This window comes from Haemaphysalis longicornis, unplaced genomic scaffold (assembly GCF_048455015.1).
Source record: "Haemaphysalis longicornis isolate Haplotype H1 unplaced genomic scaffold, Haemaphysalis longicornis Haplotype H1 scaffold_1, whole genome shotgun sequence".
NCBI classification, from domain to species: Eukaryota; Metazoa; Arthropoda; class Arachnida; order Ixodida; family Ixodidae; genus Haemaphysalis; species Haemaphysalis longicornis.
Window position 1 is genome coordinate 149442310 of NW_027526203.1, and position 67300 is coordinate 149509609.

Genomic DNA, 67300 nt, shown 5'->3' on the forward strand with positions numbered 1-67300 from the left:
GACGAGTTATGGGGTAGAAAAGAATCAAGAGAAGACGCAAAAGCTGCACAGTGGCAAGTGAGGTGTTTGAGATCTGAGAAAACATTTTGCTGACAATGGGGACAGTACGGAGAGGCTGAAGAGTCCAAGTGCAAATATTTCTCCGGTGTGGCGGGTGTAAGGGCAGCATTTGTCGTGTTAACAAAGACTTCTGCGGAGCGGGGTAACACCATGCAGGTTACCCTGTGGAGTCTTCCCAGCGAGCCACTTTCGGCGAGAATAGAGAAGAGAGTCTTAGCAGTCCGTGTGCTCCGTCATTTACGTTGGTACCGTGTTGACCGGGACCCGACTGGGAACTTTCGCATTCGTTCCGGTAGCGTGGATTAGTTCCGCGGGCTGGCCTTGTCATGTCCGCGAATTCGTTACGGCGGGGGATGCCCTCCCCGTCGTGCCCGCGCGCACAGGCGCAGTCTGGTCCCGGTCGACACGGTACCAACGGAAACTACGGAACAGACGGACTGATAAAACTCTAATGTCTAGCATGGTCCAGGTGGAGGCGCGGATGTAGGCCGGTACCAGGAGCAGGATCGGGAGCAATCAAGGGAGGAGTATTTTTGGAACCTTCAGAGAGCGCAACACTGAAAAAACGCGAGACGAAGAAAGGGAACACAGGACGAGCGCTACTCACAACTAAAGTTTAATCAGAAAAAAATGAAGTAGATATACCCTCTCAGTCATCAGGCGACGCATGCGTCTCCTATAATCAGATGGGAACAACCCAAAAACCGCAAACAACAATAAAACCACAAAAACCAAACCAAACACCTACATCATCAATTGCCACAGGGTATACAACTCAATGACCACCAAGATACGCAATCTCTTTCTCGTTGATACGATGGTGATGTAGGTGTTTGGTTTTGTTTTTTGTGGGTTTTATTGTTGTTTGTGGTTTTTGGGTTGTTCCCATCGGATTATAGGAGACGCATGCGTGGTCTGATGATTGGGAGGGTATATGTACTTCGTTTTTTCTGATTAAACTTTAGTTGTGAGTAGCGCTCGTCCTGTGTACCCTTTCTTTGTCTGGCGTTTTTTCAGTGTTGCGCTCTCTCAAGGTTTCAAAATGCAATTTCATCAACTAGCCCAACTCGCCATTCTGCTGAAGGGAGGAGTAGACTGAAGGCTCCCCCGCGCTGCATTATGAGCAACTTGATTGCCGACCCCCTGGGTCACATGCACCGGAATCCAGGCGATGCGTACCTGCGTTCCGTTCCTGCCCAGTAGGTTTACCGTGGCTTGGATGTGATGAACGGTAGGGTGATCAGAGTACGCCCTATTGAATTCTCTGATGGTGCACGCGTGGGGATCAGTGAGGAGGCGGACTGTGGGTGGCCGGTGGTGGTGCACGAGCCATGTAGGTCATGTTATCTAGAGCTCCTATTATAGGAGACCGAGGAGGGCAGCTTAGAGAGGCGATGGCGCCATGGTGGCCGTAGTAGTGGTGCCGCTAAGATCAGGGTGTTCTTCACTGTGCCACGCCAAACCGATAGAGTTGTCTTGTATCTGTAAATACGTCCACCTCGTTTGGTAGTCTCTGTATACCATGCGTGCATCGACGGAGAGCGCGCTGGCGGGGAGAGACGCTATAGCCCGAGGGAGGATAGCAGAACGCTGTGAAGAAACCACGGTACCTCGAGCCCAAGGGGTAGGAGGAGAAGAGGGTAGTAAAAAAATAAGGGAATATAGCTGCGTTCGCCGTTTACCCTCAGCGAAGCGACGAAGTTAGATAACGCTTGCATGAGCGGGCGCCGAACGCGGCGGGGAGGCAAACCAAAACGTTCACACGCCGAACGATGGTGTTTCCATACCACGACCGGCTCTGTTCGTGTTCCATACCAAGGTTGGACATGAACTTGTTCGTAATGCGCATACGCGGCCCGTCGCCATGATCCGTTGACGTTCAGCTTCGCGTGCCTTCGTTGTATCAGTCTTCTTGACGTACTAGTTTGAATGAGTGAAGGACATGAGGGGCGCGTTCGGAGAACATGCTCCCGTCCCGGTTTGTAGCGCAGTGGGTAGAGCGCCACGTACCTCCCGTTCCGGCCAGAGAGTCGTGGGGTCGAAACTGGGCGCCGCCTAACTATTCCTTTTTATAGTGTATCGCGCTGACGTCAGGCCAAACGCTGACGGGGCTGAAGAGACGCGCATGCGCAGTAGAGTGCGGACGGCGGACAACAACAAGGGAGGGAGGGACACAGCCCCGAGCATGAGATGCTTCGCATCTAAAAAACAAAACAAAACAAAACAAAACAAAAAACAACGGAGGCAAGAGCCGGTCTCGAACTACCGTCCTTGGTGTCAAGAAGCTGAGACGGATCCTCTACACTACAACTTTTTTTTTTCTTTACTGCATGGAAAAACTGCCATTAATACAGCCTACAAAAGTTATGAGTCATCCAAGAAGATGCACATCACTGCAGCTAAAATAAGCCGCCCGATAAAACTCTGGCAAGCAGACGCACGCGTCCAACAGATGGAGCCATTCTGGTGGGTCACTTTGCGCCGCATAAATGCTCCACACCAACGCAGCTTGCTCCCGAAAAATGGACTTCGTTGGGCGAGGGGGTTCCTCGTGCCTGTCCGTCATGCGGCACTTCCACAAGCTATACAATCCGATCACAACAAATATATCATAGGGCACTCCAGTAACATCTCTAAAGGCAAGAACCGAATTGTATAAGGGGTAATGTACATGTCCTTTTCAAGAGTTCGTTGCAACACATCCCAGAAAAACACCGCATCCCGGCAAAAAACAAAACAATAATCAATGGTTTCAGGTTGATGGCATAAACGGCAATTTTCAGACCAAGGAATAGACATTCCTTTCTCGCGCAACCATGTTTTCACTGGGAGTGTTGATGTATGCAGCTTAAAGAAAAACGTTTTTGCATTTGGAGGAAGACACATACGTGTCACCCGCTTCAAAACACTGTCCTTATGACGTTCAATGTAAGGCTGGCGATAAACCGGCACTGGGAACAGACTCTCTAATAAAGTGTTCGTCAAAGCCTTCCTGGAAAGGGTAAACAGATATTGCAGGGAAAAACCTCGCAGTAAGGAAATTGAAGGTGTCGACCACCTCCTTTAAAAACCCCCATGGCGGCTTCGTACTGACTTCACCACTGGAGACAAGCAAAAACGGTAAATGAAAACTTATGCGCTGTTGAATAATGTTGAGCAGAAGTGGATGATGCGTCACCTTATAGAAGAAAAACCGAGATACAAGCTGGTGTACAAACAAATGTATCATCCCAGCACCCCCAGACACTAATGGAAGAAACAAATTGTCCCTACGCATAGGTTCCCATTGGGACCCCCACACAAATGTTGCAAAAACTCAGACGCTCTGACCGCCGCTAGCTTAGTCTTAAATATTCGAATGTCGTCGGACGGCACTCTAGACACTGCGTTTCATTTAACGTCCCAATTTTTTTCCCAAAAAAATAAAATAAACCGATATTAAACCTACAAACTTAACAGAGGCGCAGTCAACGTTTCAGCCCTGGCCAGCCCACCTTGTGGGCACGTGCCACACATATCGAGGGCACCATCATCATCATCACTAAGAAGAAGATCCCTGTAATCGCCGTCGCATCTTTCAGTGGTTAAGGTTGTTCCACAGCAATGGGCTGGTCGACGTGGACGTCAAAAGCAGCGTTTACTGGACGGAACACCTGCAGAACGCTATCGAGCCACAAGGCGGGACAGCATCGAGGACAGCTTCTTCAGAGCCCCGCAAGAGGCCGTACCGGCGCTAGATGGAATGAGTGCGTCGGAGCCTGAGTTGCTGGAGGCGTCCGCCAGTTCAGACATCCTGGCCATAGAACGGGAGATCGAACACCTCCACCACCGAAACGAAGTCCTCGAAGAGAAGATCCGGGAGTTGAAGAAGGCCACGGCTGCGAATGGGCCCGGAGACCCCGTCGAGGACGACATCAAAGCGGGCTCGGCTCAAGGAAGTGGCTCTTATTCCGAAGCCTTCGGTGGCTGCGGGGAACCCGTACCATGCGTAGGAGAAGGCTGAACTTTCTTGCACGCCTGAGGACCCGATTGTGTCTTTGTGGACTAGTGATAAATAGCGTCGCTTTAAAACTTGCATGCTAGCAGCATGTCTCGGTGCCAAGGCTTTGTTTCATCGGCTCAGGACCTGGCACATCGTCACTGCTTTGATTTACAGCTGCCATTCGAGTAAAACATAGTATTCAGAAGTTGTGTATTTTAGGTTTAAAACGTATTAAAACTTAGCATGTTCAAATTTGAATGTTAAATGGTGTAAGTTGTTTATTTACTGATGTGTTGTCGCTTTCACTTGTAGCGCAGTCTTTACTCCAGTACGAATAAGTCTACACGTATGCGGTTGTGCGTTATATATTTATACCGCCCTGAAATAAGCACACCAGGCGGTGACGTACTAGTGGACCACCCTCAAGGGGCGACGAGAATCTAGCGATGCCGCGGCACCCAGCACTGGACGCTGCGAAGATGATCGGATCCCTCACTGAGTGACAGGTCGTACAACTTGGCGCCGGTGGTTATGGCTCACTGCCGGAGTCCTTATGCCTCTTCACATCACCTGGGGATCTTTAACGAGGGCGAAATTTCCGGTTGACTTGCTTTCAGCGTACTTCAGAGAAGCATAACTGCGCCCCAAATTTAAACTGTCGACCACGCGCTAACCAGCGCAACGCCTTGTGGTCTCGCGTACTGGCTAAACTAGCCTCATCAAAATGGACCTCTCGTCTCTAGCGCGCGTCGAGTAAAAGTGCGAAGACAATGTTAAAACTGTCGCCGTTGCAATTTTTTCGCGTTTATAAGAAGGAACAACGCCGAAAGTCGCGACGTGTTTTTAATTGCTCACAAAACTCCGTAGGCCAGGCAGTGCAGAGGGGTGGGGGGAAGAGAAAGCGCTCCAGTCCAAGGGGCAAAAAGCTGCTTCAACTCTGTCCATCACCTTCACGTCATAGCTTTGTGAGTCAGGGAAAAAGAAAATCTAGAGGGTAAAAAAAAAGACTTCTTCGCCTTTAAAAAAAAAGCTCATAGAAAACTCTCCATCTTCATGTCTCTTCCATATGAGTCAGGGGGGGGAAAAAGAAGAGTTGGTAAAAAAAAAAAGTCGAACGGATAAAAAAAAGTCGAGTGGGTAGAAAAAAAGTTCAGATTGGGTAAAAAAACGTTGAGCGGCTAAAAAAAATGTTTCTCCGTCGCTGTCTTCCTCCTCCCTTGCCTGTGGCCGTCCGTCGACGTCCTTGCCAGCGGCCCTCCGTCGCCGTCCTTGCCTGAGGCCCTTCGTCGTCGTCCTTGCCTGCGGCCCTTCGTCGTCCCGGGTAGCTCAGATCTTGTCTAGCTCGCGATAGTCGTCCTCGTGTCGGCGCGTCTTGTTCCCGCCATGGCGCAGGGAGTCCGCCTTCTGGGCGGCGCCAGCCAGGAGAGCCGAGCTGTTTCCGAGGGCGAAGTTGATGTTGGCGGCCGCGAGGCGCTGCATGATGGCGTTCTCAGTGGCGCCGCCCTGCTGGCCCGCGGCCCGCGGTCGGGAGGCCACGCCGATGGAGATGGCAATGACGAGCACCACCAGGATGGCCGCCGCCAGGACGAACATCTTTTTCACGTCGCGGCGGACGCGGAACAAAGAACGGAGGCTCTCGCTTTCCATTAGAAGCTCGGTCGCGGACGACGTACCCTGTAGGTAGTCGTGCGCCATGATGTTGCTGGCGGCAGGGACACCGTTGGCGAAGACGGCCTGGCGGAGGACCTCGGAACGCTGGCCTGGCGCCCCGCTTGCTGGCCTCGGAGTTAGCTCGTGAGCACGCACTGCCAGCGGGGCACGCGCCACCTGCCGCTCGCGGCGGTCCGAGAAAGAGGAAGCGGTCCCGCGGATCTCGGGGAGATTGGCCACAGTGCTGAACCACCGAAAATGAAAATTCGCGGAGAAAAGAAAAGAAGCGAAGAATAGCGCATCCATTGTACGCTTGGGCGCCACCAGACCTCAAGCAGAAATACAGCGAGCACAATACGCTGTATAAAAGTCGGAAGCTGCTGTTTTCACCACGCGTTTGTTGTCTCAAAAAGTGGTCTGGAATTAAGTTATGATGAGCAACACGAGAAGCACGCGCGATAGAACACTTTACTCGCTTCATCGTCTTCACCACCTTCGCCTTCTCTTTTAAGGCGAACGCCTTAAGTCTCTATGTTTAAAGCAGGTGCGCTGTGAAGTTGAGAAAATAAATGGTCAGAAAACAAATTCAGGGAAGCTTGCACTCGCGCGCAAGGCTTGAATGGCGAAGCTGTCGGACGTGAGCATTGCCGGACACATATATAGTTAAGTTTCAGTATCGTTGTTTATTTGCGTGGGTGCGGTGCTAGTAATCTCCGTCATATCCATCGACGAGGTTGGCGTATTCTTCGCGGAGAGTGCTGGATGCAAAGTCATCCTCAGAATTGTAGACTTCCACCAGCTCCTCGTCATCGACTCGAGGCAGCGGTGGCGGGCTCTGCAAGTCGTCTCGGGAAGGACTGGCACACTCGTAGCCATGTCTCCAATTATTTATAATAGCTTCTAGAGAATGCGGCCGCGTCGGTGACCATTACAAACAAATTCTTCTTGGCCATCTCCGTAAGTGGGTATGCGCTCGGGGAGTTTTTTGAACCTTGGGAATTACAGCCAGTAACAATAGCTTCGTTGTTCAAAAGTTGAAGTTGCGCTTGCCGGAGAGCGTGATCCGGGGATCGCGAACCGGGAAAGGGAAACAGCAGTTCGGGGGGGGGGGGGGGGGGGTCGGAGGAGGGCTCTTGGAAAGGGAGACGCAGTGCGCGCCAGGAAAAGGCGATTGCAAGCGGGAGAGGGAGAAAACGTTTGTTGTGACCATTTATGGCAAGCGAGCGCAATCACCTTCGGTGGGGTCACGTGGTGACGGGGGCGGTCGCGCAGTATAAGTTCAACAGCAGTTGTTGGCCAACAGGAAAAGGTTTCTTCCGAGGGTGGACATGGCTTCCTGTGACAAGGGGACAAAGTACCCCTCTTTGCCCTCTTCGATTTACCGGCAGTTGGAAAGAAATTGCACTATTTGTGCGTTGTTCGCATCTTCGCATTCGCGTTTCATTTATGCGTGATTGTGCCTGCCATCATCGACCTGATCATCATCATTAAACCCGTATCATCATTCATCCAGGCTATTCATTATCATCGTGGGCGATTCCCATCAACAAAGGGAGGTTCGCGCTCATGTGGTTCATAACGCTGAAATTAACAGCTCAAGCTGGTAGTCCAACTTGCCTAAAAAAGTTTGTCGGGGACGTCGCAGCCTACCTCTGGGGTATTTCTAGGGCATCGCAGCTCGCGACGCCCTGAAGAGGGTGAAGCAATGGTAGCCACGGGCTCGATTATCTTTTCTAAGCGTCTCGTAATAGGATGAGAATTCCATATATTTTAACCATCCCCTGTTGATTGGCCGATCCCCTGATTGGGTATGGGCCGTATCTAAAGGCGCAACAACAACAACAACACGGGCTCGAGACGAGCCGCGCGAGCCGTGTGCCATTCGCGAGGAAGCAGTGCCGGCAGCCACACCCCATCCGCTGCCACCGCAAGCTGCGATCGAAACGGGTAGGCCATCCCTTCGCGTTCTGCTGCAGTGCAGTGCCGCCGCCTGGTAAAAAGTCCGATCGTCTTGCAATCGGCAGGGACAGCTTCAGGGACAGCAGGGACAGGGCGATTCGCGAGTATGATATCCGGTGCGGCAGCCATCCCAAAAGCGTTCTATCGAGTCCTGGTGCCTTTATAGCTGCACGAATTAATCGATTCAAAAACCAAGGATTGCCAATGTAGTCCTTTTGTTGCTCATCTTCCCACGAGTCTATTGCATTTCTTGTGAAGGTCAGATACGCAAACCTTTGCTTGGCTGCCTAACGCTTCAGGTATACCGAAAAGGCGAGCATGCAGCTCGGGACTCCCTTGTTGGGTTGGTACGACGTCCTCTGTTTCATTGTAGTGTCCGGACGCAATTGCACAAGTGTTTTTGATTAGGACAAAACAACCCAACAATATGCAGTGGACAAGGTTTGACGAAGGGGTGGCAACGAAACGCCGCTTGTGAATACTGCGCTGTTTTTTTTTCTTTTCTTTTGGGAACACCGTCAGCTTTGTATTCGTTTAGTAGTGTTTTTTTTTTTCTGGTTAAATAAAATCGGCGCAGCTTCACTAGTGGTGCAAGACTGGAGAAACAGCGGTCTACGCGAAGAGGCTACTCGCAGCGCCAGTTCTCTGCTCGTGCACACAGGGCCCCTTTTTGAGCAGCGCACGGCCGCCCGCCGCCTGCACCCCGCTATCCCTCTTCTTGCGCCAGTCTATTCCGCGCGTTTTATGCCGCGCGTTCCCTGAGTAGAGTTGAGCCCCGCTGCGAGGCTAGCTCTCGACGCTGCTAGAAGCTGGGCCGTACTAGCGTTGAGCCCTAGCTGTTGGGAGGCTATAGTACGGGAGGATAGTGCGTGCCCTCCGCTCTTCGCTAACGCGCGCTGCTTTCTCGCTTTCCCTCGTCGCCCGAAGGCACCACGTGTGTCTTTTCCTTTTTTTTTTTTTTTTTTTGCTGACGCCACCGGACCAAGCTCAAGCTTAACAAGCCCCGCTGTTAAAATTGCTGGTCATGTCATGTGCGCCCCTGCCCTAGGAGTACGCTGTCCACTGGAAATGAATTACGAACTCCCTTTGCTCCAGGACGCCGACTGCGAAGGACGGCGCCCGAGAGCACACCGTTAGACGCCGACATGACCACCCTGGTGACGGCGTTGCTGTGCTTGGGGTGCCCGCACTTCCTGCTCTGCGCCACGCTGGCCGATCCGGTGCTTCAACGGGTGAAACCCTCCGCTCTCCAAATGGAAGACACTTCCATGAGGTATACTACCCGCTGTAACGAACGCGCCCTTTCTGAGAGTTCTCGACAAAGACATTACGGATGGGGAAACCCACACATGCATAGGACGGCTTGCCACGCGTAAACCATAGCGCCCCGGTTCGAAAACCCAGGGAATCAGAATAGGCCTAATCTTCCTCCGCAATTCGTTACCTTCCTTTCTATTTGTCGCGTCGTCGGCTAAGTTTCATTAATTCTGCCTCCAGATGTTCAATGTGGCGCACTCAAGACCTTCAAGCACCCTGTCATACTGTCGCTCGTTCAGCAGCCCACTTGCCACAGTTCCCAAGTTCCCACGGGACAAGAAAGCTTGAATTTGGTCTACATTATTTGACAAGCTTCGACACTCGTAATTTACAGGCCTAGATGCTCTGTGACTTTCTATGCGATGTGCCTATGCGATGTGCTATTCTATTCTAGATTTCTATTCTGTGTGCCTATGAGATGCAAGACATTTTAAGGCGACAGCAAAATATGCCTCAAGAATGCAGAAAACACCCCAGAAGTTATAATGCCTTGCATCGCATAGGCACACTGCTAGAAACCAGAAAAAAACAGGCAGTACTATGCCGCCTTTGAACAAATAAGACTTTCATAATTGCTCTTAGCTGATCGCAACAAGCACCGTTTCTGAGCGCGGGTAGTTTGTGCGAATACAGAAGCGGCGGAATCGGTCACTGCTGCCGGCTGCGAGCGGCAACGTAACCAGCGCCACCGGGTTGTCCAGCGCTGCCCTTTGAAAACTGTCACGGCCGGTCTGACGCGCCAGCAGAGCGACGATTAAGAATGTCCGATAGGGTGGCGGGGGCAGTGCGAGTCCCCGTTGGCGCTCCTAGGCGGGGCAGCGATGCCATTCGGCCACCGCTCCCGTTCTCCGTTTACTTCTGCGCCGACCTGAACATGCACACCTCTCCAGTCCGAACTGCCTTGGTCGTGTGTAGGAACGGCGCAACCGTGCAGACGTCGGCTTAAGAACGCGAGGGGCCCAGGTTCGATTCCGACCACGGGAAGCGTTTTTTTCTTTCACTTCACCCATGGACATCATCATCGTCAGAAAAAAAATGGCCTTACTGCAGCGCGTTTTCGATGTGACATACGCCATCAGTGGGACATGGCGCATGTCGCGACATGGCGTGGGACATGGCGTATGTAGGCCATCAGTGGGTCGTGGCAGATTAAAGCGTAGCTTTAATCTGCCACGACTTGGGAAGAACTATCTGACAGCGGGGCAAGGTGATATACCTTAGCCTGGACCTGGCGTTTTGCTGATGGACGCGTGTGCTTCGTCTCGTTGGTGCAGGCCTTTCGGCGATGAGAGCGACTACGAGCTACCGTCAACGACCATGTCGCGCGCCGATGGCCGGCACAGCGCACCGCGCCAAGGCGACGCGTTCGACGAGGCGGTACGGTCGCGCTTGCCCCGTGATCAGCAGCAGCCTCATCCCAAGCGGTTGCAGCGCCCACAGCCGCCTCCCAACAGCGGCGAGACGGAAACGGAAGATACCTTCAAAGACTGGCCCGGCCAGAAGGACAAAGGTGCGTATACGCCGCACGTCTCGGCTTCTGACGTCGGCCGCAAAAGAAACAAAGAGGAGGGACCCGGCTCCCAAAGCATACCGCTCATAAACTCCTCGCCGCGCTAGAAAAAGGGAAAACCACTCGTAACAAAACCGCTCTATTGAAGTTATCACTTTATTCTCCCGGTCCCAGACGCAGCGCAGGGGAAAGCCCCGCTTTTAACGAAGCACCGCCTATAGTGGACTAAGCTCCTATTCCAAGGACTTAGTTGTAACGACGGCTTATACTGCTGCAGTTAAGTGCGAAAGCACGTATACCGGGTGCGTACCGAGTAAATGTGTTCGCCTTAACAAAAAGTTTGTCTTATAGGTATAGGTGAACCTGTGGCAAGCTGGCAAATATATTTTGCGTCTCCGGATGTAAATTCTTTGGCGTCGTTGGTTACGCCGAAATCGTGATTCCAGGGGTTAAAGAGCTCATATCCTCCATAAAAAAAGAAACCATAGCTGACGACTGCGAAAGTTCTGGATTAGTTCTAAGAGCAACGGCCTCCGTGGGCTCTGCAATCATTTAACTACATGTTTAATGAGGCGATGTAAAATGTGCACTCAGCTGGAACCTCCGTCTCCGATTATTGCCTTTTCCATTTACAGGGAGAGAATTCACCCCGCCGCGGTGGCTCAGTGGCTAAGGCAGGGTTGAGACTGTTGCGGTAACTGTCCTAAAAACTTCGTTTTTTTACGTCCATAGATTACTATATGGCTTTTGCGTCGGTAGTCTGGACATAGCCCAAGGCGTTGTGCTGCTGAGCACGAGGACGCGGGTTCGATTCCCGGCCGCGGCGGCTGCTTTTCTGATCGAGGCGAAAAGCAAAAACGCCCGGGTGTACGACATTTCGGCGCACGTTAAAGATGCCCAGGTGGTCAAAATTAATCCGGAGCCCCCCACTACGGCGCGCCTCATCGCCTGCGCTGCGTCGGCGCGTTGAACCCTACAATCAATCAGAATTCACCTCCTATTATTATTTTTAAGTGCGGAACGTTACGTGCTTGGGAGCAAAGCACAGTATATGAAGATATCGAGAGAAAAGGGTCCCTGGATCTTCACAGGAAAGTAATCCTGCGGTGGGTAGTGCCCACGCGCGTGAGTGTTGCACACTTTCAAGTACATGTGGGATAAACCAGAAAGTCAGGTCACTGAATGCGGGGTGGGCAGCCGAAGATTGCTTCCCATTGGAAACGAGATGTCTGACGAAAGCGGAAGGAGCGTACGTCGCCCCGTCGAGGCCCAACTCCGCTCCCATCAGGTTACGTCTTATCGTGGAGGGTGAGATGTGCACACGAACATGCCTTAATTAGGCATGAAAGTTGACCTCAAAAAAGATAAAATTGGTAACACGAAATAGGTTTAACGATGCATACGCAGAAGCAAAGCAGAGGTATTCCTTCGCGGTTCATGCAGGCATCCCTCAAAGACGACAATACATCTTTGCTCCCGGCGACTTCCTATTAAACTTGAAAGAAGTAGCGTTAAGTAACTTTCTCGGATCCATTCCAGCCCCGAGGGGCGTTTTTTTCTACCGGGAAGACGCAAGAAATAGTGACTTTTTTCCCTCTACTCGACGTCAGCAGTGACGTGATAAGAGGGAAACACTAAGAACGTAGTTAACCGTGTGTGAATGAACCGCACCTTAGCATACAAAAGATATGATCTACCTGATCCAAAGGTCCCACTACAATTGTCCAGCGAAGTTTCTTGGCGGTAGCTTTGGTCGGTGGTCGTCAATCGTACAGACGATTTTGTGACGTCATAGAGACCTCGCCAGACAGTGGCTGGGGGGAACGAAGCCACCTTTTTAATGAAGCAAACCTGCATTTTGTCTTTATGGTCCCTTTAAGGCCTACATGGCTGAGGCAGGCCATCGTTGTAGCTCAAGCATAACAGCTATGGAGAAAATTCGTGAATGCGAACCATTCTAACGGTTCTAGAGCGAAAGGAGGGGCGTCGCAGCTTCTCTCGCTCGGAGCCTTGCCACTGCTGTACCACGTGACTAGAAGAGGGCTTGACGGCTGCTTCGGCGGCGCTTGGTCGCTCAGTATCGCCATAGATGGCGCACCATGGCCCGAGCGCAAGTGTGGGTGTGACCTAACTTTCCTCAAACGCTGTGTGCAAGCATTTGCACAAGCAAGGCAGACAGACCGTTCGCGCGCGCCAACTCCCCTTTTCACGTTCGTTCGGGCAGCTGGCGGAGGTGTGAAGCGGATCCAGCCCGAGCGCCGCGAGCAGTGCGACGACGACTTGGACTGCCGCAGTTCGCCGAGCCAGGTGTGCGTGAAGCGGGCGCGGGAGACCTTCGGCCGCTGCCAGTGCCCCTACTACCGACCCGTCGAGGTCGCCCTCAAAGGCGGCGTCGTCCGCTGCGCCACCGGTGCCGTACCGATCGTTCATTGACTATACCAGCTGTACGTGGGTAATCGGGTACTGACAACGGAATCGGGTACTGACAACGGAAGTTGCACGGAAGTTGCCCTGCGCCTCATCGCCGCAGCCGCTGTTCGTCCTCGCGGCGCAAAGATCGCGTTACTGCGAGCATTTTTGAACGTGACGCGATTTTTTTGTTATTTTTTGGACTTAATCTGCTTATAAACTACTGCAGCGGCGACAAACTACGTAAGCGAATTCATGCGATGTCACGCATTAAGCGCCATCTCGAATATATTCAAGTTGCACGCGTACTTTGACGTCCGGTTCTGTCGCTTCAGCGGAGGGATACACATGAACGATTGCCGTTCCCACAAGGCACAAGCTTTCTTTCTTTCTTTCTTTCTTTCTTTCTTTCTTTCTTTCTTTCTTTCTTTCTTCTCCCTGCTAGAACTGTTTGAGCTTATGCTTTAGCCAGAACTTAATGGTATTTCGGTATCAGTACATTGCGCCGCAGGTAGATGATGGGGATTATCAGCAGCGCTTCTTTTCTTTTGCGCTAGGCGCACTCGATTGTGGTTATGCACTTCCATTGCTTCAGCTACACGGAAACTGAGAAATTTCACCGATAGCCTCTGAGACGAATCAGACTCATAGCGGCGATCCAAATTTTAAGGGCGCTGGAAAAGGGGAACATTTTCGAGTGAGTTAATTTGTATGCGACTGTGCGAAGGGAGACTCAGAAAATGTATATTCGTCAACGGAGACATTGTATTTTCATAACGTCATAAAATGTTTCAAATCTTAAACGTTTTTCAGGGCCTCTTAATAAAATGCGAGAAGGATATGCGAAATGTGTCCTGTCCGAAGGGGGAGTGGGGGGCCATATTTGTCGGCCTCTCCAGGGTCCCACTTTGCCTAATGACGAGGATCGCCGTCGAGTCGAGTAGTTTAAGTCCCTTTGTTTCCAAACATGAGCTGTACGATTCAGCTGTCACCGCCTCAATCGGATGACATTCGTAGCAATTTCGTCGTTGTTGTAATGAGTGCACTACTGAAAGTTGCAATGCTGTAGCGCAATGGCATTACCAAAATGTAATATTGAATAAGTTAAAATTTATTTGAAGTTATATTACACCCATCCACTGAATTTTAACGGCTTCTGAGGTGCAACCAATTTCACTCCAACTTGTTACGTAGTTAGGAAAAGCCTCCTCATTTATGTTTTTGTTCTAGAAAATGAACATGGTTGTTTACACATACCCTTTTCGCGGCGTGGGAATGTTCACTGAGCATGGCACCGTTTCGAGCTAACTACAAAGCACAGAAATTGCGGTGGAGCACACCACGGCGGACTTCCCTTCAAAATGAATGAGAAGAAGATGCATTCCCCAGGAATTGTGGCTGGGTTATCGATGATACTCTGGAGTCTATCACCTGACCTAAATATGTAGTGCTAGAAGTACTATGGGTGTTTAGTTACTTTAGCCAGAGTTTAAAAAAAGTTCGATGCACTGTAAGACGACGCGACCAAATGCAGGTTGCTCACTTTTATATCTAGTGTCTTGCGCTATTTTTCATATTTTGCCTAATTAAATAATTAGTCAATTTTAATTAGCTAACTTCCGAAAAAAGCTAGGAAAAGAATCCCAATTCGAAAGTTGCGGAACGGTTTGCAAAACGACCGAATAACCAGTTTCTGTCTTTCTAACTATGAAGTATTAGTGTTCTTCGGCTTACCAAAGATGCCCGCAAAATACAAAAAAAAATTCACAGCATATCCACGGGGTGAATGATGATGAGTGGGCGAGGCTCCTGAGGGGAAATCATCGGTAAAACCGTGACTCTTCAGTGAAAGTTCGCCCACTACATCTGTGTCCGAACGTAACGTCTAGAAAGTCTCGCTTAAACCGCGCGTCGGCACCTTGGGGCTGAGCTCGCCTGATGCGTTTTGCAGACGCCTCACGAGCTCTCACTGCATCGGGGTCTGCCTGCCGATACGCGCGCTTTCTCGCCGCTTCCCGTTCTCTGACGTTTTGGAGATCCTCTTCGCGCCGCAGCCGTGCCGCTTCGCGTACGGCAGGGTCCTCGCGCCGTTGCCGTGACGCTTGGGCCTCTCGTTCTCGAACGCTGGGATCTTGGAGGCGTCGTCGCGCAGCCAGACGACACGCTTCGGCCTCCCGCTCTCGTACGGCAGGATCTTGGCGGCGGCGTCGCGCAGCTTCACGGAGCGCTTCTGCCTCGCGGGCTCGCACATCTGCAGCCTTATCCATCGGGCGACTCCGAGCGCGCGCCAACAGCGAACGGATTTTATTACAACGCTCCCCGCCATCTAGTAAACAATCCAAGAACTAAACTAGAGGTAGCCACGCCATCTAGTAAACAATCCAAGCGCATCTTTTCATCATATACAAGTACCGCTTTCTAGTAAACAATCCAAGAACTAAACTAGAGGTGGCTACATACATACGTCGAGGATGGACAGACCCACGCCTTAAGGAGCTTCGCCCCTAAAAAACACACACACACCACGTGATATTCCGGATTGCGCGTCTTGACTGCAGCGCTCCCTATCGTTCATCGCACAACCAGCCATAGGCGCGCTGCCGCTTGAAAGGCGACAGGGCAGCAAGGTAGGCGTAGGCTGTGCCGTTTACTCCAGCTACAGTGAACTATATAGAATATTGTTCTAGTTCACTGTACTCCAGCCATACGCCAGCGATGGGCTTCTCTCGCGCCAGTTCGCCACAGCGATAAGCAGATGCAGCGGTTATCGCTTGTGCTGCTGGAAGCAACCGGTTCGTCATCTGCCCTGTCGCTTTTAGATGCAGGGCATATCTTAGTCGACCCTCCGTCGTCTGGCGTCCGCACCTGATGATGATGATGATTGCTATTGGTTTCCCCTTTGAAGCGGGGTGATGACATGTCATCTTACCAAAAAGGACTAATATAACCATGTTTTACACTCTTGGTTTAATACTAGCGCTGCTTAGGGCAGGCACTAAAGCTTATTAGGCCCGAAATACTTTCTTTTCCCTGTTACAGGTGGTAACTGTCCTAGGCAATATTCCCCCCTCTGCTTTTCGTCCACCAGCATTCTAATCTTCTTTTTGTCCCCTCGACAGCCTTGAAGTTAACTTCCTCTCTGATACCCTTAAATCCTAGGGCTTCTGGAAGCCCAATATTCCCTTCATGTAGATTTGGATGGATACCCTCACATTCTAACACTATGTGCCGCATAGTTTCTGTTTCTTTTCCGCAGACCACACATCCCCCATCATTTTGTGAATACTTTCCCACAAAACTCTTAGTTCGCAAGCAACCTGCTCTAGCCTCAAAAAGCAAAGCACTGCCCTGGGAATTATCGTAGAAATTTTCATTTCTGATGTTCATTTTCTCAGCCCTGTATATCTCTAACGACGTTTTAGCTTCCATTTTTTCCCTCCATTTATTCGTTTCAATCTGCCTTGCCTCTTCTTTGGTTACCTTGGCTGTTTTGGATTCTCCACTGTTCTTTCCGTATTTCATCGTTAGTCTTCTAGTCTTTCTTAACCACTGCGTGTCCACGCTTTTCAAGTGGACACGCAGTGGACCTCTCCTCCTCGTCCCCCTCTCCACGCCAGCTGTGATAACGCCGCTCTCCTCCTCGCCGCTCGGCTCGTCTCGTGCCGGCTCAGGAAGACACCGGCAACACTGTGCGCTAGCGCGCGCTGCTCCTCCTCTCCACTCGCTCTGCTCTGCTAATAAACCCCGTCTGCGCTCCGCTCAGTTGCTTCTTCGGTACTGCGCCACCCGATGATTGGAAATGGACGCCAACGATTCCGTCAGCGAACTGGCTCGCACACCTTCAACTAGCGCCAGCCAGCACACTGTCAGAACCGCGAGCACCTCCGAAGACAAGGCTGCACAGATGAGAGCTGGCGACGCCGAACGTAAACGGCAGCGTCGAGCAGCGGATTCCTCCCTTCGAGAACGAGAAGCCGCTTTGAAACGCCAGCGGCGAGTAGCTGATCCAGATGGCGTTCGGCAACGTGACAACGCTTCGAAACGCCAGCGTCGAACAGCGGATTCCTCGCTTCGAGAACGAGAAGCCGCAAAACGTTCCCCACTACTCGATAAATAAAGGAGACATTTAATACGCTACTACACGTGTCTTTACTCCAACAACCAATTAACACGCTACTACTCCACGGCTTTGCATTCCCTCAGGGTTCCCACGTGGGAAGATGGTGTAATTTTTTAGGCGGGCTGCGCGCCTATGATTGTTAGTACATGGAACGTTTGGGAGCACTGCAATTACGACGCGCAAGCGGGCATGTCACGTGGTGTTTTTTTATTTCGCGGGCATCTTCAGTATTTATTTATTTATTCAGGTTACCCCTAAAGGCCCTCTAGAAGAGGGTATTACATAGGGGGGGGGGGGGGGGGGGAGGGGGGCAAATACCACATGGTGTGTAAACTACAACAGCAAAAAAAAAAAGAAAAGCAGTACAACAAGATACAATGCAACGTAACAACTGCAACAAAACGCAAACCATGAATACGGGCAGCAATTGCATGGCGTTATACAATAGTTAAAAAAAGTTAAAAAAAGGAGAAACAAAAACAGAACAACAAAAGCAAAAAAAAAATTAGTTGGTCAGCGTAGCGCGCATGAGCTCTAAAAACTTAGCCGAGTATTTCTCGGTGGCAATGTGTGCGGGTAAACTGTTCCACTCAATAATAGTGCGCGGGATGAATGACTGAGCGAAACGAAGTGTGCGAGATAGCGGGCGCTTAACTTTGTTAGGATGATCACGGCGTGGAAACATGGAACAGGGCGGTTCAAAGAAACTGTCATGTAATGACGGGTGATTGTAAAGTTTGTGGAAAAGTGATAAGCGCGCATATTTCCGACGAAGGGCCAAATCCTCTAGCTCAGCACGGTTTTTTAAGTTAGTGACGCTGGAATAAGAAGAATAATCTGAGTAAATGAAACGAGCAGCACGGTTTTGCAAGGATTCAATATTTGATACGATGTAGGCTTGATGAGGATCCCAAATGGCACTGGCGTATTCTATTTTAGGGCGAATTAAAGGGGTAAAAGCAAGCTTTTTTAAGTGCGATGGAGCCTGTTTAAGATTTCGTTTCAATAACCCGAGAGACCGGTTAGCAGCTGCAAGAGTGCAAGCTGAAAAACACTAATACTTAATTAATAGAAAGACGGAAACAGTTTATTCGGACGTTTTGCAAACCGCTCTGCAACTTTCTAATTAGGATTTTTTTTCCAGCTTCCTTAAGAAACAATGGCGCAAAAAACGGGACGAAAGAACACTGCAAGCAAACGGGCGCTAACTTCCAACTGAATTTTATTTGAAGAAACCCGACTGCATGACCCTACTGCATGCGGTGTAATTTCCTTTCCCACGTGTTTATAAACCTTTGTTTCTTCAAATAAAATTCAGTTGGAAGTTAGCGCCCGTCTGTTTGCAGAGTTCCTTCGTCCCGTTTTTTGCGCTATTGTTTCTTAAGTATGTTTAACCAACTCGCCCACATCAAGCTCCTATTCCCAGCCTCGTTGGTTCGGAAGTCGGCTAATTGAAATGGACTAATTATCTAATTAAACAAAACACAAAAAACAGCGTGAGGAACTACATACCAGAACTACATACCAGAACATGCAGTTGGTCGCGTCGCCTTAGAGTCCATCGACATATTTTTAAACTCTGGCTAAAGGTAGTTGAAACACCCTGTATGCGGCGCTAGGTAGGCGCCCGGTGGATCAGTCCCCGGCTATAGGTGGCCCGCATCTTCTCGTGGAGGTGCGTCCGCTGACGCGTGAAAGAGGAAGCGCATTCGACTCCTTAGATCTTCGACTGGTGCTCTAAAGGTCATTAGTTTTGCTGCTTAGATTGGTGTAAAGGTGGTGAGGTCTTGCTCAGGAGCGGCTTATCAGAGATTCCCTGTTCTTTCCACATATTCTTAGTGTTTCGCAGGCGATACATTGGTGTGTGAGTGCGCGCCCCCGACCCCTACACTAACGTTTGTGGATAGCGTGCCGCTCCTTCGCAAAATGTCTGCGGACTCCCATATGTTCGGGTTCACCTCCGCAGTCAAGGAAATGATTGACTCTCCGGCGCCGTCGTTTGCCACATAGCTGTAGACTCAACACACTGACATGAACTCAATAACCACCATGGCCGCTTCGCAATCTGCGTTTCTGAATATTATCCACGCGACCAAGTTGTCCAGCCTTGTATGAAGCGTGAAACAATGGGTCCGTTCGTTTCACCTGCACCACGTGAACCAGTTCAGGCGGTTCAGCACTTCGCCATTCGTTCCAGTGGCGCAGCTCGCGGCACCTGAACCGCTCCGTTCGATTCACCGGTGGTGCCGGCGGGTGCAGGACGCGCTCGTGGCTTTGCCTGCACTCCCTGCCGAGGAGGTGTAGAAGCAGACGAAAAAAGTGCAGCTCTGGTTGCGCCGATTATTCAGGATGGCGGAACCGGCTTTGCACCGCTGTGAACTGGTTCAAGAGGTGCAGGCTGAATCGAATGTACCCATGAAAACATTCAACGGCAGAGACCTTTGTGTGCGTGCGCAGTGAAGGGCCTGTTGGACGAGTGCCACGTGACGGAGGAGTGCGCTGCGACGAACCCTTACCTGCGCTGCGTCCGCAACCTCTGCGTCTGCGCCTCGCCCTACGAGCTGAGGGACAGGAACGACTGCCAGCCCGGTAGGCACTGTGCACGCGTGTCAAGAACGCGCAGGGCAGGTCGAATGGAAAGTTGGTTCCCTCGTGCATGCATGCAGCGACGTGCATCCGGAATAAAGTAGCGAAACGCTCGCTCTTGGTTGAAGCGACAGGCTGGTAAACCGAATGCGGAAGCATTTTGTTGCTGAGTACCGCAACGCTAACTGTGTATGTACACCTGGCGTCAAAAGATTCTGGGACGGGATTAAGAAAATGTCTCTACTCCCTGGTAAATAAGCTCCTGCTGGGCGTATGGCGGTGATGCTCCGAAATGTGATGGTTCGTTTAGGATGTCATATCAAGTTCTGAGCAGTCAGGTAGCAGGGACATTGGCTTCGATTTTGGATCTTGCTTTGCACAAAAGCGCGCAACTGACGAAGTTAACACATTTAATCGTTTAAGTGTGAATGTAGATTACTAGATATGAATGTAGATAAAACAAAAACTACACTACTTTTATCTTACTTTCGCGAAACAGGGTTTCTAATGCTCATCCCATACCACGCATAACGTCAGGCTCGGCACTGAGGGTACGCTTGTGTGGGCCCCGAATTTCACTCTCCTTGACAGGGCAAGGGGCATGTTTTACAGGCTCCCGGTGGTTCTCACACTGGTATCGCCATATTTTATCATGCCTACCATCACGCTTTAGACAAGGGCCTTATACACCCGAGTACTACCAATTTTAACTCCATGACACTCATACCGCAAATATTTTAGCTGAATAATATTGACAGGCAAAAACCCTAACTTAGTTTGGACTCTTTAGTCTTAGCTGCATTTTCACCACAAAAATGCACATACTTCTACTAAAACAAAAACACAACAGAATGAGAAGAAAAGTTACCCAATTTGGCTGTTAAAAAGCCAAATAAGGTACCCAGCTTCAGTCGTGAGCAATAAAAAAGCAAAAAAAAAACGCTGAATGTAACGAAGTCGCTGAGGTCCCCTGCCCCAACGCAGTTGTCAAGCAAAACAATAATGTAGAAACTGGTAGTGAACTAACGAAACCACAAAGGGGAGTCTATTCCAGCACCCGAAGTAGTTTACCGAAAAACAGACAGAAAAAAAAACACAGTGGTAGTGAGCTCACAAAATCACAAGCGTTGATCCGAAGCCCTCACGTGATTAAATAAAGCAAAAAAAAAGATTTCATTGGCCATTCCACTCTTTGAAGGTAGTTGACCAGCGGAGCTTTATTGGTGACCTGACGGTACGACAGTACTACATTTACATCATCATGTCAATGTAGTTGTACGGTCATGATGTAAATGTAGTTGTACTGATTTTTTCTCTAAGCAGCATCGCCACCGTCTCGGCACCGTCTCTTGCGCTCGGCGTCGCGATCCCGCTCTGCTACCCGCCCCGCCGGATCGGCGCGACTACACTCGTTGACAGCTTAAAGGCCAACTGCACTCAAATTTTCGACAACGTAAAAATAATGTCACCTAACAGTTCATATAAAAAGGGCGCGAAATGCAAAAACTGCGCTTCAAACATCAACGCGCGCGACGCAAATGGCTCGCGACATTCGCGTTTTCGGAACCGAAACTCAATAGAAAAGGCGGCCATAGCGGCGGCCGGACGTGACGTACGCGAGGGAACGGAAGCGACCGCGCCAGAGCCGGCGGCCGCTCAGAGCCGCCTTCAAATGCGCGTGGTAGCGCCGCGTTTCGCTTTTTTATTTCCACAGAAGAACTTCCACTAACGTTTGCCCATGATAATGTAGTTGGGCGCAATTCCGGCATCCCGTTGCTATTAATCGAGATGAAGTAGACCACCCGACAGTAATTTTTTTCATCCTAATAACTGCCGGAATAGCAATTTTCGGCATGCAAGTAAAAAACGGACCCTGATTTACAAAGCTATTTGCTCGTATACGATATCGAAAAGCAGCTTTTATTATAGACGACCCCTCGGCTATCACGTCGCCCTCTCTGAAGCTAACAAATCGCACGCGGGCGGTGATAAATCACTATTTCTACTATAGATTACATGCAAACAGCTTCGTGAATATCGTCCCAGTATTTTTCCCCTGTGTGCACATCAAGAATCGAATTATAAAAAGGATCTGAAACTATAAGCCTGCCTCCAGAGCTAAATGACGCACTAAAACACGAAAACACTTCCTATCTACCGCTGTTTTCTACTTTAACCAGAGACAGGTACTGTTAAAAACGTTTTACTTTCAAATCAACTAAATCTAACGCTCAAAGTAAATACTTCACTTGGGAATTGAACAAAAATATAATCTATTGTTTAGGAGAGGAGCTGTTTAGTTTTCGCACTTCCCAAATACGACGGCCAATATTTGTGCGGGTGTATTTGTTACTACGAGAAAGGCTGATTTTGGTTCACTTAGCTAGGGAGACAAAAGTCGCACAAATGTTTATAGCCGCGTGTACAAGAACTCTATTTGGGTCGTAAAACTTTTGGAAATGTCTAAAGGATAGAGGTGGCGTTGGGCCAGCCCAAATGAGGCCAATATTGGACGTGGAAGTGCAAGTGGTCAATAATTTATAATATATCTTTTTTTTTTCTGTGGTAAATGCAATAGGAATGACAAATGTAAGGCAAGTGCTCCTTTCGCGCTATTTTTTTCTTTGATTAAAAATATTATTTTCAAGTAAAAAGAGTTTTGCTAACCCCAACACGTTCGCAAGCGCCTGAATAGTTTTAGGCTTCTAATCATTTTTTTTTTTTGCATTGAGAAAAATAAGGGATACTACTGCCTATGCGGTTAGTTTAAACATTTAATGGCGACGCCGGTACAGCGCGCTGGTGTAGCAGAGAAACCCCGGGCGAACGCATCCCTGCGCCCGGCGGAGCGCCCTGCAAGTCGCCGGAGAAGCGCGAGCTTCACGGGTCAGGTTCCCCAACCTCCGTCACAGGCCGCTCGGAACTTGTTACGGCGACTCTCCGCCAGGTGCAAACGTCGTCTGCTCGGAGGTACTTTGAACGGCGGTACCTAGCGCTCTCTGGGATTACGAAGCTAAGGATTTCGCCATGGTGATTTTAAGAGCATAGTCTACTTATTTGGACAAAAAAAAATTTTGGGTGCAGTGGGCCTTTAAGAACGGCACCGGAAGTTGCCGCTGTGCCTTATCACCGTAGCCGGATGTTTCTCCGCGCAGCGCAAGTAGGGCGTTACTGGGAATATTTTGAACATGGCGTGAGCCGTTCCCGTGATTTTTTGGACTTAATATGCTTATAAACGACTCCAGTGACGAGAAACAAACTGCGTCAGACAAGGCAGACGATATCACGCATTCATAGCAAACCCCTTTCAAAACGCGCGCGCACTGACGTCACGGGTCCGGCGCTTTGGCGGAGTGATACACTACATGAGGTGGTGCCGTTCTTGAGTTGTAACCGAGTATAGTAGCCCTAGTCAGCTTGTTTAGTGGCTCTAGGCGCGACGCTGACGCTTCCGCTCGGCGAAGCGACCCCATTCCGCTCTCCGACAGCGACAGTCGCATTTGGCGGCACGGGCACTCTCTCGTTCTCTCACCGCCGCGTCGCCGACGCGGCGGCGACGGCCGCAATCCCGCAGCTGCTCGCGGCGTCCTTCCTTGCACCAACGCCCGATCCGCTGCAAAAGTGTTCTCTGTCCCTCTGTGGCTCGCCTACTACGTCGCAGACAAGCGTTCTTGGCGTGTTTCACTGCGAGAAACCCAGACGTACCCTTCCCCTCTGTGGCTTGGCGCACCTGGCACTCGGAATTCTTTCGCGCATTCGCACTCCACGCTTCGGAGGGTTTTCTGCTCACTGGCACACACAATGCCCAAGCCATAGACAGCTTCGCTGGAAAGACGCCGTCTGAGTTGATTGACGTGTTTCTTCAATGCCGCCAAGAAAATGCAATCGTAGTGAAATAAAGAGGCCGTGCAAGAATGCTTACGCATTAGTAGAAAATTCATCTACAAGCGGCACAGCGTTCGAAATTTATCCTCGCGCAGCGTGTTCTCCTACTTGGTCTATTAGTGATAGCAGAGTCCCTTAAGACTCTGGTGATAGTTTCACCTGCACACAGAGGTAGACAACATGGAGGCAGCACATCGTTGACAAAATGAAGTTCCTGTAGCCAGAACTCTGCCCTGCTGCGTATAGTTATTTGTGCCACCATTTTATGACGAAGAACAGTATTTACGCGACCGTCTCAAGTTACCATGGCAGTGCAACCCATTATTAATGCCATCGCCCTTTTTCGCCTATTTTCTCTCGAGCCACTGAATTTCGCTTTGGCCTTCATTTAGTAAAGTCTTTGCTCGCTTAAACAATCCCGGAAAGCAACACAGCACACAGCAAGGCGCAAGACAATTTTTACACCAAATTTCAGTGGTGGTATCATTAGCAGGTTAGTGCTAACTTTTCGCGGTGAATGTTGCCACCTAAACTAAAGTTGGTAAACTCGCTTGAAGGTATTCCGCAAGTGAAAAACAAAACCTATAGCTTAACTAAAAATTATTGAAGAATACTAATTTACGGGCGTTATGAAGTGAAATGTATTTAGGTAAGCTTGAGGTCGAGTCGAGGTTGAAAATGTGCAAGAGACGTGAGGAGAGCTTCCATTAGCGCACCTTTAATTTGAAGGGTAGAGAAGAGAATAGATGCTTCGAAAACTGATTTGTGCTCAAAGTGAAGTCGAAACTAGTCAGGGCGTATTCCCACCCCGAATCACTGGCCAGTTATTGCTGAATTTGTTCGTTATGCTTGCCCCTCAGAGACACCAGAAGTAGTCATGTAGGGTAAAGCGTCTAAAGAAACGAATCGGTCAGAGAAGCCGATTTATGTGGACGAAGGGCGAAAAAACAAGCTACTTTCGTGATGATCATATATCGTATGGCAGCTCATGAAGCCAGTGCCGCGCACTCAGACACGCGCTAACGAGCTTACACAAGGCATATTCAAATTAAGGAAGCATGTAGTCGAAGTTCTGAAGAAAATGTTTTTAACACGTAAGTGTTTTATTCCGGGATACACAAACATTTTAGTGACGTCATATCCGTCACGGAAATGACGCCAGTACAACGAAGCAAGGGTCCTGCAAAGGTGCACCCCTTCACACAGGGTCTTCTTGCGAGGAAGCAACCTTTCTTAGGGTTGTTCGTTTTGGGGGTTTTATATTTTAACACGAAAGTGTTTTATGCCGCGACACCCCACGATTTCACTGACGTCATATCCGTCACGGAAATGACGCTAGTACACCTTTGCCGAAGCGACCCGCCAGCAAGACCTCGCTCGCCAAGCACACAAAGACAGTCGCCGACCGGCAAATCATGCTCAGCTGCAGATTTCGCTGCACATTTCACTTTCGTGTTTTACCAATTCCTATGTCAGACGAATCCAACACAATTTTTTCTCTGATGCTCGGTCAAAGGGTAGGAGAAAAACTTGCCCTTTATCATTTTTCTTTTGCCGTGGCAGGGAGCGACTTGGGGGAGTTCGCCTCGTGGGTGGCTCCCCTCTTGGTGGCGGTCGCGGTTTCGTTGCTCTCACTCGCCGGCTTCATCTACAAGCGGCACAGCGTTCGAAATCTCCTCCACTCGCATCTGATGTGGCTCCGAAGTCACGTCGTCGTGCCGCCTGTGCTCCGTCGTCAGAGGTACTAGGAGGAATTGTGTCCTCTCTTTTCATACATTTCGCGCATACCTGTTTTGCTTTGCTGGCAGCGGGAGTGCAGCTGTCCCCGCACTTTTAATTATGAAGAAAGTGACCTGCTCTGCGCTAAATTTCAGCAGTTGATCGGGGTGGCTTTGGGACGCTGCGGCGTTGAAGTTCCATGCTGGCGACTCATCGTTTACTTTCTAGAGTGTCCCAGTGCACTGTCTCAGAAACTGAGAAGTAGAATACTGTAACAAGAATAAATGGATGTGTCACACTATGTTGTTTCGTTGACAAGCAGCTTACAGTACTTAAAAGGCGTGTCCGTACTGACGAGAACTCAGATGCGATGTGCGGACTAAGTCCACGATTGTCTAGGACGGCATGCCAGATGAATTTTTTTTTCTGCGAAGATCGCCTTCAATGCTGTCATAGAATAGGGAGAAAGTGGGCTGGTTGGTGCACATTGAAGCGTGAGGAAACAGCGCGAACCAACGGGACGCCGAGTAGGTGCGTGCGTGCGTGCGTGCGTGCGTGCGTGCGTGCCTGCGTGTGCGTGCGTGCGTGCGTGCCTGCGTGTGCGTGTGTGTGTGCGTGTGTGTGCGTGTGTGTGTGTGTGTGCGTGTGTGTGTGCGTGCGTGCGTGTGTGTGTGTGTGTGCGTGTGTGCGTGTGTGTGTGTGTGTGCGTGTGTGCGCGTGTGTGCGTGTGTGCACGTGTGTGCGCGTGTGTGCGTGTGTGTGCGCGCGCGCGCGCGCGTGTGTGTGTGTGTGTGTGTGTGTGTGTGTGTGTGTGTGTGTGTGTGTGTGGTTAGTGCGCACGGCTTCCTCAAGTTAAAAATGACCTTACTTCTAAAATTTAACTATAGCCTCACTGCTTTCTGCCGACCGTTTACCCTGGCATTATTCGCTTCCGCCACAGTTGACGGCAACGTATAAGGTACGCAACGATTTTTTTAATGCTTTGGTCGGATTTGCGATAATCTAGGGCTCCCCTTGTGTCGCGACAACACCAGTGTACGAACATTTCTCGGGGTACCTAACGTCTGCTCACGTCTTTGAATGAGAACGTATTATGGGTCCCCTGCGCGCTATTTGTCCTGTTACCACTATTTCGTTTGTATTTCAAGCACTTCGAAAGCCGTGTTCCGTGTGACATCGGCGTAGGCTCTGCCACGGTTTCTTATAGTTGAACGAAGGCAAGTTTTTGGTACGATCAGTTCTCAAAACGTCGGTTTCTTGGTCCCGTGAGACGCGCAATACTCTCGCATTAATAAATTTGCCCACAGGTGCGCGGATTTTTGAGAGCGTGGCGTTTTCGTGGCGTCGTGTCGACGTGAGAGGAAACCTTGAAGCGTGCTTCACTGTGCATGCGCACGTAACGTGGTGAAGCTCACCCTCGAAGTTGATATAATGGAGGCTGTATTTGTGTAGGCGTGACACCCGCAGTTGAAAATTGGCTGGTGATTACGATACTCCCTAATGCGATATTTGGGCGCAGCAGCAGAGCGCTGAGGCAGCACTCACTCGTGGGTTCTCTCGACGGCAGCTATGATAAGCGTCTGCGTCGGCGGCGCGAAATGAGTGTCAGGAAGGGACCGCAAACTGCGTCTTAAGCGAACGCACATCATAGTCACAGGCACGCCCCCCTCCAGTTTTCGCCAAGGGTCGCGCCCATCGTGGTCGCCCCGTAGAGCGCCTCGTGCGGGCACAGTATACTGCCCCCTCTCCTCCCCCACCGCACACTTTCGGAGAGCGCTGGCTCGCGCCGCCACGGCGAACCGCCCTCCCCTCCCACTTTCGCGACACTCTTCTCCTATGCTTTCTTTCATCGTTCGCTTTTTCTTTCACTCGCCGGTCTTGCCATCGTTCACTAGGTTACGCCGACAACGCGGCGCAGCCCAGAGACGGCCGCCAAAGGGCTGCGCCCTAAAAAAAACTGCGAGACGATTCAGTGACATCATAAGAATTGACAGCGTCAGCTAAGGTGGCATTTGGATGACCCAGCGCCATGATCCACCCACTGACATGAACAGTCGCTGCGAAAGCCTGAACGAGCAAACCCCAGCGCGCTCATGCTATTTTGGCTCTTGAAATTATATACAGAAAATAATTCGCACCATCGTGTACAAACCACCTATATGCAGCTATAACGGAAAAATAACACACTGTTACGGTGCAAAGTGGTTTATTGTACGGAAAATAGTGTTGAAGGAGGCGACCACTGGTCCCGCGGTCAGTACGAACGCGATCAGTCTTATGCTTCTTCATCAGCTCATCTCCTTGATCCCAACCAATCTCCCTGCATGGAGATTGGTTGCCTAACAGTTGCACATTGAAGCTGCACAGCTTCGAGCATGGCAATTCATTTTCCCTCCTTATTTTTAACCCCAGATCATAAGCCTGGTGAGGATCAGGGCCACTTAGGTGCCGGTTAATGCATCAAAGCGTAGGATTAGAGTTTTAAGATCATGCCTAGGTCCAGCACCAATCCGCTTTTCCATAGACAATTACGTATGCTCACCCCAAACTAAATGTTTATCCCGTGTGCCGTGACGCATGCGGTGCTCCTGAAAACCGTCGGAAGGAGAGGAGGTGAACGGCCGGAGACAGTGGTGGAAGAGCTCACAGTAAGATTAAGTGGTTGTCCTTCTTCTTCCGGAGCCGGATTCCGATCCCCCTCGTGAGAGACAATACCGGCTCATAGATAAGAATCAGTGATTAAATAATACGTCTCTCAAGAAGCTCAGTGATGTGTGATTCTTCGTCAGGTTGGCTAGTGATGGACAGCCTGTGTGTTTGTGTGTTTAACGCCCACCTTTCACTCTCTTTGAGGGTGTAGACTGACTGCACACCCGCGCAAGGTGACTTTTTGCAGAGATTATCTTGGCTGACATACGTAACCACGCAGTCTGTCAGCGGTACGCTTGGGACCAGCACCACCGAGTCCCCGGAACAGCGGATGTCGCTTCCCCGAGGCACCACTTGCATTGTCCGCCACCGATTCCAACTTGCGAGCCGCCGAACCAACCCGTCACATCGGCCGACGCCGCCCGGTCGTCGGTCGACTGAGGACGTCGGATAGCGAATGCGGTCAGCGGCGCGGGAGGATCTCCAGCCGAGGTTACCAGTGCGGGTCCGAGGTGCCGAGAAATTTCCCGGACGCCAGTGGCGCCTCATTACAAGACCTCGGCCCGATGCCAGTCCTGGGGTCGGAGCAGGCATTTAGGCTGGCTTCGCCTTTGTTCCAGAGCCAAATGTTCCAGAGGCCCTCGGAACAAGCGGTCGGGACGAGTGGCCTTGATGGTGGAGGGCCTACCGGGACCGCCTTCGTGCGAAAGTGCTCCACGAGAGCGAATCGCCTGGTACACGCAGCATCGCCTCCTCGCGTCGCGATGTCACGCTCGGTGCTCCGGACAGCGGTAGCCTACCGAGTCTCGGCGATTGCGCCCCAAACGGCGCAGCGGGGTCCCCTTGCGGCCTCCTACAGCGCCGAGAGGTTTGTCGGCTCCAGGCCGCTCCAACCGCTGCTGCCGCCGCCGCCGCCACCGGTGGTGCACAGCGAGGACGCGTCGTCGTACATGTCCTTCCCAGTCGGCGACGTGTTGGCGCTGGCTGCCGCTAACGAGGAGGTCCTGCAGAAGCTGCGACGCATCAACGCCAGCTCCACTACTTTCGTCGACGACGTGCCCTCGGACGGTGCTGCGGCGTACGACGGAACTCCGCTCAGTGTGCGCGCGTTCAGTTTCCCCGACTACTAGTGCGCGAACACTCCCAAGCCCTGCAGCGCACGCTGACGGGGCAGGCCGACAAGGACTGACGGGCTTTTGGCAGAATGCTACTCGTCGAACACGCACAGTAGACGAGATTTGTGCGTGTATGTGTGTGTGTGTGTGTGCGTGCGCGTAACTCGCGATGGGCCACTCTGCGCCCACGAGAATGAGCTCATTAAATAAATCTTACAGATTACGGATATCACGCATTCTCCATCAGCTGTTCCCCCGCTGAAAGCTAAGAATATCCCACATGAACTTTGTTTTGATAGAGCTTTCTCCTAATCCGCTTATCCGGCGATTTTGCCTGCCCTAATTACGGGTTCCAGAACTGCGCCGCCCCCGCGAACCCTGCCCCCCCCCCCCCCCCCAATATTGGTAAAACTTATTTTTTGGGTCTCCTTTCCCTTAATTGCATATGTTTCTCTAGAAAGCGGTCTAGCGCGAACAGTTTAGAATCGTGAGCCTGCTCTCCTCCCCCCACCCAGTCTCTCCCGCCTTCTCAAGAAGCCCACCTGTTTGTTTGAACTGTCCGCCTCCAAGATGTCCCAAGCCACAAACACCCCAACCTTCCACTAGTCGTATCTTCCTACCCCAATAAAGTTTCTCTCTTTCTTCCTCTCTCTCTCTCTCTCTCTTCCTCTCTCTCTCTCTCTCTCTCTCTCTCTCTCTCTCTCTCTACATAAAATAGCAAAAAAAATGAAACTTTTTCTCTTTCAAGAAGGCGCTATTAGTGCAAAAATTGGTCAGTCTGTTTACATTACATTTTCAACGAAACAGCCTCGTTAATGAGTTACTCCAAAGCTATCCCCTATCCCCTTCCCATCTTTTGAGCAATGGATGGCTCGGCTAGCCTATCCGGGCCTTGGACACCAGCAAGAACTGCTAAAGAGGGCCTGGGCGGCAGGTCGCAGCCTGGGTATCCCGGAATAAGCTTGGCCTCCACCGGCCTAGTGCCCTGCCATCAGCACGTACGCTCAATAAATGTATATTCTCTCTGTCTAGGGTGCATGGGTGCACGCGCTGTCCGCCGGAGCGGCGGAAAGCGCGTGCGCCCAGGCACCCTAGGTTTTTCCGACGGTTTGTGCCCACCGGCGGAAGTTATACATGCAAGAGAGTACGTATCATTAAACTTCAGTCAATCGACTAGTTTCTCAGTGGTTTTGGGGGTACATGCTCACATTACGAAACTAGTAACATACTCAAGCTGGTCACAAGTTCATTTAATACGGCTTCCACTAAGCCTGTGTGCTTTCTTGTCCTGTTCTTGGTGCTCTAATCCCTGGTTATTTACAGCGATGAAACGTATTTTATGGATTAAAACGTTCAAATAGTGCCATTAAAGCGTAACACGTAACAGCTAGCCAACCATTACATTTTGCCTCTCCTAAAAGCTCACGCACTGCTACCGTAATCCTCCAAGTTGGGTGAGAGTGAGTGAGAGTGAACTTTTTATGCCAACACGGAGGTTGGCAGCGAGGCAAGAAATGGAGGTCCTTTGCGGGGTACGCTACCCCCTCCCGGCCCAGTCCGAGATCTGTTCCTGAAGGTCAGGCGCTGGGCTGCGCAAGGCAGCCTTCCTAATGCTACTTGCAAGGGATTCGTGCACGGGGAACATTTTAACGACTCAGCTTTTCGTAATAAAAAAATGGCAGCATCTCCACTCCGTGGATGATGACGAGGGTGCGGAGTACGGGGACTGGAAATGACATCCAAGTTGCGCCCCGAGTGATATCTGATTTGCGCCCCGACCGTCATTCGATTTGAGCCGTGAGTTGCAGCTTTATTATTCCCTAAATGAAACTGCAACTCACGGCTCAAATCGAATTTCGCTTGATTTTCGCTTGATGGTGGTGTGCGCGCGGATGGACGCGGACGGACATTGGGAGGTCCTAAGGTACTCCGTACCGTTACAGGCGAGGGAATAAGCCCTTTCCGACTCTCGGGTACTAACTCACGGTCGTAGCCTATTCATGTCGCACGCAGTGTTTTACAGTGTTGTGATGTATTCCGTAGAAGAGTAGCAATGCTTCAGATTGATTTTGAGAAGGCCTTTGATACAGTGTGCCACGAAATCTTGTTCTGCTTTTTGGACTATGTTAATGTTGGCGATGTTGTGAAGGAGAGTGTACGTATGGCGTATGGTGAATGTTTCACAAAATTGATTGTAAACAAGCATATATCCAAAAGTTTTCCAGTTTTATCTTCTCTGAGACAGGGATGCCTTGCCTCTCCCTTGTTGTTTTGCATTTTTTGGAACCCTTTAGTTTGCACAAAATCAATGATGGTGATTTGCGCGGGTTTCGTCTTCACTCGAGTGAGGTCAGGCTATTAACATATGCGGATGACGTGGCTGTATTCTGTGAGGACAAGGAGAGCATCAGCAAAGCAATAATGATAACAAAAGAATTTTGTCGCGTTACAAAGAGTTCTGTGAATTGGGCAAAGTTTGTGGGGAGTGGGCGGCAGCACCATCAGTGTTTGAAAATGTGTCATGGTCACGCACACCATGTGCGTGATCTCTGGGTTCCCATGGACAGCTATGAGGAAGCCGCGATTACTGGGAATCCGAAACGGTGAGGCCGCGCGAAAAGACAACCAAGTGGGGAGGTCGAGCTTTGTCAGTTTTCGCACGTGCCACAGTTTGCAACCTTTTTCTGGTAGCAAAGCTATGGTACGTGATGCAAGTCATTCATTGTTCGAGAGTTCAAGTTCGGAAAATACATCGTGTGTTTGCCGTGTTCATTTGGTCTTCAGTTTGGGAGCGTTCAAACAGAACCAATCTTTTCCTGCGAGTTAAGGAAGGCGGGGTTGGGTTGTGTCACGTTGTGTCACACCTCAGCACTCGCAACACATCCCACTAATGAGTGGCTGGTCCCCACCTGCAATCACCAAGATCAACGGGACCTGGTGGCCCTCATCCGGAGTGCTATCAGAAGCTGCCTGGACGGAGGCGTCTGACACCACCACGACCATAGAAAAAATAACAAAGTTCTCTCTCTTACTGATTTTTGTTCCCAAAGCTGGCCAGAACATCTCGTCTTGGAAACTTGCACTCTGGATTGCCTACATTTTCCCCGTGATTCCTTGCCTTCCTCCCGTGAGGCAAAGAACATGAAGTGCAGATGACGTCGTGGCATACCCACTTTTTAGCGGCAAAGGTCGTGCAGCACACACCAGTTTTCATGCTAATCAGTTGTTCCCACATAAGCCACAGGCGATCTCGCCAATAATCCGTACAACGCCTCCCCCCCCCCCCCCTTCTTATTTTGTTCCTTCAGTGAGACATCCTTACCAGGTCCAATAGGCACTGCCATATGCTGCAGAGGTGGGTGGGGGGCATCCCTCCAACCCCTGCAAATTCTTATTAACATCGAAGCTGTTTAGCAAATCGTAATTTTTCGTGTCCGCAGATAAAAACACAAAGAAAATGCCCAGCGCGCACACGTGAGCGCGGGCCTCGCGGCGACCGCCCGGCAGGTAAAAAAACCCAGAAACTGCCTAGCGCTCTTGTATGCATGTGTGCCTCGCGACATCCGCCCAGCGTCCCCGGAGCACGTTCGTCAAGCCAAGCATACCCACTTAGGGAGATTTGCCAAGATTGGCAAAAAAAAAAAAAAAAACTGCAGCGTTCGCCGTAATTGTGACAACATTTGTTCGGAACGAGAAAGACACGTCATAGCGTACGCCCTTACAGGTGATTTCCAACGATAATCACTTCTAAAAAAATGAAAGAAGCTACACTTATAGCTACAATTATGGAGTAAATGTCGTTGCGGCAGCGAAAGAGCAAATCGGTGCAATCGTGGACGTAGACCTTCGTGATGGCCGTGAAGGTTGCGTACAGCTTTGCTACCTTCAAGTCTTACACGCTATAGTGTGACCTTCTTTCATTTTCTTTGTCGGGGGTAGGGAGGGGGCAGAGGGAGAAATCCACTGACTCCACCGAACATCTCGCACTTCGCTTCTGAAATTTACCCGGCACCCCCACTTGCTCGTTCTGCGGAGGTTACTCCAGCATAGTCCTGTCAGTAGATAAGGTATCAGAGTATCAGGCACGCAAGTCAGCAACGGCGGCCGATCTGGTGTGTATCAGTGTTGCGAGATTGCGGTATCTACGGCCCGCTCTTCTAATTTCGACCGGGTCGTTTGTTAACAACACTGCCGTAGATACAGCAAACAGCATCTTCGGACACACTTCTGCTGCTGAAGTGCTGCTACACACGGTATATTTGATTCGCGCTCGGATCGACGTCAGTCGTGCGCAGCCGCAGAACAGGGAGGACCAGCTAAGTTTACCAGAGTTGACGGACTGAGAACGCATAAACAACAAAACTGCCGCACCCATGAACCGTCGCAGCGTGAGCAAATGTCCCGTGATGCGAACTGACCAATCATCAAGGCGGCGGCATGGAACAATAGGGGCACCAGTCCACACATTATGGGCTCGTGATCGCCACCCCTCCAACCAAGCTGGAGGCGAGGCTGCAGCTGACCCCTGCAGCACAGCGACGCAGCTCCTGCTGGCTTCCACGGCGGAGGAAGCCTTGGCCACCGCTTCCAAGCACAGCACTCTTGCACCAAGGGTGCTTGGAAAGTTGGCTTCCTTCCGACCTACTCAGATGTCTGCCGATGGTTATTTTTTGGTCTTAAGCGATGCTACAAACCTCGACGGCTTCGACGCCTGCTTTCATCATAAAGCTTGAACCTTTTTTCCTAGCGAAAAAAAAGGGATAAATCTGCTATTGTAATCTATATAGGGTACATTTACGGGGTACGCAAGTTTTCTGAAATTCGTTTCTTTATTTCAAAGCGACTGAGACTTTTTTAAAGCGAAAGCTTTTTTAGTGCGACCGATTGCGTTCTGTCAAAAAACAAATGTATTTCCCTGTAGACCGGTAGGTCGACCGAAAAGCTCTGATAAGATCTCTGCACACACGCCGCGTGCGCGAAGCAGGGCTTCCATTGTGTCCAAACGGTTACTTGAAAATCCCGAAAAAGGAACGGTTCTAGATAAGACAATACACGCACATACCATGAAGAAGGAGCACAATTGCATACCTTTACGTCATAAACAACGTATCGTAGATGCGCTTATTTAGTGCGCGAAAAATCGTCGCATGGGTTCGCTCTTCGTTTGCGATTCGGGTCTTTGTAGGTATGGCGGTAAATTGAACGCACTTTCAGCTTTCGCGCTTCTCTCGACTTTCTTTAGGAAGGGGTGGTATTTTCTTCTTTTTTTCTGTTTTCTTTTGTTCTTTATCTACGTGAAATTGTATGAGTACAGCAGCAGCCGGTCGTGTATCTTCTCTCGATCCATCTGTCTCGAACTTTTTCGCTTGAAGAATATTTTTACTTTTCCAGCAACGGAAACTCTTAACGAACAGTCATCTACTCAGCTGGCGAGCAAGAGATGCCGTCAGTAGTCAGCATTTTCAAAAAAAAAGTCCCCAATACTGGCATATTGCGTGCCGGGTCGGTTTCCACGCACTGCACCCCCGTGCTGCCAGCGGGGCTGGCGGCCGGACTCGGGAAAGAAGATGAAGAAGAAGAAGAGATGATCGCCTCAAGGAAAGAAGCCATTCTGCTGATCGGGATGCACATCGTAAGCATATTTCTCCTTTATCTGTCCCAGAACCACCGCGAATGCACCTCGTGCGTTCATCTGCATGAAAAATCAGGTGCACACAAACCTCGGGTCAACAGGAATGGCACCGAGTAGTCGGCGCCCGCCGCTTCTCGTAATTTCATTGATACCATCGCTGCAAACGCCTCTTCCCCGGAATTAAAGTAGTTTCCCAAAAGCGTTGCAACGTTCGCGTTCACATTTGCACGAACCCCCTTATCTCGAGGTAACCTTCGGCCTGCAAAAACACTGACTAGGAGTTTCGCCATCAAAAATCAAAGTCACGTAAAACAAACCGACCATTTTCACTAAGTGCGTTTTGAAAGACAATGCCTAAAGACTCCCTTAGCAACAAGCAGCAGCCAGCTGATAGACCGACTGAGTGGCTTACAGCAACGCCTAACTCCGCAACGAAAGGTTCTGCCATACTGTGTGGGTTTTTTTTCGCTCCTGCGCAGTGCTTGTCGCCTTCATGGTAATGTCTTCTAAGGAAGGTAGAAGACACCATGAAGGCGACAGGCACTTCGTCCTCGTAACCGACGGTGAAAAATACGTGCGCTCGTGCGTACAGCCATATAGCGGACTTACTTTGGCGCTGGCAGTAAAGCACGTTATAATACTCAAAATCTCGAAATGGAGGGCTGGACACAGTGCTTGTGCGTTGAACGTACGACCCCACTAGCTTATCGAAGAAGGTGTCAAATTTAGCATGCATATTTTTTGTAAGGTTTCCTGGTCTTGTGAACAGGATAAAAATAACGACAAAGTGCGTTTTTAATAAAAATGTGGAGCTGCTTGAAAAATTACTGAGCTCAAAGTTTTTTCAGGAAAAATAGCAGGTGATGCGTGTCTAAATGTCACAAAGCAAATAATGCATGACGTTTTTAAACAGTAACCTTTTTTTCCCGCCTGAAAATGCTACCTCCTTCTAATTGGCGGATATAACAAGGGGCCTATTGTATCGAGTCAGAGGTTGCTATGACTGTTAGTATAATGTGAATTTTCATGCAGGTGCCCAACGTCATCGGCCTAGCACGATTTTCATACGGTTTCCACCGGACTGGGGCATGTGAGTGTCCACCATACACAACATTGATTGATTGTGGGGTTTAACGCGCCGAAGCTGCTCTTGCGCTATGAGGCGCGCCGTAGTGGAGGGATCGAAGCCGCGTCCTTGGGCTCAGCAGAACAACGCCTTAGCCACTGAGACGCCGCAGCGGTTATAAAAGCTCGTTATTTCGAACTCCAAGGGGACGCCACCTCGGTTCGAATTATTGAACGTTCGAACAAACGAAAGTGAAGCACAGAAGACGCATACAATGCTATTGTGGAGCAGTAGAGCATGACAGCAATTGAATGCTTTGAAAAAGGCCGCGATTGAAACGTGCCTTTTATGCTTGAAGGAGAAAGCTGGCACTTTTAACGGCAAAGCTGTTTAGGCAGACACAAATCCATCCGTCGTACTCAAAAACCTCGTAGCCTCAAGAAGTAAAAGGTGGTCAGGGAGGTCCCAGGAATCGAACCTGTTCACGCCGTGAAACCAGCAACCTAACCACTGGGGCCACCCAAAAAACCCGAGAGGTACGGATTAGCAGCGATGGGGAACAATAACATGTGCAGCCAATTGGAAATTAAAAAATGGCCACGTACCTGCTCCGGTCATTGCAAATGTCGACAAAAGGCGATAGTCTTCGGCGACATTTGCCAAGTAAATGCCTCCTTTTGCTTTCCCTCTCACCTCTCATACTGTTCCTCTTCCGTCGCGCTCCTCGAAAGGTAAACACACTAAACGTTTGCTCAAGTCAGTTTAAATTCACCGCGTTCCACTGCTCCAAGCCGGGTGCCTCGATGCCAGCGTTGCCGTACGGCGGAGACGCGCGTGAATTGAGTCGCCTTATACAACGTTTATAGAACTACGTTGCCCTTCTCCACGTGCATTCCAAGCCGAACGTGGAACCTATCTAGTGGTACGTTTCGTTACTGTTGCCTTTGATTTCTTAAATACTGCCATGAGCTATAGGAGTGCTGGTAAAAGCAGGCGACTATTTTCTGCATTTGATGTAATATTTCATTTACTGTCCAAAAAAACCAAGCATTAAGGATTTTTTTAATGAAGGAACGCTGGAGATATCACTTATGTATTGATTTTCCGCCTCATATTTGCGTAATGTCTTGTTCTTGTTCAACAATGTTGACAAGTATGAGCGTTAACACCAGAGTTCGACGTTTATATTTGGCTGTGAGTATATAAGACTATTACACAGATTTTGTTTCACTTTGGCCGGGTGGCTGAATCGAGTCACAGACAGACAGACAGACAGACAGACAGACAGACAGACGTACAGACAGACAGACCAAAATTTATGGGTTTAAGTAGCCCAAGAAAGACTATCGTCTTTAAAAAAATTGGCAGTGGCTAGCTCGGCTATGCCAGGATTTACGTAGCGTGAGCTAAGGTTGAGCTGGTTATTCTAAGGTTTCCTGGTTGTCTAGGATCAGCTGATTGTCATATGCTTACTGCTGCTAAAACGATTTCCAATCCAATCCACTCCAGTGCAGTCCAATCCAATCCAGTCCAGTCCAGTCCAGTCCAGTCACTGCTCCTCGCGCATGCGCAGCACGGCTCTCCAAGAGTCACGCGAAACGGCTATCAAGCGGCTGCGGCGCACCGTCAGACTTAGCTACTGCGCAACGGAGGCGCACAGCTGGGCACGCGCCGGCGCCAGTGCGTCTGCCGCGGCTATGACGTCACTCCTCTGGAATGCGCAGACCGGTGAATGTGCAGACCCAATTCCTTACAATCCAATTCAATCCAATTTAATCCAATCTAATCCAATCCAATCTAATCTAATTCAATCTAATCCAATCCAATGCTCCTCGCGCTTGCGCAGCACGGCCGTTCAAGGTCCACGCGAAACTGCTCAACCTCGGTCAGTGTAGCTTGCGTTACAAAACACGCTTCCCGTGATTGGAATCGACACTGAATCCCTGGGGTTATGAAACCGGCGTCTATCCGATTGAGCTGTAATCGCATTCCGGTCGCACAACATTTCTTCGGGTTCTTAGCGCGGGAGTTGGCTTTCGACTTGGCCGTGAGTTCTAGCGCGTACTAACTCCGTCCACTTTGGAAGAAATGTGAAAGCCTGCGGACGAAACGATCTGGGCCTGCCAGTCATGGAGAACTATCAGCAGCAAGTTAAGAAGCGCAAACTTGGCGCCTTACTAAACAACTAGAAAACAAACTTAGGTCGGTTTAACGGGCTATGGAACGAATAATGATCGGTGTAACACGCAGAGACAGGAAACGAACTTTCTAGATCAGACAACAAACTAGAGCAGTAGATATCATGGTTCAAACGAAGAAAAAGAAATGTACTTAGGCTGGTCACGTAATCTAGGCGAAATGACGATCGGTGGACTGCCAGGATGGCAGAGTGGACACCGAGAGACGGGTCTAGGAAAAAAGGGGGGCCGATCGCTCGATGGAGGGGCGAAGTAAGGAAATTAGGAGGCAAAGAGTGGACTCGAGCGGCGCGGAACAGGAGCGGTTGAAGGTCGACGGGTTAGGCCGTCGTCCTGCAGTCGACCTAGTGGGCCGCTGCGGCTGCTGCTGATGGTGCAACAGCCGGGTCTGCTGCTGATGGTGCAACAGGAGAGGGGCCGCCAGCTCCGCTGCTTCTCCAGCCTTGAACCACTAGTGCAAGCTGAACCAATTTTTTTTCTCTAACGAGGGAATGAAGCGGAAGACCTCCTCTCCGCCATCTTCAAACCTGAAGAGACAGGCGGCGTTTCATCCGGTCAATATTTCCGAGCGAGGGTCGCACTGGCGCTTCGTCCTGCCCCTCCTTGTGGTCCCTGACAGCTACGCTCCTAACAACATAAATTGTGTCATCTGTCAGCACCCCCTGTCAGCACACCCTGAACTCGTCCACATCGACGTAGTCTGCGAACAAACCCCTTCCAGAACGTCCGCTATGGGGGTTCTGGGTTGCTTTTACCTTATTTAACTACTCTCTCTGATTTTCTCTCCTTTCCGGAGGCGACGGAGCCTCGTGTGTAGGCCGCGGTGCCGTTTCTCTGGCAGTGCTCCCAGCCCAAAGCTGCCGGCGCGTGGGGGCGCGTTGTTCGAATTATCCGTGGCGGAGGCCCCTCGCGTTCGAATTAACCGTCTTTTCAATGCATAGGCTTCTATGGAGGATTGGCGGAACCTAATCGTACAGTTATAATTATCCATAAAATCGAATTATTGAAGTTCATTTAACGAGCTTTCACTGTACAGCATCGTGACGCCTTCCAAGGCATGCTGAGGGGCGGGGCGGGCGCTGATCTTTTTTTTTTTTTCGACAAATCGTTTTCCTTACTACGTTCAATTCATAATGTCTGTCCATAATCCTAGAAATTATGAAAAGGTGTGTGCGTGTGCGGGGGGAGGGAGGACTGTGAAAACCTGACCGTCTGACGATATGCGTATACTTGGCATGTCCAGCCTACAAATAACCCTCAAACAGTGTCTCGTATAAACCTAATTTTCAGCACTGGACGAACACTCATTTGCTAGCTTACGCGGCGAACTTCAAATCTCCACTGTCTCCACTGATTTCATCGCACAGCAGGAAATAAAAGGACCCTGATTTTTGTTTCGTTATTTATTTGTAGCATCTGCTGCTTTATTACTCGCGCATTTTATTTGTACGTACTCTTATCAAAGTCGCAGTTGGAGGTGTAGGGAAGTTCCGAACACTCACAGATGGTTCAAACGGACACTATCTTTCTTCAGGCTTCGCAGCATTTGCCTTTTTGCAAACCCGCTTTCGTGACGAGTCTGCTGCACATGCGCAGGCGATGTGTTGAAAACCCGCGCGGTTGATGCGCATTGAAGTGCGAGGAAAAAGTTTGTTCAAAGTCGGCCCAAAACAATGGAGACGACATTATCCGGAGCGCTCGGAGAGACAATGACAGCAATGAGCGATGACAGCAAAAGAAAAAAAAAACGAATTAGCAAGTGCAAGTGCTTATAATGCGTAAGCATTGGTCCGTACGTAAGCACGACATGGTGCGCGCCATATATATAGACGTGGTACTGAATAAAAGCCGTGGCCATGGAGACAAAACTCAAGTTTCGATCATTCAAAAGACTGCATTGTCCCAATAACAATGATACAAATTTTATCGCCAACGTCGGAAAATAATCGAGATATTAGAGAAAGCATATTAAGCCGTGGCGACTCCCCAAAGCCACTTTCCGGCGAGGTCTCTGCGACGTCACAGAATCTTGCCTGTGCGATTGGCGGCAACGACAAAAACCACTGCCAAGAAGCATGACTGGGCGATTGTATACATACTGGTGGTTGTGGTTCATTTGTAGCGTATCGCTTCAATGCTAACGTACAGTTCGCACAATTTTAAGTGTAGAACACTTTAGGGGCTCGCCTTATCGTCGTAGCTCGCTCGCTGGACCTAAGTAGAGTGACACGGCGTTCTGTCGTAGCGGCTGTCGTCGTGGCGTCCCACAGAGGCTTCGAAAGCCAAGCGCTTTATATAGTCATAAGCGTTCGAAACTCGTGAACCGCTGGCGCAATTGTCATAGATCTCCCCGTTGTTTAGCTCAGAGAAAAACTGCAGTTACATTTGAGGCAAAATATACGTCACTGACCAGCAGCGCCCGCGTTCATTTTGTTAGGAACGCTCGCTGGGTTGGTTTTCACGGTAGTAAGCGAAGAAAAGTGGAACTGCAACGCCGGCACGTGTGGAAAAGCAAGCACAAAAAGAACAGAATTCCCGCTGGCGCAGTTTCAGGCAGGGGGCGTGCGAGCACTTCGAAGGCGGGAAATTGGAATTGCATTGGGTGGTAGCAGTGAGCGGATAACGGCGCCACATCACTGCTCTGCAGTTCCGACCGCTTTCACAATGAGTAGAACGGCTTTAATTTTTAATGATGTCCCGTATTACGTCAGGATTGCCTATAATACGCCACTGTGGCGCAAAATTTGAAACTTTTTCAATATTTCTTGCGTTTTTTCTTTGGTAAAAGAACCTCTTTCGTGGCTGGGATAAAGCCGAGGGAGTCTCCAAGGGAGAGTCTTTTTCAAATTGAGGAAAGTTGTATTTTGTCTTCATGAGCGGCTCAGCGCCTTCGAAAACATACGTGAGGTATTTGTGCGCAGTGGTGAGCCTCCAAAAAGAGTGCAGCCGCATTATCGACCTCTCCCTCTAAAATGTTTCTACAATTACTTTATTGTTTGTTTTTTTCTGCCTTACCGGATGTAATGAAAGGAGTATTGCGGAGTTTTCGACGAGATTCATTTAGTTTAACGAAATTACCCTTGCTCTTCTTTAGGCATGTTTGTTGCAGTGGATATTTCATATTCGCCCACTCTCAAGGGGGCTGTGAAAAATGCACCGTAAATATATCATTCAGTTTATTACGAACTATACTTTTTCACCGTGGTTTCACCCGCCGCGCTGGCTAAGTGGCTAAGGCGTTGCGCTGCTGAGCACGAGGTCGCGGGTTCGATTCCCGGCCGCGGCGGCCGCTTTTCTGATGGAGGCGAAAAGCAAAAACGCCCGTGTGCTCGAGATTTCGGCGCACGTTAAAGATCTCCAGGTGGTTAAAATTAATCCGGAGCCCTCCACTACGGCGCGCCTCATCGCCTGTGTTGCGTCGGCGCGTTAAACACCACAATCAATCAATTCACCGTGGTTTCGTTTCTTGCCTTATTGATTTGCTTGTGTTGTCGAACAACGTTCGGCTTTAAATACCATTAAACCGACCTATACCGCAAACCAGTTGTGACGGCTTAGCACGAGCAAAATGGTGAACATTGGTTGTTATATTGTCAACCATATATCGACGACGCTCTATCAGCTATTTCGAAATAAATTGCCCAAAAAGATATCTGATTATGAAAAATGCCTGTGCTATTTCAAAGTTCATTTCTTGCGGCGTGTACCTCAGGACAGCGGTCAAAATTGATAAGGACGATTATTTTAGCGCCACGAGCGGAACAAACTCGCCTATTTTGTGCAGCTTGCTGACCAAATAATGCCGAGCTAGAAAGAAAATAATGAGCCATCCCGTTTTATGAAGTAGGATGACCAGAGAAGCTAAGTCGCTAGAAATCGGCCTCATCAACAAGACGGTACGCGTTTTCTTGCTGGGAATCTGCCCAGGGGATGGGCATTCACCATTTTCTATTATATTTTTCAGTTTTTTTTTTTTAAAGATGTGCGGAACTCAGCCACACTATCAACAATGGCTATGAGATGACAGTCCTGCAAGGGATCATCTGAAAAGTACAAAGCGGCAACTTATTGTAGAAGGGAATGTCATCACAGCGTAAACTTTGTCGACGAGATTGAGTGAACCCTGCATGCACTCCAAGCATCTATTATGAGAAGCCGGTCTTCTCCGCCTCGAGAACAATGAAGCCTAAACAATGAACGAACGAACGAAATAACGAACCACTCACGCTCGCCACTGTCTGCATATCCCTCAATACCGCAGGCGTGAAATTACCACGCTAATGTCAAAAGTTAGCTGTGAAACTCGTCTCACTGGCGCTAGAACCAGCCAATTGAGGTCGTCCCTTAATTTTTCACGAGCGCCTACACCGGCGGTGACCTATTATACAAGGCTGAAAGTTGGTGTGCCGCGTGAGACAATACTTTACAGAGGCATCCCTAGGGTAAATGGTCAGCACTCGGAGTTGGTTTTAGTTGATTTGGGTTATGGGCGTTGTACTTGTGTTCTAACGGATGCCTTGGAGTTTCTGGGTGAGAGTGAGAGTGGGTCACGTGGTTATTCCGTACACAAGCCTACGATTCTATGTTGTTGTGTCTAGAACCACTAGGTTGTGTTCAATCAGAGGCCTAGAGTGTGTTAGTAAGCCCTTTTCACTTTCTGTTGGGACCCGCCTTTGGGGGCGTGGTTTTTGTGTGATAAAACCATTTTGAAGGACTCTGATAAAACTGAACTTTGGTTCTTGAGCGAGAGGAGGAGGCAATGAAGCTAGACGCTGGTGGGAAGCTAGAGACGAGGGTCAGTTGAACGAACGAGAGCGAACGAGAGCTGATACCGGGAGACCATCGTGAGTTAAATATGTTTAGCTACGTGTATTTAACTACTATTTCTTTGTTTTCGTGTAATTGTGTATCTTTTTTAATTGGTATGACTTGAATTGTAACCAAGTGTCGTCGTCCATAGATTAAAAAGAGTTACCTCCAGGACCTCCACAGCCATTCAGTACTTCGTCGCCGGACCTAACATGCTATCGTAGCGGCAGGACCGAATCAGTCGTTACAATATTACGCCAAGGTTTCGCTTTCAAAGCACGCAAGAAGGTTTAAGCGTACCGAGGAATTTTTCAGAGCGGCCCCGTGGCAAGCACGTCTATACTTTTCTACTCTCTACCTTGTTTCCCAAAATGTGCGCCGTTTTAAGAGGGACAGGAATGATTCTTCTTTTGTCCCGTGTCACTTTTATCCGCTTGATTTTATTAGGGATCATTACGCTTTAGCCAATCGCGGCATGTCTACAAATTTTGATATCGTTGGTTTGTTTACTGCCCTCGACCAGCAGGACTGTCAGTTGGGAAGTTCACACTGGAGTGGTATTCTCGTCTTTTGTCCGTTTTGTGTCCGTTTCAAAAGTGTCCGTTTTGAGCAAGCCTTGATTGGCTAAAAGCGAACACCCGGATGTGACGCCATGCAAGCAGGACGGAGCTATGAGCGGCGGCTTCTCGGAGCAGACGATTGTTCGTCGCCTTGTTGTTGGTTCGCTGGCAGAACAATAAACGCATAGCAGATAGTTTAAAATATGTTTAGTCGTTTAAAATGTGTTTACAAGAACAGTTGCGCAAAAGTCAATCCAAAGCCCCCCTACAACTGGAAGTACGTACGTCACAATAAAACGGACGCAAAACGGGCGTTTTCAAAGCGGACAAACACGAGAATACGGCCCCCCTGGTTCGTAATGCAAACAGCGCAAAGACGACGGACTTGTGAAAGGTGCATGGGAGACAGAACACGCGTGTCCCAGCTGTCTCCTGCCTTTTCAAAGTCCGTCGGGTTTGCGCTGTTTGCATTATGCCCACGTCCAAATACACGTGGTACAAAATCAACGATTCTGTTAGCTTATCAGTCTGTCCACTGTAGTTCCGAGCATCCTCATCCATACACTGCGGGAGGATCAACGCTTTCGCAAGGTCACGGAGCCACTGGGCCGATTGCGCCCACGCCACGCAAGGTGCTCTTCGCGGCGGAAATGCACCGACGCTGCGAGCGTGGACAAGCGACGCGAAGCGATCGACACTCATGTACAATACGACAGAGGACCAAGCTGCTTGCTAGTTACTCACCACGTCGCCAATTCCCGCTATATTTTCCTGCTAAGAATAGCGCTTCGCGCGTCCACCTTTGCTACCCCCATTTTTGGAGTCGACAGCTGTGGAAGTTGGGGACGATTCCGCCAAACGTACGTGCATCTCGCCAACCCATCCATTATTCTACGCTTGTGCAGGGATTCCGGGGCTTGTTTTCGACGTTTCACTTGGCATCGAGTGCCTCATAAACATCATCGCCAGTTCACTCATCATCTCAGTGCTTTGGAGGTCGGTAAGTTTGCCGTGACGCATTCCTCAATTCTCCCCGGTAGTTGACTTTTTTTTCTCTTTTTTTTTTTTTGCTTTGCTGAAGAATTCCCGCACACGAGTAATGTGAAATCTTTGATTTGCTATGATTCCCCAGTCGTCGATTTTGGTTCATTTTCGAGCGTATGCTGAGTTTTAAACACTAGCGGGATGATTTGGGAGGTGACTACGGACATTTGAGAAGCGTTCAACACGGCAAGCGAATAAAGCAATAGAAATGGCGAAAAACCGCTGTGTACGTCGCTTCCGATGTTCGAGTATGAAACTATGATTGCTTAACGTAAAGCTCGGTTTGTTCGTGATGGTTCAAGGTATGGGGCCGCGAACCTTATATGAGTGTTACAAATTAAACATACAGTTGCACCGTCATTACTCCTGTGTACCGTTCGACAGCGTTAACACTTTTCGATTCGTTATTACTCGGACGTCCTTTCTGCGCGTAACTGCTTGCAGTATTAATGCGTCCTTTATTAATATATAATAGTTATGACTTTATTTATACTCAGATAGCAGAAATGAACTCAGAATGTATTGCTGCTGTCAAAAAGTTCGGGTCTATCTCTTCTTTTTCTGCGTTATTCACTCGTAATTTTGTTGTTGTTGATGTTGTATCGTGCTTTAAAAAAATAAATATACGTATCCCACGAAGATCCAATTTATTTGCACTTATTCTAAAAATTGCCCTCGTGGCGCGGTGCATATTATGCGACACATGCTGGTAAGTAAATACCCCCCCCCCCCCCCCTCGAACTTCGTAAGCTCCAACATCTCTCAGTATGTCCACAGCGGCGTTAATAGGCACTGCTGGAAAATGGTATTCCTTGTGTAAATCGATCCTTGTTACAATGCTTATATTCCTAATGATTGAAATGTTAAACTTTTGAGTCTCTGATTTCTTGCCATTCGTATTAATAAAACGCCAGTGGGTTCGAAAAAAAAAGCTGTAAAAACAAAACTTGCGGAAACCAGCTGAGAAAATTACAACACCTAGGCTTCGTCCATAAAATGAAACTGGAACACCACGAAGCCTTTTGGAGCCCTCCCCCTACTTGAACTAGGTAAAATGTTCCCCGTTACAATATGTAAATTTGTTGTGTAGAAAGGAAAAAAGTGGTTGCGTAGAATATGAATGCTACTAATGCGTTTAACCTTCTCTCTTCGCTGTCACCTCTTTACATCCTCTTTCTGTTGGCGGTGTTTCCCTTTTGATGTCCAGGACAAAGCAACAGCAAACCCTGCACAGCCGGTGAGTGCACCAACTTCCTCTGCGCATAAAATGCGACGTAGAGTAATCACCCTTGCCAAAGCTTACTTAATTGACGCTTTGTCTAATTACACCCGCTAGTTTGTGCCTTTTTGTTGTAGTTGATGTTGTTGTTGGGGATGTCCGAAAACCGGCATGTTCCAAAATATCTTAAGGAAAAACGAGAGCTACAAACCAGGTATACAATTGTACAATTGTGTATACCTACAATGCCTACAATACCTACAAACCTACCAGGGCAGCCTGCGTTGCGGCAGTGTATACAGCTACGGCGCAATAGGTGCTCCTACGCAGTAGCGTATGCATGCGCCCCTCAGCCGTTCCACGGGGACTGAAGGCTGCAGTTAGCAGACAGTTGAACGCGGTGCGACATCATGGTTCAAGAGAGGACTGCCTCCTCCGGCATAGGAAATGCTGTTATGTTTTCGTTCGTTTCTTAGCCTCGACTTAGTAGATAGGAAGCGAGTTATAGCTATATCCAAGAAGCTAGTTTAGCATCCCAGTTATAGTCTAGCAAGCAACGGTAGGCAGGGCCATGTAGTCAGCGATAGTAATGAATGTCTTGCCGCAAATTTAGGCCTGCCACCATTACATGTTGCCTTCTGAATTGCGAAAATTGCGCTAACTGGACGTGCAGCGGAAGGGAGACAAGCGACACGCAACAAACAACTCACAATGTGAGTTGCGCATTGTTTCTGTTCTTTCCTCTGTATGTCCAGTTAGCGAAATTGTCGTAATTCAGAATGCCCCAACTTGCCCAACAGCACATGTTACATGTTGCCATTGTTTCTGTTCTTTCCTCTGTATGTCCAGTTAGCGAAATTTTCGCAATTCAGAATGCCCCAACTTGCCCAACAGCACATGTTACATGTTGCCTTCGAATGTACTTAATTCCAGGGCATGTCCAAATACATCGTATAGTGTTAACGGAACATCTCCGTTAATTAAAACCCGCCGCGGTGGCTCAGTGGCTAAGGCGTTGCGCTGCTGAGCACGAGGTCGCGGGCTCGATTCCCGGCTGCGGCGGCCGCTTTTCTGATGGAGGCGAAAAGCAAAAACGCCCGTGTGTACGAGATTTCGGCGCACGTTAAAGATCCCCAGGTGGTCGAAATTAATCCGGAGCCCTCCACTACGGCGCGCCTCATCGCCTGCGTTGCGTCGGCGCGTTAAACCCTACAATCAATCGATCATCCGTTAATTAAACAAACTAATTTATCAATTCACACCTGTCTTCTATATTTAGAGGATATTTACAGTTATGATAATTTAAAACTTAACTGCTTCGAAAAAAGGTCAGATCCGAAATTTTATACGGTTGTGACGCGACCAATGCGTGCACGTCCTCCACTCTTGGGAGCTCGATTTGCAGAGATTCAAGGGTCGTCTGCGCTATTCATAATTTCCGCGTAGCACGGTTGTATCAGTGAAATTTTGACGATATTTCATATTTACACCGAAATTTCTCGGCTTGTGTAGTCACCAGAATGTTTCTACAAATTTACGCAAACATTCTACAAGTCATTTGTAGGATAATGCTGCAAATGCGACTGCAATACCGCTAATAAGGTCCTACTTTGCGTTCTGTAACTACAAAAATACAAAACACATTGCTACCCGCTTCAGGCGTCTCATAGATAATAGTTTTGGGTTCGACATTGTGAAAGTGTGGGGAAAAAATTCGAAAATGGCATTCTTGAAAAATTGATTTTCAAATCAAAGCACGACTTTCCTGCGATGCAGTGCAGTTCTGGAAGTGAAGCATCCTTCTAGGTGAAATACCGTTTACGTGAATACTAGGAAAAACATGTCGCAACGCCATTTTGAGCTATTAAGAATTTCTTTGTCTAAGAATTTCTTTGTCAAAAAACACGATTTGCGCAGCCATCGGCCTGTTTCGATCCTACGCAATCCGGTTCCAGAACTACCCATCATTCTCATCGACGCGTAAGCGCCGTCTCGGAGTTCGTGTTGACACTGGTGCCAGTTTCCCCTCTAGTTATTGTATGAAACTCTACGAGTCCCCGCAAAAGCTCTAGATCGATGCAAGGTGCGCTGTCATGTCGGTACCGCAGAGGCGCCTCTGGTGACGCCTCTTGATTGCAAGGCGTCTCTTCGACTACCTGCAGGCGACTGTGACGCGCGCACTGCGACTGTTCGTGGCGTGGAGCACTGTGTCGCTGCTGGTCTGCTGCGGCTTCAACCTGGGCGGCCTCAAGTACCCTCCCAAATGGGTGAGTCAGAAGCCGTCCCGTGGCCCATGTCGCCCCACCTTTGCGATTAAAAGCGCTCGGGAAGGCATAATGAAACTTTGTTCAATTTGAAATAACTACCCATTGGTAGCTCAGTGCCATTCCTGCCGCGGAAAACGTTTTCTTAACGAAAAAAAAGCGCAAGAAATATCGAAATATCTCACATTTTGCGCCACAGTGACGTGGTAGGGGCAGGGGTGACGTAATATGGGCAAGCACTGCAACCGTTGTTGTCATTGTGTTAACTGCACGTTGGTATTCAAGTGATACGATCAAATGAAAATGGAGGTCCCACTATAGTCTCCAGGCCGCCATTCACACAAACAAGATTATATGACGTCATAAAAAGTTGCCGAAAAGTGGCTGGGGAGTCGCCACTGCTGCACATGTTTTCTTTCCTATCTCGATTACTTGTTTGAGGTTTGCAATAATATTTGTGTCATTATTATCGTGGCAAAGCAGTCTTTGTAACGAACCAAGCTTGTATTCTGCCTGCATGCCCCTTCAAAGCAGTGTCAAGCGGGGAAATTTAGCCATTGGGACGGAAGTGGGGAGGGGGGGGGGGAAGCACCTAATTAACGGGCAGAAGGCAACCTCGTATACCGGCGCCTCTTCTAGATAGTTGCTCATCCGCACTGCTAAGAATGTCGCTAACCAAGCATCGCGAACAAGAGATGAGTACGACGGTGCCGTGTACCAGAGAAGTCGGGGGCAGTCGTACCGAACGGAGGGCTTCGGCCGGGTTACCTTTAGCTTACAATCGAACGGCCCACTGATTGCGACACTGCAATACTTTGACAGCCTCCAGCCCGTAAAGCGTATAGGCAGGCGTGTAAGCGCTGCTTAAGATCTTTGAGCTTTGTCCGTTGGCGTTAGCAAAACAAAATACCAAGAAAAAAACTCCCCCGGCGCGAGGCGCCCGGCACGAGATTCGTGCAATGGCTTTCGCAAAACAAATACCGAGCGCACGTGAGCGTGCACATCGTGAGGAGCGCCCGGCGTCGTCCAGACTTGCGCGTGGGCTTGCGCCGCGCGAGGAGCTCCCGCCTTCGTCGTCGTCGTCCTCTTCGGCGTGGCGGACCCGTGGCGCGCCGGTCGCTACAGTGCTCCCTACATAGAACCGGGGGCCGCTGTGTTGCCCCGTGACCTTTTTGGTCGGTTGAGCTTGGAAATTCCTCGCGGGGTCATTGAGACGAGGAAGCTCTTGGTGGGTCGGAAGTAGTCGACGTAAGCGGGCTTGACTCGGTCGGCAGCGACGTCTTGGCAGCCGTTCTTGGGTCGCTGCTCGCCGTTCGAGGAACGGGCATATAGATTTGCTCTTTCTGCTCCCTCTCTCATGGAATCCGCCTTTGCCGTTTCTCCAGCCTTACACCACTAGTGCGAGGCCCCTGCAAGCTTCGCCATTTTTTTTTTCGGTCCACCTTGGTCATTTATTACTGGTTGCCCGCATACTATGCGTTGTTTAAATCCAAAAGAATGGTCTCGGCATGGTCTTTGTTACAAATATAGCCAAGCTAATTTTAAATAGCTCAGCGAGTAGGCCTAATTATCTGGGGTATTTATTGGCAAATTGAAGAAGAGAACTGCATTTCATATATCACTCGCTAGAGGAACAGTCGCTGTCAGACGGCCTAGCTTTTTTTCAGTTACACTAATTTCGCGAATGGCTGTTCTTCGAAGTTTGCAAAGGTTTCTGCTTCCCACATGGTGATATAATCTACGGTAAGAAAAGCCTCCGCATTCTTGTATAACTGTATACGACGATCTCAAAATTCTTTCAGCTTTCTTTTTTCTTTAGGGGCGGGAAGGGGGGGATGAGACAGTAGGAATTTACTTGATATCTTACCAATTTTTTACCTAGGGAAGGGTGTGTTTGCTTAGAATAGAGGGCTGCTTTGTAAATGGATCATGAAGACAATACAAGTTTTGTTTATTTGAAAGGCTGCCGCATCAAAACAACAGCCATGACAATTTTAACGCAAACTTCAACCCTGATTTCCAAGAAAACAGACAAAAGGCATATTAAACATCCTCAGGTGGTTAAAATTAATCCGGAGCCCATGTGCAGCTTCGCCGCGTTAAAAGAGGAAGAAATGAGAACAGACTAAACAGGCGCCACCAACTTGCATGTCGCGCTGCGGCTGTGACGTCACAGGGACTGGTTTGAGGCGGCGGCTGACAAAAGCCACCGCCAGTAAAAACATGACCTGCGGACTTGCAGTGATTTTCTTGTTCTGTCCGATCGCACCACATAAATGCTAGCATGGGGTTAACACAATGGTTACTCTGCTTTTATGTTTGGTGCCTCGCTAGTGACGACACTGCGACAGTAGCAATTACAGTTGAACCTCGTTATAAGGAACACTGATATAGCGAATTATCGGCTATAGCGAGCTAAATACAGACTTTGGTTGGTCGTACGCTTTATTTCAATGACACTTACTCTTTTATAACGAAACTGAAGCCGTGAGAGCCGCGTGATATCGGATATAACGATGAAATATTTGACCAGGAGGCTGCGAAGCTAATTGGAAAAACCTCCCGTATAGTCCTAAACTGCAGAAGTGTAAAGGCCCTCTTGTTCGTGGACACTTCCACCTTAATCCTGCCGAGTGCTGTGAGTATCCACCAGAGGAAGACCACGTCTTTCATCAAATAAATAAGGACGCAGTCCTGTTTTGTCAAGTGAACTCTGTTGTGTTGTAATTTCACGTAATCATGTTTTAGATGCGACGCTGAGAGGAGCATCTCTTGCCGGCGGCCCTGTCCTTCCTGCGTCGTCGTTGTCCGCGTCCGCACAGCTGCGTCTCTCCTCCGCTCACCCCCTCCCCTCTCGCCGTGATAGCGCGCCCTCTCCCCCAACATCTGTGGCGCGCGCAGTGCGGCGCGCTCTCTCACTCCGCCGGTGGGCGGCGCTGCGCGCAGCGCAAGCGCGCTGTGCGCATGTGCAGCGCCCTCTCTATCCGTGGTCTCCTCTCCTTCGGGCGAGCGGAGTGCCGCGCTCCGGCCGATCTCTCAGCCGACGGTCGTCCGCGCTACGCTTGCTCTCTCTCTCTCTCTCGCATTACCCGACGATTGCTCACGCAATTCGAGTGATCGACCCAACGGAAACGCACAATGGAACCCCCTTCAGCGTCGCATCACACCAGGGTTCGCGCGAGGGGAGGTGGGCGTAATTTTTTTTTTCATTGAGCTCGAAAGGCAACAGGGAGAAAGGTAAGTGTTACCTTGTGCACAGTGGGTTCGAAACAGCAAAAAAATGCATTTTTGTGTTAAGTATTTTTGCGTGAGCCAGATGGTCGATTTTTATAGCCGATTTTTACATCTACTGTTATAACGAATATCGGTTATAACGAACTAATTTGCTGTCCCGTTACTACTTCGTTTTGACGAGGTTCGACTGTACTGTGAGTGTGTGAAAGCTTTGAATCAGTTGTCAGGGGCCCGTTACTTCAAATAAAGCAACAATGTGTGTTGTCTTCATAGTATCTTAAAGGCAATATGACCGATTCCATTTCAAAGACGGGTGTTATAGCAAACGTGTTATTCACACGTCGTTCCCTCTTTGGTCCGCGTTAGGCATCACGTTGATGTCGTGAGCGGCGCTTATGAAAAGAGTGTAGTGTATTTTGTATACACTACAAAAGTGTAGTGTATACGAGTATTTGTTTATGCATTTCGTATTGCAGTACACAAACGAGGACGCCGACAAGCTATCCCTGAATGTAAAGGTAAGGACTGTTCAATACAACCTTGTCTCACGTTGAGAGCAACAAAGCAAATTGTCACTTTTGGCGTCGGCGCTGATGTTTCCAACGCTCCCCGAAACAATGTTATTCGCAGCTGAAGTTCGTGGTGATTTGGGCCCCTCTGGTCATATTCATCTCCTTGTGGAAGGTAAGTGCGCGCACTGTTTCCCGCGGTTGAGCTCACGAGTCACAACGAACCTATGCGAAAACTGGGGGGGGGGGCGGCTTGATGAGCAGCGATTGCTCGATTGAAGAGCGCGCAACTGTTTCTCAGTGCTCAAGCGCAGTACGAGGCCACGTCACGGGGATAATATTTTGCACATTACTCACCAAAAGTAATGCGCTGGCACTTAGTCATTTATCGCAGGAAGCATAGGAATAACGTTTTCCCTCGCAGCATATAGCTGGGAATTCGATATATTGGACTATTTAAAAGCTTAGACAATGGGGGATTAATAAGGTTATTAAATTTATCAGGTTAACGTTTCCAGTGTACGTATAGCGCTGATGTTGTGACTTCTTTTTTGTCAGTTTCTACAATTTTTGACCGGAAATGTGCGTTTGAAATCGATAGGCGACTTCAGCTCTTACGACTAGACGGAAGTGTAGGCGGCAGTATTCGCCATTTTTGCGAGCTCGTTTATCAATTTGAGCATGGACACAACGTCGGCAGTAACTGTGAAACACAGTAACACCAAGGAGACTAAGATGGAATCCGACTTCGTCGCAGAGCTGTTATATCGTCTCTGCAGCTCGTAAGCGGGCCTGGTTGAGCAGCTGGTGTTTTTTTTTTCTTTTTCTTACAAGCTGCACAACTAAAGTAAACTTTTAGACTTCTACAAAAGCTTTCGCAATCCGAACTACGCGAAGCAGCCGCAAACAAGATTGGGGCGAATTCGCTTCAGTTTTGCTTTATTGTACTGCCAGGGGCGGATTTCTGAGTTGTGTCCGTTTCAAAAATGTTCATTTCGCGTCCATTTCCGCCACGCCGTAGTTTCACTTGCGATTTCTCTGACCAATGACATGCGCAGGAACCAATGAGGCACCGCCTTGCTCAGTTTGCTGCGTCACACCCGGGTCGTCTGCTTTTAGGCAACCAGGGCTCGCTCTGAATGGACACTTTGAAACAGACACAGAATGGACAGAACTGGGAATTCCGCCCCTCGTCCCTGAACAGAACTCGACTATACACTCGTTGGTACACAACCCACCTTGCCTGGGCTTTCTCTTCCCCAGCTGTACTACACGACACGCCTGTATGACTTCTACAAGCTGTACAGGGCAACAGAAGGAAGGGCATTCGACGGAGAGGGCGCCTTGCACGAGGCCTCCAGAGGGACGCTTCCGGTCAGCCCCACACCAGCGGAGCGGGCGAATGCCGCCAGCGACGCGGCAGCCCCCGGAAAGCAGATGGGAGCAGGCAGTGTACGCGAGACCCCAGACACTGGGGGCGGGCTTACGCCAGCTCCCGAGACACCCACGAAGACTCCAGGTGCGAGCAGTAGACGCCCATCGCTCGACTCCTCAACGAGGCAGACGCCCACCCCGGCAACACCCACCGGGCCCCGGAAAACTCGGAGCAGGCCAGCGTCCGTGGACCCGTCCAGAAAGAGTACGCCAGTTCCGGAAACGCCGACCAAGCAGCGCAAGACGCGCAGCAGGCGGCCATCGCTCGATCCCTCAGGCAGGCCCACGCCGGCGGCATCGGGAACGCCAAGCTCAGCAGCTCCGTCGGTCGACTCAGTGGTCAGGCGAAATCCGGCGCCAGAAGTGCCCGACACTCCAAGAGGCACGCGGAGGAGACGCGGCTCGCGCGACTCCGCGAGCAGAAACGCGCCTGCTTCGTGAACTCCGTCCAGCGCCGCTCACGTTGACCATAGCCCCCACTAGCCTGATGTCGATACGACCGCAAGTTTGTTACGCGGACTTTCATTCCATTGCTGATTGTCAGTAGACCAGGTCTAAGGTAGACCCCCCCCCCCTCCCTATTTCACGAATCTGAACGACTTGCTTCCGCTTTGTCAACAGCCCTCACTGCTACAATACAGTAATACGCCTGCTCCCCACTTAACGTGGCTTCAATTACCTCAGAAGACAATATCGAATTCAATAAAGGCTTCTTACAGCAATAGCCTATGTTTTTTCCCTGACGATTTCGTAACGCTCGTAAGTCATTCTCAAAACCCTTTGTGCCAGAAAATCTTCTGGCGTATGCACTTGCGGCCGTGCATGAAGAAAGATTGCCATCGTCGCATCGGGACAAGGCTGACGGATCTCGCGCGGCTTTTCCCCGCTCTCTGAAGGCCACTGGTAACGGCATCGTAGCAATGGCGGCGGGAGGGCGGCCCATCGAGGTTCTACGTCATGGAACGGCAAAAGCGGTATGCAATAATTGACAGGCACAGACGGAGCAGGCGACGCGGATGCGAGTAAAGGGGGTGCAGGAGACCTACTGGGATGGCGGTTCCGGCTTCAGTAGACCCGAAGTCAAGACCTATCCTAACAACAAGAAACGAACATTTATTGGGAATGGTTTCTCCCGAAGGATTTCTTTTCTACGTGCTGCCGTGTACAAGCAGGATAACACATTTTCCACATTCTATAACATTATACATGTCTTTGAAATGTTCTGTACTAAAGATCACGATCGCAACGTGTTCTTTAGGTTCATGAAGTAACTACCTGTGAGTGTCTGAAACGAGTTTCAACTTCGACGGGCCGTTCCTCTGCCATGAAGGCAATCATAAAACGCGAAGTGAGCAGTTTTGTTGCTTTTGTTATTGTTTATGAAGGACACTAATGATTTATCAATTTATTGATCGATAACACCACGGAGAAGGTAAAACTTTTTATTGAACGGCCAGTCTTGCTCTTATTTGCCTGCACCCTGAAGCCAGTGCTGCCGTCTCGGCGTGACGTCACTTAGACGCACAACACGCCGTGTAGTGCTAGGCCATCAAATCACTGTCCATTGTTCGCCCCAGTCGCTGAATCTCGTGCCGCGTCTTTCGTATCTGTAAGCGCGCCTTGGAGAATGCCAGCACGAGTAGGAGCGATTCGTGTATTTTTGACACTTTCATTACGGCGTTAGTTCTTAGTTGCACTTCAACCGGGATTCGCTGTTGCGCCCGCTTAAAAGCACGGCTATTCGCCTTACAAGCTGATTTTTCTGCGTGGTGACTTCCCGTGGGGAGAAGCCAGCTTTCCGGTGTAGCGAGTCAGAGCGGAGAGCCGGCCTCGGTGCGGAACACGGTAGTCAAACGACGTGATTACACGTGCGCAGATGAACCAAGACCGGTTTTGCGCATGCGCAGCCGCACCCTCGGAATACCGGATTTAGGTTGCCTGCAACGTTCACTCCCGAAGACGAGAAAAGGAGGAGAGAGAGGGGGAGCCCCAAGGTTGCTCCTATACACCCCCCCTGCGCTTCCTCGGCTCAAATCTACCTACGTTCATAAAAGAGAAAAAGATCGAAGGACCCCTAAGCACTTTCTTACGAGTTATGAATGCCAAAGCATCTGTGTACCATTGAAATTTACTTCGATTGATGGGTTTCGCTGCCTGCCCCTTCACTCGTTTTGCTGCGTTCTTCCACTCCTTTCATCAGACTACATAGCATATCATAATCGGGTGTGCTCGCAAGGCAACCCTCCCACATCTTTCTTTTCCCCTTACCGAGCTGTGGGTGAACCTGAGGGCCGGCGCTGACCTGGACGCCCGGAAACTGCTGGTCTCCGGGGCAGAGATGGCCAAGTCGTCTCTTGGGTTCCTCGGCTGAGGAACAATGCCCATTCCTCTGCGAGATAGTTCTGTACTACTGCGGTCAGGTACTGCGCCGTAGAACGGCCTGGTTCATCGCTGGAGACTTGCCTAATCAGAACTCTATACGCGTGCTATAGAACGCATTGCAGTCAGTGCGCACGCCCCGGCGTTGCCTGGCAGCGTGCGCTCCTTTTGCCGAGGGCACTGAGCTCTACTCGGCTGAATTGTGAATTCAATGCGACGCACACGCTATGGAACGCGTCGCAGCCAGTCAAAGAAACGCGTCGAAGCAACGACAGACTAATTGTACGCCCACCTGCGTGTACAGGTTGTCAACGTTTTTTTAGAGCGAAAGCTGGACTACGCCATACTCGTTTATCGCGCCGCAATGGTCTTAATTCCACCGTAGCGCAAGTGTGGCAGGTATGACGTCACGCCGCGTGATCCGCTGCGGAGAGGAGTCGCAGCTGCGCTCGCTCGGAGCCTCTCCGCTGCGGTATCACGTGACTAGGCGAGGGTTTAACGGCTGCTTCGCCGGCGCTTGGTCACTCAGTCTCGCCATAGACTGCGCGCCGGGTTGGCAGGGTGTCCTTGCCCTTCACTGCAAGCGATTGGGTGAATCAAATCATCCAGTAGATGTAGCTGGACGGGAGGGCGTGAAAAAGTAGCAAAGTGTGTGGCGTTCACACGATATCCCGTGGTCGGCGCAGTCAAACCTTCCCTATAGGGCCACCTTGTTTCAAGTGGCGTCGGGGATACAAGCTCAACTCGCAATCCGGAGCCCCTGCTTCGATTCCCATTGAGTTCCACATTTTCATAATTTTCTTTTCTGCTGCGTTTACTCTTATTCTCTGCGCCATCCGTCGTCTTGGGAGCCGTTACGCTGCCCCGTGCGCGAGACGCAGGAAGGCGGCTTTTCTGCTGAATGGGCTAATGTTTATAATTTCGTGCTAAAGCAACGAAAGGAAGCTCGGCGTGGCAGGTTCGCGACATTAGCCGCCCTAGCGAGGTCGCACAAGTCCTGAGCTCCCGAATTCGCTTGTAATCGTGCGCTCAGGGGAACCCGCTTGCTTTGCGAAGAAAGAAAGCTTCGCACTGGCTGACCTATAGTACTTTATTACAAAGAAGCTGTCTTGCACTAGGTTTTGACCAAGCTACGCGCGCCTAGCTGGTCGCGTCGACAAAGAATCGCACGTGTTCGCTCCGGAGCTTGTGTAAAGTGCTCTGTAGCCCTCACTCTAACACAGGTGCCTTGGGAGAAAATCCTATTGAAATTGGCCGCTAAGATGTCATTCCGCCGAGTTTGATTTAGTTCACAGTGAAGTTGTAAACGTTGCAAAATTCCCGCCTGCTCTTGATACATGGGCGTCTACAGAGGGGTTGTGTTGACAAAAATAAACGGCTCTTGTTGGATTGAAGCAATCCCGGAACAAATTACTCGAGAATTAATGTAGAATTAATTCTAAGGAAGTTATGCGTAGGTGCCTTGACTTGATCTATATGGTAAGTCACCATGCATGCTTTACTGTAGTTATGCACCAATACAACTTCGCTGGTCTTCCAGCTTCACTGTAGTGGGAGGGCTCTGGATATTTTTTTTTTTCAAGCGAAGCTTGAATTGGCTAACTTGTGCCGTCGGTGTCGTCGCCGTACGCCAAAACCCTCCGCCGCCTTAACCCTCTGCCATCCCTCCTAGCCCGCAACTGGCGCTCCTCACCCGCAGCTTGCTCTTCTCGCCCGCACCTGGCGGCCTCTCCCACAATCAACGCCCCGGATGATGCCATATTCCCAGGCTAGCACAGGCGCTCCCTTCTTCCGGATAAGGGGAAGAGAGGTTCGCTCGCTCCGCGCGTGTTTCTCGGCAGACAGTTCCAGGCCTGCTGCGCCATGGGTAGGCCGCGCTTGGTCCGCTCCGCCGAAGAGCGTGCAGTCCTGCAAGAACGCCAACCGGAGCGGGACAGTGAACACCCGTGCTCGGCGAGTTAATCCTGAGTTTCGGCAATTAGAAAGCCAGGCGAAACGACAACGGCAAGCCTCTTAAGGGGTTCGGGGAGCAGAAGCCAAACAACACTCTTTACGGTGCCCTAGCCCTTCAAGCTTCCCGCGAACCCCTGTTCCCGATAGGGAAGGGATCGTTGATTCTTTTACAGTTAGCACTAATGGCGTACGAAGGATCTCCGTGAGTTCGAGTTCGACAGCGAACCCTCTGTCGACAGCATCGACATGCTTCGCGTTGCCCTCTCCACTGGCGTGGACGCCTACGAGTCACTCGCCAATTACAGGAACAGCCTAGGATTGCCACTTGCTCGGTTTTTGACCGGTGCGACCGGTTTTTCAGACAGCGGGCCGGTTGTCAGTCCGTACTTAAAAACGGCCTTCATTGGCCGGTTTTTCGGTATTGGAGACGCGATTTTTTTTTGCGTTTTATAAGCGTAAATTCAGCAACTACGGCAATAAATGTGTGTCGACAAGCTGAGTAAATACACGCGAGCCGAGACAATACGCGGGCAAACGCGCTGCCTGAGATGGATTGGGGCCAAGGGGAGGAACAACACAACGAAATGCCGCCGCCGCCGCGGTCAGCAAGTGCCGCCTCTGAGGTCAGGTGGCGCCATGTGTTCCCTTGGAAAATGTTATCTCTGTGCTTTGAAGCGCCGCTGCACGAGGTTGGGTATTGTGACATTCACAAAGTCGCTGGAATTTGTGAATGGCCATGACAGGGCCTTTACGTATCTTGAGAGGTGGTTTGACTTCGAGAACTCCCCGTTAAGGACGTTCGCCGAATTTGATATGTGCAAAGGTGCATCCAGCCTATCGGTCATAATGAACGCGGGGGAGATCTTTGGCATGAACATTGAAGAGAAAGGTGACGAACCGTACTCAGAGCTCTATCTTTTGAGGGATGCTCTCCCTGGACTTCTAGGATGTGATCAGAAATCAAGCTCGCTCTGGCTCAAATTCTTGAAAGAGGTAAGCTGCCCCCATTTGCAGAACCTAGTGGAGCCTATTTTCTCAATTCCCTGCAGCAACGCCTTTGCAGAACGCGTCTTTAGCGTGGTGTGGAACTTGCGCACGGGTGAGAGAAACCAGCTACGCGTCCCAATGGTTGAAGCGGAGCTCTGTGTAGTGTGTAATTCGGTGCACAGCTGGGAAGACTTCATAAAGACGGCGACAGAAAACAAGCTGCGCACACGAGCCGCTAAGTCGAATTCTAAATATACATATAAATATAAAAAAATATATAAATATACATATAAATATAAAAAGGCAGAGTCCGAGCGGGCGTAGGAAACCGGGTCATCTGCAGTAATAAATTCCTCTGCAGCGCTTATAGCAAGCGCACAAAAACAAAAAAAAAAAACCTCGAACGCAGGTCAACACTGCTCCCAACGCGCCCACTGAAAACTCCCAGTTGGAGGAAACAATACACTCCCAATGGTACCCCTGGAAACTCCCATTGTAGTGGCAGTAAAACGAAACTCCCATATGCTACTGAAAAAGCTGCGGAAATAATTGGAGTAAGGCGAAACTCCCATTGGAAGGAGTTTTGAAAACTCCGAATTGGTACTGAGTTATGCAACAAGCCATTTACTCCCATTCCGGCTTATTTGTGTTCGGTGTGTCTCCTTCCGAAAGCGCTGCATGGCACATAACCTTATCGGAAGATTGTCCACCAACTGCTATGTTATGACAGGACATAGCCACTGGAAAAGCGTCCATCTGCTAATGTTCAGGTTCTTCGCTACAATATATACAGGGTGTCCCAGCTATCATGCACCAAGATTTTAAAAAAGAGAAATTGCGTAACTCGAAGAAAACCTAGTGCATAATGTTTGCAGTACTGTGAAGAATTGGAGAGTAATTTTTTCGTCAATGAGACTTAATTAATTAATTGTAATTAATTATCTGACTCGAGAAATACTGTCCTAATCACTAAAGTGTCAATGAGGCACTTGTAGGTAACCACGAGGGGCATCTAACTGCGGCATTTTCAGCGACGAACTAATTGCGTACACATTTATTCTGACTGATAACGGAAGCCCGCGAAATATGAAAAATACCACGTGACGACGCTTACGCGCGCATTGTAAAGCAGCGTCCCCAAACAAAGCTGATTGAAAGCAACTGCTTCGCGTGTTACCCGCCCGAAGAGACAGCGCATCTTGATAATTGCATGCATGGAAGGAGCAGCAGCAGCAAGATTCACGGGACGCGTGTGCAGATAAGGGACAAACTCGGTCGCGATTTCTTCTTTCTTTCTTTTGTCTATTTCATTCTGGCTAACTCAGAGGCAGCCTGTTTGAGGGCGTTGCTTTACGGTGCGCGTGGAGGCACCGTCACGTGGTATTTTTCATATTTCGCGGGTTTCCTTTATCAGTCAGAATAATTGTGTAGGCAATTAGTTCATCGCTGAAAATGCCGCAGTTAGATGCCCCTCGTGGTTACCTACAAGTGCCTCATCGACACTTTAGTGATTAGGACAGTATTTCTCGAGTTAGATAATTAATTACAATTAGTTAATTAGGTCTCATTAAAGAAAAAAATTATGTACGCTTCTTCACAGTACTGCAAACAATATGCACCTGGTTTCCTTCGATTTACGCCTTTACTCTTTTTTAAAATCTTGGTGCATGATAGCTGGGACACCCTGTATGTATATATATATATATATATATATATATATATATATATATATATATATATATATATATATATATATATATATATATATATATATATGCAAGTTCCGCAAATGGCAGGCGAGCGTATAAAACTTTACCTCTTGTCGTTCACCGTGAGATGTAGTATTCCGCGTAGTATTCTATTCTGCGTAGCCGTGTTTTTTCGCGACTTATTTCCGAATGTACCAATACCAACTTGCCCAACTTTCCATCGAAGCAATGTGAATACCAATACATTAATGCCGCCTGCATTATGAAAAGAAGAGCTTTGAATAGACGAAATATGTGCGGTTACTTTTCAGTGCAGCCCAACGTTATGTTGGTTTCTCTCTAGGAAAACGCTACAACGAATAGCAGTGCATGACAAAAAAACATTGCGCCTTTTTTAGCACATTTTCAACCTCCCCCCCCCCCCCCTTCCCGAAGGGCCGGTTTTGTTTTTTTTGGAGGGAAAGGTGGCAACCCTAGCATAGCTACCAGCACTGCCTCCCCGACCTTGAAAAGTACTGCATTTGACGCGAAATTTAACCTACTATGGGGGCGACTTTAGGGTGTTAGTTGTTGCAATTTCAAATTGTTCCTAAACACCGAAGGCGGGTTTTGTGACGCTACCTCGAGAGGTACACAGTTTTTGTCGTCCTTGCTGGCACAGGATATATGATAAAGACGCTGAAAAGTCACGCACGCGGAGAAAGTGGCAGCGTTAAAGTTTATGAGCAAAACAACAATAGTCGGAAGGATAATCAGAAAGTTTATATGTGCGTTTTTCGCATTGCACTCTGCGGGGCTGTTGCTGTGTTTCCTTTCAGTAGGCGCTGTTGCAACTGTTGACGCGAATGTGCCAACTGATAACGGTATGCACACAGCTGAAATAGTGTTGTAATGGTCGTCGCCATTGGAGTAAGCCAAGATGCGCTTTTCAATGCCATGATTCAAGTGCCTTTATATTGCTAAAGCTTAGGTTAACGCTGCACGCGCATATCTCAGTGGTGCAGACAGGTAAAGGTTGTTCCGAGTCCAGCGCTCGTCTTCTCCTCTTTCCTTGCAAGTCCATGGGCAATTTTTCTTCCACAACGTACCGGGTGATCAGAGCATCACTATGTATGTATGTATGTATGTATGTATGTATGTATGTATGTATGTATGTATGTATGTATGTATGTATGTATGTATGTATGTATGCATGCATGCATGCATGCATGCATGTATGTATGTATGCATGCATGTATGTATGTATGTATGTATGTATGCATGCATGTATGTATGTATGTACGCATGTGTGAGCACTCGCGGCGTTCCTTTAATGTGATGCGCAGTACAAGCGATACCATCACTATCACGGCCAGTGTGAGCACCGAGGGGTACGTTTCCCAACCTCTTGTACTCACGCCCCATCGCCATTACCATCTCTGAATCATCGTCATCATCTTCGTTGGACTCGCGCTCCCTGGAACGTTCGGTCTGAACAGGATAATAAACGCCGTCTCAGGGACCTCGTCTCTCGCTCTCTCTCACAGTCGGCCGTAAAATTTTCCGGGATATGGTGTGCCTGGCGGAACGGCGCAAAACTTCTTTGCTACGCCATCTTCCGCCACAGACAGCCGGGTCGAGGCTCACGAAACTTGTTCGGCAGAGGCGCTTTGCGAATGCCTGTCCTTCCTTAGTTATCAGGCATCTTTGGTCACTCACTTCCCCGTGACATGCTTTCAATATCCGCGCCAGCCCAACGTTGCGCCAGCCTGTGGCACCGCGTGACCATCGGCGCAGGTCTGCCTTACTGGTGCAACACACCGCGTAGCTCGCACCCGCCTTTTACCCGGGGATCAAAGTTGTCAAGATATATGCTAGCTACCAAGTGACGTGCTGGGTTAACATTGAAGTTATAGAGCTGTTATAAGCTAGACTCTGGCGTGAACTGCGGGCATTGTCCGGGTTTGCAGAAAAAACGTCGCGTCGACATAATTAGTCATTGGGGCAAAGCCAACTTTCTGCTGATTGCTCTGTGGCTGCAAATCTAATGTAGATATCTTAGAAAAAAGTCATACTAAAATTGGCCTCTTGGATATGACTCTGTTATCCCACCGAGTTTCAACTACTTGTAATAATCCGAGTTAGTTAACAGTGATGATGTAGATGTTACAGAATCCCCGCCTGCTGTCGACACATGGTAGTCTACGGAGGGTGTATGGTTACAGAAAACGGCTGTAACACTTGTTTTAGCGTAACTATCCAAAAACAAATTACATCACATTGAACCACAAAAACTACTGGAACATTACGCCATGTTTTACTTAGTTTTTTCTTCGTAATTACGTAGTTCACACTGAAAATTAGCCCATAAGCAACTCTATAACATTACGCCGAGGTTCCTTGACTTTGTGTATCATTATGCAGTTCACGGTGTAGTAGCAAACTGTGCAATTCCCGTCTGCTGTAAATACATGGGATTCTATTGGAGGGAAACGGACAGCCCCATATTTGCCCGCTAGAACGAAACTCTAGTCCGTCAGTTTTATTTGGTTAATTATCCAGGAAGTGTGCTCAATCGCAATTTAAAAAATTCTGCAGAAATTCAGAGAATTATCTACTAATGCGTAGCATTCTTATGCCGCTTGTGTTTAGTGTGAGCTTTTACAGTCGTATTTCTTGAGTTTGTCTAAATCCTGTCCGTCCAATTATCTCCATTTGCGCTACTATAACGAGTCGAAGTGGAACATTCGCGAAATCTGCATTATTGTGGAAATGTAATTATTTTCCGTAATTGATTATTTTTTTATTGTTTAGTTTCTCAAAATTTCGTTCGACCAATCATCTCAATTTACACTGTTATAACGATTACATTTCAAACTTTCGGGAAATCTGCATTATTGCAGAAATGCAGGGCGCTACACGGTTTGCCATCTTCCGCATGTTTTATATTTTTCCTATTTTTTGGTGTTTCAAATTTTCCTTCTGCCAATTATCTTGTTTACGCTAACATAACTATTATAGGTGGAACTTCCAAAATCTGCGTTACTGTGGAAATACAGGTCGTTATACGGTTTTCCATTTTTAAGTGCGAACGCACTTCTTAAGCGAGCCTGAAGCGTCCGCCGCCGTCCGCATAGCAACAGCTGCGGGTGTGCGCGCTCCTCGTCTTCCTTGGCAACGGGGGGAGATGGGCGCGCGCTGCCTGGCCGCTGACATGGCACATACCCAAGTGGGGGATTGGCCAGGAATCGGGCGTGAGAAGGGCTAATGCACCCGCTTAAAGGAGTACTGACACGAAATTTCAAAGCTGAGATCCGCTCTAGCAATCAAGTACGACAACACAAATAGGTGTCTGTGAATAAATGCATCTTTCTTTCTTTGTAGTTGTGTGTGTGTGTGTGATCTCTCTTTCGCGAACATTACCGAACCGCGCAAATTCAACTCGTGCATTCGCACTTTCACATTCTTCCCCTCGGGGAAATGCGGGGAATTTTTCGTATTTGTTCACATTTTTGTTATTTATCATTTATTCGAAATTTCGTTCGACCAATTATCTTGATTTACGCTAATATAACGACTACAGGCGGAACTCTCCCGAAATCTGCGTTATTGAGGAAATGCAGGGCGTCACGCGGTTCGCCATTTCCCGTGATCATTTTATATTTTTCTTACTTTCTGTTTTCCTTATTTTTTAGCTTTTCAAAATTTCACCCAACCAATTATCTCAATTAACGTTAATAAAAGATTACATTTGGAACTTTCACGAAATTTGTATTATTGTGGAAATGTAGGGCGTTACAGGGTGCGCCATTTTTTGTAATTATTTTATTTATTTTTAATTTTTTCAAACATTTGTTCGACCAACTATCTCAATTAACGTTAATAAAAGATTACATTTGGAACTTTCGCGAATTCTGCATTATTGTGGAAATGCAGGGTGTTACGCGGTTCACTATTTTTGCAATTATTTTATATTTGAACTTTTTCACAGTTTAGTTCGACCAATTATCTCCGTTCGCGCTAATATATTACAGGTGAAACTTTCGCGAAATCTGCATTATTGAGGAAATGTCATGTGTTATACGTTCTGCCATTTTCAGTAATGTTCAATATTTTCCTTACTTTCTAGTTTTTCAAAATTTCGTCAGACAAATTATCTCCATTTACGTTACTATAACGATTATATTTGGAACTTTCTCTTAATCTGCATTATTGTGGTAATGCAGGGCGTTACAGGGTGCGCCATTTTAGATGCAAGGCATCTCTTACACTCGGCCTGTCCCGTGTTGACCGGCGTAGTCCGCACTCATTACGCATGCGCAAACTCTCCTCCGTTCTTCTCTCCGACAGCTGTGCGTTCTGCGCTCTCTCCGGCTCAATATCATAACAACAGCTGGCGCGCTTCGCCTACGTTCGCATGTGCTCCGACGCGCTTGTGCGCGCATGTGCGCGCGTGCCCAACTTTCCTCCGCTGTCTACTCTCCATCAAGCGCGCATATAAAGCGGTGAGCGCTCGGTGCCCGTTCAGTTAAGTGCGCGCTTTCGCTTGACACAGTTGCTCGACTCCGCTTGACTTTGCTCGTGCTTCGCTTGACGACGACGACTCCGTTGAATCTTCCGATGAAGACGGTCTTTACGTACTTGGAACTCTCCGTGTGATTGAGCATCATTTAAGGTTCACTACACTTCAACCACATTTGGGTAACCAACATAACGGAAACGCGAATTGAACCCCGTGAGATGCCTTGCATCACCCCAGGGTTCCCCTCGTGGGAAGGTGGCGGAATTTTTTTGTAATTATTTTATATTTTTTTTTTGTTTCAAAATTTTGTTCTACCAATTATCTCCATTTACACTATTATAACGATTACAGGTGGAACTTTCGCGACATTTGTAGGGCGCTACACGTTTCGTCATTTTCCATAATGTATTTTATTTTTTAATTTTTAGTTTTTCAACGACCATTTATTCCTATTTACGAAATTATAGCGATTACAGGTGGAACTTCCGCGATATCTGCATTTTTGTGGAAATTCAGGGCGTTACACGGTCCTAGCCGTGGGGGTACTGGGCAAAGAATGCTACACATCGAAACAACTTGTTTGCTTCATGCACTTCTTGGACTGGGCCAAGCTCCGGTGGTTACTCTTTTTCACAGTGAGGAAAGGCACGGGTTTTATTTCTTTATTTTCAACTAAGCTGAAGTGTGTGCGCCTCCGTTTACAACCAGTGCACATTCTCGTTATCACATGAAAAACCTTGCGTACGACGTTGGATATTTTCTATACACGTAAGAGTTCCCAGTTTCCCTTCAATTGCGCGGAGGCTAGAAGAAATGGTTCGTAGTGATGGGTCCGTAATTTATTGCCATTTTGTCGTCCTAGAAGCCAATTTTAGTATGATATTTCCCGAGATACCTACATTAGATTTTGCGCCACAGCTCTGATCATTCATCAGAAAGGTGGCTTTGCCGAAATAATGAATTTTGTAGACGCGACTTTCTTCTGTACACCGTCAACGCACGCAGTTCTCGCTAGAACAGCTTGTTGTTGGGCAAAATTGCTAAAATTTTAGTACTTCAGTAAGCAATCGTTATGAGTGCTTAAACCCAGGCCAAGGCCTTTTGCTACTCTTGCTATATGTGTGAATGATCGTGTATGTTGTTGACCTTTCAGTACTGTATCCTTGCCTGCAAAACCCTATGTTATGCTAGAAATATATACAAAATAAATAAATAACATAAATAACAGCTCTATAACTTTAATGTTCGACCAGCACGCCACTTCGTAGATAGCATATATTTTGACGTTATTCACCGCGTAAAAGGCGGGTGCGAGTTATACGGTGTTGCACCAGTAAAGGCCCGTTCACACTGCGACGAAAGCGACGGGAATTCCGTCGCTCTGTCGCGCGACGACCGTTTTTGGCGAATGGTCGGGACCAATTCTTGTCGTCGCGCGACAAAGCGACAGAATTCACGTCGCTTTCGTCGCAGTGTGAACGGGCCTTAAGGCAGACCCGCGCCGATGGTCACGCGGCGCCACAGCGGCTGCCGCAGATATTGAAAGCATGTAACGGGGAAGTTGGCGACAAAAGATGCCTGATAACAAAGGAAGTAAAGGCACGCGCAAAGCACGTCTGGCGAGCGAGTTTTGCGAGCCTCGACCCGGCCGTCTGCGGCGGAATATGGCGCAAGAAAGCATTTTTGCGCCGCTCTGCCACGCACCCCACATCCCGCAAAAATTTTGCGGCCGACTTTACGTACTATGTACGTACGTATGCAGAGCAAAACGCACGTTTGGGATTCACGGTAGGAAGGAGCCAAATGGTGTAGCAGACGATCAGAAAATCTCTCATCCACAGTTTACGATGATCACAAATACATACTTAAATAACAGCTGATACCAACAATAAAATATTCCCACAGTTGATCGCTGCCAATAAATGTTGGATTTGGTTTCGTATGATACCCAGTCGTACGATACTCAGTCACTTTCGCTACCATCCGAGTGAGTAGTGCCGCTTGGGCCGCCGCTTTCAGTACCCCTCAGCAGGTCGTCTCCTGTTCCGTTGAAGTGGTTTGTAATTGGAAGCTTCATAAATGACTTGGCCACGCCAACTCGAGCCTGCTTCCACACATCTGAAATCCACCTTGGAATGGTTCCTTTGATTCGCATGCAAAACTTTTTTTTCCAAATTTTCCCCCTGAAAGTAGGGGAGGGTGCTTAGAAATGAGTAAATATGGTACTTGCCTTTGTCAGGCCCTGACGAAGGCAAGTACTTCATGCAGTTCATGTATAAGCTTCCAGTACTTCATGTCGAAATGTTGACAACACACTTAGGTGTTGTCACCTTCCTAAAAGAAGGAAGGCATATGGGAGGGAGTATGTCAATTTTATTGTTTAAGTACATTTATTTTCCGACTAAAAGAAAAAAAAAGTGGAGAAAAACACGCTTCCCAGGTGGGACCGCAACTCATGCGCCGCATTCGATGCCATACTAACTAGGCTACCGTGGACGCGGTGCTCCCCTCCACTTTTGTGGGTATTCATGCATCAGAAGTCGTCAAATGGCTCCTGGCTGTGTGAATTTCCTAGCCAGTCCAGGGCGTGAGCACCTGCTTCAAGGCTGCAACCAACGTCTTACTCATTATGGAGTGGGCGCACCAGTATTAGCCAACGCAGTCATCTCACGACTATATATTTGCAGGAACATGCCAGACAAGGGACACAGCTACCGATCTCCGTCTGGTAGTTCGCATCTGTGCGATGGACACCACTGTGCAGTCAGCGCTGGAGAAGGCTCTTTCAGTAAGGAATGTGCCCATATACTCTGATCCATGCCCACGACAACATTACGTATA

At 49.1% G+C, this 67300-nt stretch overlaps 1 protein-coding gene across 1 annotated transcript; it reads left to right on the top strand.

Annotated features, from left to right (window-relative positions):
• The first annotated feature begins 28610 nt into the window (after nucleotides 1–28610).
• LOC144155115 (uncharacterized) lies at nucleotides 28611–53546 on the top strand. The gene is made up of 9 exons (XM_077686372.1): nucleotides 28611–28944; nucleotides 34499–34593; nucleotides 35626–35683; nucleotides 44132–44226; nucleotides 45478–45507; nucleotides 47652–47756; nucleotides 51464–51505; nucleotides 51618–51671; nucleotides 52760–53546. Exons 1-9 carry the CDS (start codon nucleotides 28611–28613, stop codon nucleotides 53369–53371), a joined length of 1425 nt encoding a protein of 474 aa, XP_077542498.1. The 3' UTR covers nucleotides 53372–53546.
• The last annotated feature ends 13754 nt before the right edge of the window (nucleotides 53547–67300 follow it).

What these genes read in the sequence shown, in the direction of transcription:
- LOC144155115 (XM_077686372.1), top strand. Translation starts at nt 28,611, where the DNA reads ATGTCACGCTCGGTGCTCCGGACAGCGGTAGCCTACCGAGTCTCGGCG. An exon ending in TGCTGATCGGGATGCACATC is followed by an intron (nt 34,594 to 35,625) that starts GTAAGCATATTT and finishes ATTTTCATGCAG; the next exon opens with GTGCCCAACGTCATCGGCCT. An exon ending in AGCTATCCCTGAATGTAAAG is followed by an intron (nt 51,506 to 51,617) that starts GTAAGGACTGTT and finishes TGTTATTCGCAG; the next exon opens with CTGAAGTTCGTGGTGATTTG.